The sequence below is a fragment of the Boleophthalmus pectinirostris genome, unplaced genomic scaffold, assembly GCF_026225935.1.
Source record: "Boleophthalmus pectinirostris isolate CB_2022bp ecotype Guang Dong unplaced genomic scaffold, ASM2622593v1 HiC_scaffold_17, whole genome shotgun sequence".
NCBI lineage: Eukaryota > Metazoa > Chordata > Actinopteri > Gobiiformes > Gobiidae > Boleophthalmus > Boleophthalmus pectinirostris.
The window spans coordinates 34,745,518-34,813,706 of NW_026571115.1; the positions used below are offsets into that span (position 1 = coordinate 34,745,518).

Sequence of the window (68,189 nt, forward strand, 5' to 3'; positions counted from 1 at the left end):
ATACAATATATCGATTTTTCTGTATTTTTGTACATCCCCTAATTATAACGCACTTTAAAAACAACACAGGTTGACCAAAAGTGCTACAGAACATTCCATATTTTTCGGACTATAAGGCGCAATATCAATCATGTTGAATAGTCTCTCGTCTATTTTCATACATGAGACGCACCGGATTATAAAGCTGAAACAAACGGACAACACTTGAGACTGATCTTTAGTCCAGGCGTCCACGATCCATCGGCAGATCGTGGTGTGATTTGTCCAGCGTCGCCTCCCTGTCTTGGTGAATGTCCCTCGTTTATCACGGGGGTTAAGTTCTAAACATAACTCGAAATAGGTGAAATCCGCAAAGTAGTCACCTTTATATTTTACAATTATTCTATCTGTTTTAAGTGTGTAAAACCCCTCACCACACACTTTATACACTTTTCTCACACAGGACAGTTACAAACCTTTTTACATCCTTCTTAAAACTTATTGCTGCTGTCGTCCTTTTGTTATTTTCCTCTTTATGTAACGAAACGAAGATTCATTTATTCTGTTATGGCCCTTACAGTCATGTAACTTCTACCTTCCTTCAGTGTGTCCAGAAGTTCAACTTTTTCTGCGATGGTTTTCGTCTTCCTCTGTCTTTTGAGTGCGAGCGCAGGAGACTTTGTCGGTGCAGAACGTTTCGTCGACATTGTGGGTTTTGTCGGGGAGAAAACTCGCAAATACACGGCACTTCAGAATCACACTGATGCAGGTCGTGCGGGTTCATCGGGGGCAGCGGGGTTCTCGAGTTCACCTTCTTCTTTGTCTGCTGTTGTTGAAGTGTTCTCTTGACAAGTCTGTCCTTTTTTTAGACCCGTACATGCTTGTGTGAGTGTCGGTGTGTCTGAGTATGTGCACCTGCCTGCCCCACATACACACAGACACACATACACACACACACACACATACACACAGACACACAGACACACAGACACACAGACACACACTGGGCTCTGTCCGTGTTACATATATACGTTGGACGCGGTGACACGGGGGTAAGGGAGCCACAGGTTGACCTCAAGTAACAGTAATGCCGCGTTAAAGCTGCACTGTGTAACTTTTCCGGCGGAGTGTTTGCCTCGTACTTGTCTCCGTGGAGATATCATTGCTCGTCTTCACAGGTAAACCACGGCGACTTTTAACTTTTGCTTTTAACCAGGGACGGGCATTCGATGAAATTTATTATATTAATCGATCGTCGGGAGAATCAACGATCGATTTTCGATTAATCATTAACGTTTTTGTATAATAAGTACGATTACTAATCTGCATAAATAAACTAAACTTTGCAACATATAAACCGTAAACACTCTAGAGCAGGGGTCTCCAACCTGTAGCTCTCCACTCCCTTTCAAGTAGCTCACCAAGGGATTTATGAATTGAATGAATTTATGAAAGTATTATGCTGAATAAGTCAAATTTGATTATTTAAATGGCTATTACTATTGTACATGTATCATTTTGATGCCTAAATTTGTACACTAATAAATGAATAATGATTTATGTTTTATAGGCATCTAACTGTACCTCATTTAAGGCTCGCTGTGGCCCTTATATTTACTCAATTTCTTGTGACCGCTAAAATGAGTAGCTCTCTTGTCATCTCTGTTTTATAAAAGTAGCTCACCGGAGGAAAAAGGTTGGAGACCCTGCTCCAGAGCCACATCAGCCCGTTTGATTTTATAATGTGTTTAATGCAGATCTGCGCAAGTCTCACAGAAACTAAACTTAAAACCACATGGCTCATTTGCATAAACTAAGGCTGCGTTCAGACTGCAGCCTGAAGTGACCCAAATATGATTTTTTGGCTTCTATGTGACCTGAATCTGATCTTTTAATGACAGTCTGAACGACACAGATCTGATTTTTTTCAAATGTGACCCAGGACACTTGGATATGTGCTCCTGAAACTGATACATATCTGATCTTTTGACATGTGACTTCAGTCTGAACGATCAGGTCACATTCATCCACCTACACGTTATCAACAAGACACAAACGTCACTATTCTGCACTGAAGTAGGCGAAAATTGTTAATGAACTCGAAGCACATCACCACTCACCACTCTTGGCTCCGTCTCCACATCCACACGTTCCTTTCAACGTTCTGTCCCACAAAACACCACGACCAAAAACCTCGTCCTTCTCCTTCTCAATCTCCTCCTTAAAACAAGTAAGTTGTTCATGTTCTGGCTCCGGTACGAGAGGAACTTTAAAATCTCCAGGTGCTCGATGCTGCGTCCATGTTTGGACAACTTCTGTAAACACAGAGACGCTCGCTGCGGTTGACGTCGTCGTGTCTCCAGTGTCACATGTGGGACACTTTCGGGCCGTTTAATGTTCACACTGGAGTCACATACAAGTCACATTTAATTGTAAATGTGAACGACCTCGCAAAAACATCGGATTTCACAAAAAAATCGGAATTGAGCGTTAAGCCCTGCAGTCTGAACGTAGCCTAAGCGGAGAAAAAAAAACGCTCTTGTGTCGCTGATGCGGTTCAGTTTCTGTCGGACTAAAGGGCACATTGACTCAGTGGAATATGAGTGTTCTTTCTGTGACAGAGGGGTGTTCTGCTGATGGTGAGTCTGTTCTGTTTGTGTGCGTCGCGATGTTTTCAAAGATCGTACGTGTGCAGGTTTAGCGCAGCTCTTTATGTCGCAGTGACCGGGGACACACCGCGTAAACATGCACCGCGACGAAACCGGGACACAGATGAGTGAGTACAGTGTCTCCGAGGAGGTGCCAGAGCCCAAACGTGGGACCGAGGGGCCACAGCTCCAGTGTTTGTGTCAGACGCAGCTTCGTATCTACGCCCAGAAACCTACATTCAGTTTGTCGATTAGAAATGAAAGTAATCGACGAAATTCTTAATGATCAATTATTACGCCCATCCCTACTTTTAACACATGCTTTTCTGGTGACACTTTAGATTAGAAACAGCTAGTTAATAGTAAAAAGTGCTTAATTACATCTTTGTTTCTTATTTATAAAGTACTTTAAATGCATTTTTGTCTAAACGTTTTTTGCGAATACTTAACCCAGTAACTATTTTCTTCCCATTAAAAGTAGTGGACATTACAATAGATGTTTTTGTCCATACACTGAAATCTTAATAAGCGTGAATTAATTAATTAAGTGCTTGATTAATACCAACTAATAGTTAAGTAACAGCTAATTATCATACCAATTACCATTTAGTTGGCGATTAATATGTGGTCCCTAAACTTAAGGGTTTTTGGGGTTTTTTTTGCAATATAAGAATCTAGAATTGGATGCATTCAGAATGGCTAAGTTTAATGCCATATTGTGGAACATTCCGGGCAAAGTAACGATGAAACAACCCCGTGGAGACAAGCCAGTGGCAGACGTAACACCAGAAAAGTTTCATAATGCGTCTTTAAAAATAACTTTTTACGCAAGCAGAAGTGCAAAGTAGTGATCAAAGAAAATACAAAGTAAATTGGTAAAGTTTGTAAGTATTTGGGGGAAAATATTGGTCAAGTAGACCTAAGAGTAAATGTGTGGACGATTTATAAAGTGACGTTAATGTAATTTGAAGTCACAAAATATTAAATATGTCAAAAAAATCTGGTGTTTTCAAAGGACAGACACAAAAATGAGACAAACTAAATCAGATCCGAAGTGCAGCAAGAAGCACAAATCGGGTCATTTCATTCATTTATTGTCACTTTAGACTTACTCACAGTGGGAAGAGGAAGCCGGACAACGAGTACTTCAAGTAGGAGTACTAGTAAAAGTACCGTGAGCCTGTCAGGTCGTGCTCAGGGCAGATATTCTGAGTGTGTCTGTCTCTGGGCGGGTGCAGACAGCAGCTGCAGCAGCACTGTGGCCGTCATGTTTATACAGCGATTAAACCTATAGGACGAGTGTGTGTGTGTGTGCGTGTGTGTGCAAGTGTGTGTGTGTGTCTGTGAGTGTGTGTACTGGGCTGTTCCAGTAGAGGCCCCTGACGTGACCTGCGGCTCCTGAGGGGACCCGGTGAACTCGTTGCTCTGCGGACTTTGTGTCACTTCTGTCTGGAGCATTTCGTTCGTACCCGAGTCTGCAAAACAAAAACAAGACCTCAGCCTCTTGTTGTTATTAGATTTTTAGTAGGGATGCAACGATATCCAAATCTCTCGGTGCGATATCATCACGATACGCATCTCACGGTTCGATATTTAGTGCGATATTTTGTAGATTTGACACTTTTTTTGCATTTAAACTACCTTGACAAGATTTTGGTGTGAATTATTTCAGTCATAATCCCAAGAATTCAAGTCAAAAACATGTTTCTTCATGTTGTCTGCGCTGAAATGAATCATGGGAGATGTAGTTTCCAATGTTTGTAAGTTGTTGCTACTGAAAAACCTGCATTTAATCAAAGGAACTTGTAAGACTTTTGACGATACGATATCACGATGTTTCGGTTATTGTTACATCCCTAATTTTTAGCAAATTAATTGTCACTAAATAATAGCATTTTCTTTATTATTACCTGGATGCATAGATACGTAGAGAGATAAATACTTATTAAATTATTATTATACACTTATGAATACTTATAAATTATTAAATTAATCCCAAAAAGGAGAAATTCAGGTGTCCGTTATCGTTATTTTTTAGGTGATAAGGAATCATGTGAGAACGTAGGGAGATACATCGGCTTTTAGAGCTTTTGCCACTCCCCCTTTCTGGTCGACTGCTGCCTAAATCCCAGACAGGACCAGGACTGAACCAGAACTAAAACAGGACCAAACCAGGTCTTAAGGCTGTGCAGTTAATGGAATTTTGATCGCGATTTCGATTTGTGTTTCAGACGATCTCCACACTCATATAATCGAGTTGAGACAATTTATAAAGCTTGACAATGTTTATTTTGGGATTTTTTTTAAATATAAATCAGTATATTCATTTATTTATTTATTTTTTTAAATATAGAGATTGTAGAACAGCTGGATATGGGCCTGGTCAAGCAGAAGTAAACAACAAGACCAAAAATTGATCTGATATAAAAATGTATTGAACAGATACATATGTACTCTAGTTTATGAAACAAGTTACATCCATTTTAAACAGACCATGTATGAAACATGGAACAAAAATTATTTCCCAAATTTCAAAGACCCAAAAATCATGTAAATAAATGGATGTATTTCATCATATCTTGTGTTATTCCATCTTTGAACTGTTGATGAAGGTTCATGATTTTTCAAATAAAATGTATTTAAAATGATGGAAGGACTGACATATTTTATAGAAATACTTTCCTTTCATTTTGAAGTAATATTAAAATATTTGGAAGAAAAAAGTGACAAATTATGTAAAATCCTGCACCTTCTACTTGTTTGTACAATTTTCCCTACGTTACTTTTCCCTCCGTTACCATGAACTTTCTTCATAAAAAATCTCATATGGTAGAAAACTATATGAAGCAAATATTCAAACCAGTTTGTTAAGGATATGTAAGTGAGAACCAAGAGTTATCACTGTTTGGATTTATTGACCAAAAAGTGCTGCATATTTCATTCCCTCCGTTACCGACATGAGTTTTTAAATTTTTTGTCAACAACTTGAAAGAATATCACAGGTTTAACTTGACCCTGTTGGAGTGTAACTCTTTCCTACATTCTGATACTTTACTTATTTCAATAGTTCCTCTAGTTTCTGAATAAGAGACATTTGAATGTCAAAAATCTGCCCCTGTTTCCCTCCGTTACCACTTGACCGGACACATATATAGTTTATTATGGATACATTTATGTTTTTCTTTGCCTTAACTTATATTTTTATTAATTTTATGTTTTATACATCGCAAAACTGATCTAAGGTTCAGATTTGTAGCCTTTATTTATTTTCAATTTGAAAGTTTTGCGTAAATTATCAATAACAAAGTGTTTTGTTTGTTTGTTTTGGATTGGATAAATGCGTCGTGTAACTGAACAGTAACCGTCTGAATAATCGTGATTTCAATATTGACCAAAATAATCCTGATTGTGATTTTTTTTTTTTTTTTCACGATCGAGAAGCCCTACCAGGTCTGCGTCAGGACTAAAGCGGACTCAAAGTAGGACCAAAAAGTACAAGTGTGGACGCACCTGAAAAGCTCTTTGTGGATCACCAAACCAGTGTCTGAGAGTTTAGAGCCTTGACAACAGCCATAAACTAAAAATGTTTTTGATGCGGACTCTAAAGTGTCTCTGTACGTGCTTGTTTGGCGTCATAACTCACCTCATTTAACGAGGCTTTAAACAAACTAAGAACTGATATAGGATTACGCCGCGTACAGCCGTGTCTAGTGTAAACCTGTAACATCACACGCCGAGGTCACGTTCACGCTCTAAAGTTTAATGTCATCGTTTCAGACGGCGGCAGGGGCCTGTCCAACTCTGACTCTCTGGTTTTAAAAGAAATCTCCAGCTTATGATGCACAAATGTTGAAACTTCTCATTATTTGTTTGGGACAAAGAAAATGTTGAAGAGACATGAACCATAAACCAGGTCAATAAATCCACAATGTGAAGGTTCCACAGCAAACTCCAACACGTTCATCAAATGTGTTTAGCTCCCAGGAAATATTAGCAGAAAATCACAGAAATTCTTTTATTATGCTGCATTTTTGTTTTTTTTGTTTTTTTTTGCCAGTTATGATAGTCATATATAGACGTGTAATGATACATAAAAATCACAGTTCTGTACGTACTTCGGTTTTGAGGTCACAGTTTGGTTCATTTTCAGTTCAGTTTGGGAACAAAATACAAAACCATTTTCTTGTTGTTTATTTGTGTTTTTATTAAACCGACAATTTATTTTAACATTATACAAATGGGAAAATAAAATAAGTGCTGCTTGGTAATAATAAGTTAAATAGAATATTCTCAAATAAGCAACAAATGTTTGAAATATTATAAAAACAATAAATTCCTTGTAAACAGAACTTTTCAAAAAGTAGTAGTAGAAGTGCAGCGCTAACAGGTCCAGCATGAAGTTTTACTCAATTTTCATATTTTTGGCCATAAAAACCAACTTGTCCACATCGTCTGCAGTGAGTACAGATCTGCTGCAGTTGTCCCCCCAACCGCTGGGGACGGTGTACGGTGGGGGGTTGTTGTCAAGGCGGCCGCCCTAACTATAAAGCGCTGCAGGAAACACTGGACCAACCCTAACCCCACAGACGAGTTCCTTGTGAATATTAAAGAGCTGTAGGCGTGCAGCTGCACATGTAGTGACTGAATGTAAACACACACAGATTGCGTGAACTCATCCCTGCACCAAACCAAACGTCCCCTATTGAAACTGTTGAGCGCAAATAGATGTACCACTGCACCCCGAGTCCTGTACCAGACTGGCATCTATAAACTGTGCAGCCAAGCATAGACATTTAGACTAATAAGTTCCTCAAACGTCCTAAGGCCTACACCAGGCATGTCCTAACTATGGCCCGGGGGCCAAATGCAGCCCTCAGACATATTTTTCTTGGCCCGTCAGGCTTCCAAGGTGAATTGGCACAAATGACCTTGCATCAATTAAAAAATACTTTTTTAGTGCAAGTTTTTTAAAAAATCTGCATTGATAAAGCGAATATTTAACATTTAGTGTTTGGTTTTAAGGATCTTAGCATGAGTAAAGACTGACGGCTCATTCTAACGTGTTAAACATGCACATATTTTAATTATTCACTGTATTGAGCTCCAGTCTACGGCCCTGGATCGACCCTCTGCTTTGTCTGTGTTTAGATATGTGGCCCTTGATGAAAAACGTTTAAACACCCATGGCCTACACCAAGACACATCATGACTTTAGAGCTTGGATCTAATTTAAACTGTTCCAGTGTGCTCGCAAACACAAGTCTTTATGAATAACTTTGACGAAAGTACGTGCATAATTCTAAAGTTTGTTGTCATTTTGGAGGTATAGACGTTTAGGACAAAGAACATGTTGAAGTTTGTGCCAGTTTTTGTTTCGTCTAATATTTTCATCTAATATGAACCGTAAACCAGGTCAGCGGCAAACTCCACCTGAGGACTCTGACCTGTCCTCGTCTCAGGGACTCTGCGAGGACTCTGCGAGGACTCTGCGAGGACTCTATGAGGACTCTGCGAGGACTCTATGAGGACTCTGCGAGGACTCTGCGAGGACTCTGTGAGGACTCTATGAGGACTCTGCGAGGACTCTGCGAGGACTCTGCGAGGACTCTATGAGGACTCTATGAGGACTCTGCAGGACTCTGCGAGGACTCTATGAGGACTCTGCGAGGACTCTATGAGGACTCTGCGAGGACTCTATGAGGACTCTGCGAGGACTCTGCGAGGACTCTGTGAGGACTCTATGAGGACTCTATGAGGACTCTGCGAGGACTCTATGAGGACTCTGCGAGGACTCTATGAGGACTCTGCGAGGACTCTATGAGGACTCTATGAGGACTCTGAGACTCTGAGGACTGAGGACTCTATGAGGACTCTGAGGACTCTGAGGACTCTGAGACTGAGACTCTGCGAGGACTCTGCGAGGACTCTATGAGGACTCTGCGAGGACTCTATGAGGACTCTGCGAGGACTCTATGAGGACTCTGCGAGGACTCTGCGAGGACTCTGCGAGGACTCTGCGAGGACTCTATGAGGACTCTGCGAGGACTCTGCGAGGACTCTATGAGGACTCTGAGGACTCTGCGAGGACTCTGAGGACTCTGAGGACTCTGCGAGGACTCTGCGAGGACTCTGCGAGGACTCTATGAGGACTCTATGAGGACTCTGCGAGGACTCTGCGAGGACTCTGAGGACTCTGCGAGGACTCTATGAGGACTCTGCGAGGACTCTATGAGGACTCTATGAGGACTCTGAGGACTCTGCGAGGACTCTGCGACTCTGCGAGGACTCTATGAGGACTCTGCGAGGACTCTGCGAGGACTCTATGAGGACTCTGCGAGGACTCTGCGAGGACTCTGTGAGGACTCTATGAGGACTCTGCGAGGACTCTGCGAGGACTCTGCGAGGACTCTATGAGGACTCTATGAGGACTCTGCGACTCTGGAGGACTCTGCGAGGACTCTGCGAGGACTCTATGAGGACTCTGCGAGGACTCTATGAGGACTCTGCGAGGACTCTGCGAGGACTCTATGAGGACTCTATGAGGACTCTGCGAGGACTCTGCGAGGACTCTGCGAGGACTCTGCGAGGACTCTGCGAGGACTCTGCGGTGTTGTGAATCCAATCTCTGAACTCGCATGTGTTTTTATTTGGCAGGCGTACAGGCGGCATGGGGACACGGCAGACGAGGACATGGAGACACGAGAGACACACGGGACACGGGACTGGGGCCAGGACGAGGCCGGAGACGGGGGACAGGCTGAGGACGACCAGGTAAGACTCGGATAAAAACAAACTGTACCTTTAGAGTTAAATCCAAATCCAAAATAACGTCCACAACCACAAAAACGAAGAAAAGTGAAGTTAATTTGACTTCTGTTCTACTCCTGCTCTACATGTTCACTTTTTACAAGATATAAATATTAGTTTGAGATAATTTCAAGTTACGAGCTTCTTTTATCCACGGCTCATAACTTGAAATAATGTGCTGTAAGTTAGGCTTGGATTGGTCCCAAAGAAGCTCTCCGTTCCAAACCACAGCCGCGCTATATCATATGATATGTGCTATATTTAAAACGGACGCATCTAGAGCAAGTCTGGACGTTAAAGACGTTTAAAGTCGCACAGTATGTCTTTTAAAATCAACTTTCTATACGAGAACAAATACCTGTTTTAATGAATAACAAAAAAACTCAAAATCCATGAATAAAAAGTCAAATAAATAAGTAAATGTTGAATTAATTTTATTTATTTATTTTATTTATTTTGCTAAAAAATCTATCTTCAACACTATTTTATTATTATTTATTTTGTTTTTTTAGGTGATAAAAACATTTGATATACAACTCTGGAAAAAAAATAAGAGACGACTGCAAAATGATCAGTTTCTGTGTTTCATTTTATAAACTACTGACAACATTTCTCCCAAATTCTGAATAAAAATATTGTCATTTAGAGCATTTAACTTGCAGAAAATGACAAATGGTCAAAATAACACACAGTTTTCATGCGTCTTCCACCCGCCTTGTGCAGATGAGAGGGTCAGAGGTCAGAGGGTCGGAGGTGAGCGCCAGGGAAACATTAGCTGGACTCTTCTGTGAATGAAACTGTAGAGTCGTGTGGACAGGACAGGAGCGGTGGTCGTCTTCTCCGAACACGCAAATCTCACCGTGGACAAAACTAGGTCACGTTTCTGTTCATGTACACACAGTTTTTGAACACTTCGTTAAAGGTTGTATAGAGGATTTTTTTAAGGGAAGAGAAAAACAGCGACAGTCCTTGTGCGCATTCAGAATTACTGTTGAAGTTTCCTGTTTAGAAGTAATTCAGCGACCGACGCGTCAGTTTTTAGACCCTTCGTCTGCTTCGGTCGCGCCATCGCTGGACGAGATCTCCAAGAATCACCTCAGTTTGGCTTTGCTCCTTTTCCTCTTCTCTTCTTCTTTCACCGACCTCAAAAAACTGACTTTCTTTTGGGGCGAACCGGTCGTGGATTCTCGTCCGCCGGCGCGACAAACTTTGTGCGAAATGCGAGGAAGCGACAGTTCGAAAAAGCCTCTAAGAACCGCTGCGTAAACCACGTAATCCCCGCGCTCCGACGAGTCAGTTACACTAGGGAGTTTGATTGACAACCTAACAGCCAATAGAAAATGAGGGAGTCTCGTTTTCTATTGGCTGATGTTTATCTGGCCTCAACACGTCCACAGTTGATAGATTTTCGTTCTTTTTTTTTTTGGTCGTCATAATTACAAAGCTGCTGCGTCTCTGTAATGGTATTTTAATCTTTCACTGACAGTTTGAAACAAAAAAAAATCCTCCATACAACCTTTAACTTGTAAATGAAGTGAGACGAGCGCCGGTAAATGTCCATGTCCATGTTCGAGATGAGCTACAACCCACTGCCGAAAATAAAAATACAATAAAAACACAGAGCACGCTGCAAGTTGTATTCTGCATTCTTAAATCTGTTAATACTGCGACACGAGATCCTGTTTTTAGTTAGAATAACTTGAAAATAGCAAACTGTTTCATGTACAATTTTATGTTTACTTCAAATAAAAGCATAATAAAAAATAAAAAAAAAGTTAACTAGTTTAGACTTTTAAGAAGCCATTTAAGTTCTCCTTTTATTCACGTTATCCAGAGTAATGTAGTATGTTGATAATGTCCTAAATGTGTAATTTAGCCAAGACCAGATTGATATGTGTAATACTGTGACTTGAGTTCTAGAGATTTATCAGTCTTAATGTTTAAAAGAGTATTTATTTAATTATTTAATTCATAAAGTGTAAAAAGACGTCAACAGTGTCACAACGTCAAACATACAAGAAATGAACGAAAATTAGGCACAATTATTCATCAATTGCAAATAGAAATCTTCACTTTTATGCACAACAACTTAGTTTTCTTTTTCATTCATTGCGCTCAAGTACAACGATGGCATTTAAAAAACACATCAAACTGATTCTTTGTCAAGACTCTTCCAGAAGTGAACTCCTTTCACATCGACGCTTCGCTCCATCATCTTGGTTCTGAATCTGTTTTTTTTTTTTTTTTAAACATGTAGGTTCCTTTTAAATTGTCGTGGCGTGTTCAGTCTGTGATTATTTACAGATAAGTCTCCTCAAATGTGTGTATAAAGCAAAGTGCAGAGTGTTAAGTCGACAATATCCTGCATTTTTAACACTTTAAGTTGAACAAATATTGGGTTGGATCATGTCTCTTTACAATGACTGTTGGTGACAATTCTCAAGGCCCTTTTCTGTAAAATAAATAATGGTTGTAAATGTAAATAAGTTTTACACGTTGAATGGTCTGGGTATCGTTAAAAAGTAGCAGATACGATACATACTGCGATACATATGTTTTTCGACTCAGTATGATTCAATACGGTTCAGTAAAAAATAGGCTAAATCATGTCTGTGATACTAAAAATCTTTGTAAAACCACTAAGTTTTTTACAAAGTTAATATGAAAAATGACCGTTTTACTCAAAACTGTGAATATGTCAACACAATTGTAGCTCTAACACACAGGTGTCAAACATACGGCCCGGGGGCCGGATCCGGCCCTCCAAGACCTTTAATCTGGCCCTCGACTGATTTTCTACTAAAATATTTTCATTATATTTTTATTAAAATCGTTGTTAATTTTCTGTGGTGTTTATCACAGCAGCGTCTCCAGCGTCTCTGTACGTGGCCCCTCCCACCAGAGCAGCACAAATGAAGACTTGTCTCTTTCCAAACGCTCTTAAAGGACGATCGTTTTGACTGTTGACCGTGACACCCTCATCAGAAAAATGTCCAACATGAGAAAAGTGGAGCCGAGTGCAGGATTTTACAACAAAAACTGACTTATTCCTGTTTACATACAAGTTCATGTTAAAACTTTGTGTTGAAATTGTATTTTTCTTAAAGTTTCAGGTTGTTCATAATATTATAATATTTTGTAAAAGAAAGAGTTCATCAATTAAAAAAGATTTCTGTAGTAGATTTGTGTTTCTCTGCACAAATATTTGAACTTATTGTTATTTTTGGGGTTTATATGACATGAGTTTTCTGATCCGGCCCCTTTAGGATCAAAGTCGGTTGGACACGGCCCCCGAACCAAAATGAGTTTGACACCACTGGTCTAACAAAATCAATTTAGTAAAATATACCTAAAAAAATACTCAGCAGCCCACGATAACGATGCTGTATGATCAAATTCAACAAGATGATATGTCGATATTTCAATATTTTTGGACATCCCTACTGAAGAATGAGTTTACATTGAAACCTCTTTTTTTTTTTTTTATTCCAGAGCTCTGCGTCTCTGCAGGAGTGTTTACGTCTGCTCGAGGCCTTCCCCCTCACGCAGGAGCAGCAGGTACGTCCAGAGAACGATAAACGAGTACAACAATCTACAATTTATTTATTTATTGGATCATCGTTAGTCTTTACTGTATGTGTTTAAACCTCTACTCTGAACTATGTGTAAGTAACTACGGCGCATGTTTGACAGGAGCTGGTGTGTAACTCAGGAGCCCAGAGCACAGATCTGCCTCCTCCTCCTCCTCCTCCTGCTGCTCACGGCTCGACGTACATGGAGCAGCAGTGGCAGGACCTCCTGGACCTGCTGGAGCCTCAGGTGACACACACCAGCGTACGGATATTTGTCTCAAAACGGATGAACAGTAGAAATGATCCCACGGCAAATAGAACATGTAGATAGAACGAGTCAAAGTGTACAACCTCAGTTATTACTATTATATTAAATTCAAAACGTTTATTGTCAAGTTTCCATCTGAACATACGAAAAATTTAAATTACATTCTCACTCTGTCTTCTAAAATAATAATGCAGTAAAATGAAAAGTCCAAAGTATCTGACATCTAAAATATAAAACTAGAACTTGTCAATCTCATTTTGACATCATCATTAAAATAATATCTGACATTATTTGAATAAGTTTAAGCTTTTACTTTGAGAGTTAGAGGTGAATATAAAGAGGAAAGACAACAGTGACGAGCTGCTTCTCTCTGTAGAATCCTGACGTCGACATGGAGAGTTTCCTGGAGCAGACTCAGCTGACCCCAGCGGCACAAGGAGGCCCTCTAATGGACGACTTCCTGCAGCACGGTGAGAACAACACATGAACTGTAGAGTAACACTACACTCAGACTGCAGCCTCAAGTGACTCACATCTGATTTTTTCGCTCCTATGCTCCTGTATCTGATCTTTTACTGACAGACCAGACAGAGTTTTTTCAAATGCGACTCAGGACACTTGGATATGTGCTCCTAAAACCGATACATATCTGATCTTTTGACATGTGACTTCAGTCTGAACGGCCATTCATCCACCTACACGTTATCAACAAGACCACAAACGTCACTATTCTGCGCTGAAGTAGCAGAAACTGCCACTGCTCCACAAAACACCACGGCCAAAAACCTTCTCCTTAAAACAAATAATCTGTTCTTTTTCTGGCTCCGGTACGACAGCAACTTTAAAATCTCCAGATGCTCAGTGTCCATGTCCTGAGACACTCCTTGTGAGTGATGTCATCATGTGGGCACTTTTGGGGTGTTTAATGTTCACACTGATCACATACAAGTCACATTTAATTAGAAATGTGACTTCGCAAAAAAATCTGATTTCACACAAAATGTTTTGACATTGGTAGTCTCTCTGACATTTGCATGTTGCTTATGATCTGTTTAGTTTATTTTTTCTTGTTTGACTTTATACAAGAGCATCAGCTCTTTAAACCAGAGGGGCTGGGGACTGGTACACAACCCCCCCCCATACGCCGGGCAGGCCGTGCCTCTAAACCAGGTCTAAACCAGGTCTAAACCAGGTCTAAACCAGGACTTAAAACAGGGCAATACATGGACTAAACCAGGTCAAAAATGGGTCTAAAAAAAAGGACTAAAACAGGGTCTAAAACAGGTTTAAAAACGGGGCTAAAACAGGTCTAAAAAAAAGGACTAAAACAGGTCAAAAACGGGTCTAAAAAAAGGACTAAAACAGGGTCTAAAACAGGTCAAAAACGGGTCTAAAACAGGTCAAAAACAAGACTAAAACAGGTCTAAAAAAAAAAAGACTAAAACAGGTAAAAAATGGGTCTAAAAAAGGACTAAAACAGGGTCTAAAACAGGTTTAAATACAGGTCAAAAACAGGTCAAAAACAGGTCTAAAAAAAGACTAAAACAGGTCAAAAATGGGTCTAAAAAAGGACTAAAACAGGTCAAAAACGGGTCTAAAACAGGTCTAAAAAAAGACTAAAACAGGTCAAAAATGGGTCTAAAAAAAGGACTAAAACAGGGTCTAAAACAGGTCAAAAACAGGTCTAAAACAGGTCAAAAATGGGTCTAAAACAGGTCAAAAACAAGACTAAAACAGGTCTAAAAAAAAAAAGACTAAAAAGGTCAAAAACGGTCTAAAACAGGTCTAAAAAAAACTAAAACAGGTCAAAAATGGGTCTAAAAAAAGGACTAAAACAGGGTCTAAAACAGGTCAAAAACGGGTCTAAAACAGGTCAAAAACAAGACTAAAACAGGTCTAAAAAAAAAAAGACTAAAACAGGTCAAAAACGGGTCTAAAACAGGTCTAAAAAAAGACTAAAACAGGTCAAAAATGGGTCTAAAAAAAGGACTAAAACAGGGTCTAAAACAGGTCAAAAACGGGTCTAAAACACGTCTAAAAAAGACTAAAACAGGTCAAAAATGGGTCTAAAAAAAGGACTAAAACAGGGTCTAAAAACAGGTTAAAACAGGTCTAAAACAGGTCAAAAACAAGACTAAAACAGGTCTAAAAAAAAGACAAACAGGTCAAAAATGGGTCTAAAAAAAGGACTAAAACAGGGTCTAAAACAGGTTTAAAACAGGTCAAAAACAGGTCAAAAACAAGACTTAAACAGGATTTATAAGGGTTAAGGTTAAAACTGGTCCGTGGCGCAAAAAAGTTTGGGGACCACTGTTCTTAACGACCTGATTCATTTGCATCTTGACAACGGCATAACAATTTTATACAAATATACAAATCGGACAGGGACATTTTTAAAAACACTTTCGAATCTAAACGTCAACTTTAAAACGCGACTGGCTCTACTGGACATTAGTTTCCCTCCTTAGAGCTTGAACCGACTCATCTTCCATCTCCAGGTGCAGCAGGTTCAGACCAAGAGCTGCTCCCCCTGCTGCCCAGTGACCAGCTGGACGACCCCGCGCCCTCCCCCCTCCTCCTCCCGCCGCACGGCCCCTCCCTGCTGCTGGGCGACGAGGACCTGGACGGGGAGCTGGACGGGGAGCTGGAGGAGCTGCTGGGGGACGCGCAGATGCTGGAGGAGATGAGTCTGCTGGACCTGGCTCTGGAGGGGGGCTTCGGGGACGAGCTGACCGAGAGGCTGGAGGAGCACGGGTACCTGGACCCGGAGCTCACGCAGCGCACCAGCCGGCTCAGCCTCATCAGCGGGGACGGGAGCAGGACGGGAGCAGGGACGGGAGCAGAGACGGGAGCAGAGACGGGAGCAGAGACGGGAGCAGAGACATGGAGGAGGAGGAGGACATCCACACCATCCAGCCAGGTAACGTGGGAGTATATTATGCTCTTTGGGGGATTTATTTATAGATGTATTAGGGTCCTGCACAGGTCCATTTTTTGGAGACCTGCACCCGCCCGTTAGAGGTGAGATCGGGCCTAAAAAATCCAGCCCGACCCGACCCGGCCCGCGGGTATTAAAACCCGACCCGGCCCGAGCCCGACGCAAACCCGAAATGTCATATTTTATTTGTGACTCGGGAGGAGGAGCAGTGCTCAGCGTCGAGGTGCCAGTCTTTTTGCTCTCGTATGAAAGCAAAGCGCCACATTGACGACATTCAGCGAAGCCAACGCAAGTTTCTGTAGCATTTTCAACAATCAATTTGAAGCTTTTCCACACCTCACTCTTACCGGTGCGTGTTTGTCTTTTCAGTTCTCCTGCCTTTAGTTTAACTTCTTGCTCCTCCATATTGGGGACACCAGGTCAAAATAGATGCAGACTTGCGGAGGGGAAGATGATTAAATGAAGAGGGGGCGTTCACGTGGATCCTGTTTAGTAGTTAAATAGCAATTACATTACATTACTTCTCTGTTTTATCCATATTATTTATTTTATAACAAGTATTCCTTAGTTTAGTATCCACACATCGTTTTAGCATACATTTTATAAACATATATTTATTTTTTTTAAAAAAGTCAGCTTGGGCTCGGTCTTAAGATCTTACCTCTACCGCCCGTTAACCCGAGATTATATCAAAGTTAAACCCACACCCGCCCAAACCCGTTAATATTCCACCTGTTTCCCGCCTGTGCCCCTGATAAATCACACACAAGTCAAAATGATTCTAACTGAAGCAGTCATCAGAATACGAATTGAAAAGTTACGACTTCCAGGAATTACAGTCACAAAATGAAATGAAACGGTTGCGTTTTCTTCAGTGCGAATATAAATTCACAAACGCGACTCGACTGTCAAAAAAACATCACTTCACAGGTTTTATTTACTGAGCAGGAGAAACACTGAGAGAGACGCTCGACTTCTGCACCGTAAACACCACAGACTGAACCAGGACTGAACCAGGTCTGAAACCAGGACTGAACCGGGACTGAACCAGGGACTGAACCGGGACTGAACCGGGACTGAACCGGGACTGAACCAGGACTGAACCGGGACTGAACCAGGTCTAAACCAGGTCTAAACCAGGTCTGAACCAGGACTGAACCAGGACTGAACCAGGGTCTAAACCGGGACTGAACCGGGACTGAACCAGGGACTGAACCGGGAACTGAACCAGGGACTGAACCAGGACTGAACCAGGACTGAAACCAGGAACTAAACCAGGACTGAAACCGGACTGAACCGGGACTGAACCGGGACTGAACCAGGACTGAACCAGGACTGAACCAGGACTGAACCGGGACTGAACCGGGGGAACTGAACCAGGACTGAACCAGGACTGAACCGGGACTGAACCGGACTGAAACCGGGACTGAACCGGGACTGAACCGGGACTGAACCGGACTGAACCAGGGAACTGAACCGGGACTGAACCAGGACTGAAACCAGGACTGAACCAGAACTAAACCAGGACTAAACCAGGGACTGAACCGGACTGAACCGGAACTGAACCGGAACTAAACCAGGACTGAACCGGGACTGAACCAGGACTGAACCAGGACTGACCAATCCATAGGACTGATTCCAGAACTAAACCAGGACTAATCTAGGACTGATTCCAGGACTAAACCAGGGTTTAGGTTGATTTAGGACTGAGACTGGGACTGGACGAGGACCAGGACTGAGACCGGTTTAGACCTGGTTTAGTTCTGGTTCAGTCCGGCATCGCAGTTTAAGTCACGGAAACGGGAAAAGGCCGTTATGTTTTTGTTTTTTTTCATTATTCATTTAAACACAAAATCAAAAAAATGAAAAAACAAATCGTTATCCATTTTTTCATTTTGGTTTCGGCGACAATGTCCAAAATTCCGAACTGTCCCTTTAACTTTTGTATCTCCACTGACAAAAGCAGATGATGTCAACAGATCTCGAGTCTTTGCACCAGTTAAGAGTTTTACGTGTTATATTTTTGGATAATTTTCATAGTTTTAATGTTTGTTTGTTTTGCGCAGACGCCGAAGAGGAGCTGGACTCGGACTCTGGTCTTTCTCTGGACTCCAGCCACAGTCCCGCGTCTCCGAGCCACTCTGAAGCCTCCTCGTACTCCTCGTCGTCCTCGTCTTCGTCCGCCAGCAGACCTCCCCCCGCGGAGCTGCAGGTCACCGTCAAGGAGGAACCGCTGGACGAGGAGGAGCTGGGGGCCGTGGGCGGACGCCACCGCCCCCAGCTCCAAGACTCCAAACACGCCTTCTCCTCTCCCTTCCGCCCCGACCAGAAGCTTTTCGAAGGCTTCCCCTGGCTGGAGCAGATCAGCCACGACCACACCTACAACCAACCTTCACGATTCTCCGCGAAGATCCCCTCCAAGCATCTCAAGTCCTCGCCCAGGCACGACAAAACCGTACCACCTCCCCAAGCACGTCTGGAGCCGCGACGAGCGACGAGCCAGGGCCCTGAAGATCCCCTTCTCCAACGAGCTCATCGTCAACCTCCCCGTGGAGGAGTTCAACGACCTCCTCGCCAACTACGACCTCAACGAAGACCAGCTCAACCTCGTGCGAGACATACGGAGACGCGGGAAGAACAAGATCGCGGCGCAGAATTGCCGAAAACGTAAAATGGACACCCTTCAAGGTCTGGAGAAAGACGTGACGATGCTGAGAAGGCGTAAAGCGCGTCTCCTGAAGGACAAGCAAGAGGCGCTGAGGACTCTCCAGGAGCTGAAGCAGCGCCTGACCGGCCTCTACCACGACGTCTTCTCCGGCCTGAGGGACGGAGAGGGTCGGCCTCTGGATGTCCACGAGTACATGCTGAGTTTCGAGAGCGACGGGAGCGTGGACGTGGTGTCCAGGAGGCGAGGGAGCAAAGAGAAGAGCAGGCGGAAGCAGAAGGACAAGAAGTGAGGAGGAAGTAGACGGAGCGAGAGTCTGGGAAATCTTAGGAGAACACAAAAAACGTTCTGAAAATAGGTCTAAAAAAAAAAAAAAAAAGGTTGGGTCGGTGAAATTAAAGCTCGCCCAAAGAGACGGGAGTGAAAAGACCGGGAAAAAAATCAGGAACGGGGTGAGACATTTGTGGAGGTGTTGTAAAACTAAGCTCCTCAAAGTCTGGAGCGATGATTCTCGAGGGTGGTTCTCTGTGGGGATGATAGAAAACCCGGGGTAGAGACCGAGGCGTCGGCCCCGTCTCGCAACGCCAAAGATAATGAGCCCAAGGATGTTTCAATTCGAGGGTGTGAACCGGGAGCGGAGTGACTGGAATCGTGGGACTTGGTCAAAAATGTCTCAGAAAAGCCACAGGAAAAAAACAAAAAAAAAACAAATGCTGACTTTAAATAATGTCATGTTTTTCGCTTAAATCTCGTTTATGATCGTCAGAGGTGGGAACAAGTCGTCGTTTTGTAAGTCTCAAGTCCTAAGTCAAAAACAGGCGAGTCCAAGTCGAGTCTTGAGTCACTGGCCCGTAAATCCAAGTCCAGTCCAAGTCGTCTGCTTTGAGCTTCAAGTCATTTCAGGTCTTTAAATCAGGGGTGTCCAAACTTTTGTCATCAAGGGCCACATCTCTAAACACAGACGAAGCCGAGGCCGATCGAGGCCGTAGACTGGAGCTCAGTACAGTGAAGAATTAAAATATGTGCAGGTTTAACACGTTAGAATGAACCATCAGTCTTTATTCACTCTAAGATCCTTAAAACCAAACACTAAATTAATAAAAAATTTAAAAATTTCTTTAAAAATTTAAATTAAAAACACTAAATATTTGCTTTATCAAGGTAGATTTTCAAAAAAAACTTGCAGGGTCAATTCACCTGGAAGCCTGAGGGCCAAGAAACATGTGTCTGTGGGCCTCATTTGGCCCCCGGGCCATAGTTTGGACATGCCTGATTTAAACCAAAGAATCTAATGTAGCTTAGATTTTTTCAATTTATATGACTTTAAAAAAAACTGTACTTATAAAATGATAGTATATTTATATATGAGTATTTATAAAGTATAAGTAGCAAAAATGAAACTGTTTCCTTTTTAAATGTCTGGACGAGGTCTTTGAATCATTACAGTCAGAATAGAAAGAATTCAGATTTAAAAGTGCTTCTCAAGTGTCACAGGCCTCAAGACCGAGTCAAGTCCCAAGTCTTAGTCCATTTGATCAAGTCTCAAGTCCTAAAAACAGTGACTCAACTTTGACCAGTGTGACCATTTACGTTTACGTTTGTCAAAACCAGGACAGCGTACGGGGGGAGGGGGGCGGGGCCTCGTCATCGACACTGCGCGACTCTCACCTGGAAAAACTTTTTAATGTTTGTCCTGGTGAGGTTTGAGGTTTGAGGTTTGAGGTCCCTGACACCGACACCGACACATATGTGCTGCTTTGTACCCTGTGCACACGGACTCACACTTGTCTCAACCGGGACGAAAAGCGGCAAATTTCTGGTACAAATTATCGTTAAATGTGCATTTGTGTCTCGGCGCGTTGCAGACCGACCGACTGTTTGCGTCTCGCTCCTTCTGAGTCGCAGACGCTACGAGAGACGCTCAGTTTAAATGTCCCGATGAAAGGAAATCAAACCTGAACATTTGCATCACTTCGTAACAAAACAAAAACGTACGGCCAGGACAGGACATGGAAATCTGACATGTCCAGGAAAAAACAAACGTTCGGTCACCCCCAAGTCTGACTCAATCCTCGGTTCCCACCTCTGATTATCGCAATTAAAAAAAATACATTTTAATTTAACGTAAAATAAAACCAGAAATTATGTTTTGGATAAATATTTTAGAAAAGGATGACATTATAATTATGTGAAATTCCTTTTTACTTTATTCTTCACTATAAAAATGAAGCTTTTTTTTTTTAGTTTTAATATTTTTTAGTCTAAATTAAGATTTTTCTTGTTTGTCTAAATTAAGATTTTGTTTTTTATTGAAGTTATTTTAGCTGATATGGATGTGTTTTGTTTTTTAGTTAAATTTTTGTATCTCAAAATGCCTTGTATCTGCTGGAGTTGGACACAAACACGTGAAGAAGCCCGGGTTGAATGATGATTTTACCGACAATATTTAGTGTCAAATGTCGTAAAACTCGTCCTGTTGTTGTGTTTATGGTTTTAGTTTCGGCGGTTCTTTTCATGCCAAGTACCACCAAGGACAAATATTTGGTTTCGGAGTCTAAACCTGGACTACGTCAGGGGCAAAACCAGGTCTAAAAGTGTCTAAATCGTCGCTTAACCATAATAAAAGTGGAGCTCATTAATAATTAACCTTAAAGTCGATAAAATGTCCCTCGATAAACAGGGTGCGTCTCCAGATTAAACAAATATTGACACTGCAGAGCGCCGTACGTCCATTTGAGGGGAAAAAAAAAAGCACCGTCGGCTTTTTCACGTGTTTCTGTTCACTACCAGGTTTGTGCAATTCGTTCTACCTCAGGAGACTTTGACTTTCGCACTTTTTTTTTTTTTTTTTTTTTTACGCTGGAGGTGGCTGGGCTGGACCAAGTCAAACTGTTTTCATTTTTTGAAGCCTCAACTTTTACGATCTCGTGCATGTGGAGATGTTTTTTTTCTTCTTTTGGTTTTCTTAATATGAAAATGAAAAAAGAAATGGGTTCTTCTCGATAAAAGTCAAATGAATGTATTGATTCAAATTGAATTTTTTGGTTTTGTTTTGACCGTCGGTGTAACTGGTAGCTGTAATTTTGACCCGAGTGCATCACAAAGATCTGTTTTTTTGTTTTTTTGAAAGTGCGCTGTATTTGATGTACGCCCCTGGACGGGTTTGTTTAAATAAAAGTTTTTATCTTAACAGTGTCTTTGTGAAAATATCTTCTAGACTTTTGGATTTAATGATACGACAGAATCCGTGTATCATTCGTTCATTCGTTTTTCAATATAAAACCAAAATAAGAAAACGAAAAAACAACAGTTTTCTTCTCTATTTGTCTCCAAAACCAAAATGAAAAAACGGATAACGATTCGTTTTTCAGTTTTCGATTTTGTGTTTAAATGAAGAATGGAAAAAATGGATCACGGCTGTTTCCCGTTTTCATGATTTAGGTGACTGCGACGCCGGACTTTTGCACCACATACGGACTGAGTCAGGACGGATCCAGGTCCGAGACCAGAGCGAGACCAGAGCGGACTGAGACCGGGACAGAGCTGCTCTGGTTCTCCGCGCTCAAGAACCGCGGCTGGTTCCGAGGTGGAGCAAAGCCTCCGACTGACGCATTCACACCAATGAAAATGAATCGAACTAAAAGCTTTTGGTTCAAATGGACCAGGTCCGGGACCAGACCGGGACCAGAGCGCTACTGAGACTGGGACCAGACCGGGACCAGAGCGGACAGAGACCAGAGACAAGACCAGGACCAGACCGGACCAGACCGGAGGCTCAGAGCCCACGGCAGGACCGGAGCTCGAAGCTGAGGCTCGGAATCAAAGCTCGGAGTCAAAGCTCGGAGTCCGCCCTGGTCCCGCCCTGGTCCCGGTCCCGGTCTCAGTCCCGGTCTGGTCCGGTCTGGTCCCGGTCTCAGTCCTTCTCTCAGTCCCGGTCTCAGGTCTGGTCTCCTCTGGTCTCGGACCTGGATCAGTCCTGATTCAGTCCGTATGCGGTGCAAAAGTTCGGCATCGCAGTCACGGAAGTCACGTAAACGGGAAACGGCCGTTATCCGTTTTTTCCATTCTTCATTTAAACACAAAATCGAAAACTGAAAAAACGAATCGTTATCCGTTTTTTTCATTTTGGTTTTGGAGACAAATAGGGAAGAAAACTGTTGTTTTTTCGTTTTCTTATTTTTGGTTTTATATTGAAAAACAAATAAACGAATGATACACGGATTCGACAGAGGGTCAGATAAAAAAAAAAAAAAAAAGATGCCAGCGCTACGAGAATAAAGTCGTAACATTTCGACATTAAAGTCATAATTTTACAGGGATAATGTCGAAGTCAAAATAAAGACGTAATCACGTAAAACCATTAAGCTTATTACAGGATTGCAACTAGAAGAAAGTTTTAGTGTGTTTTATTTGGGAAACTTACCAACCGGACTGAAAAAAAAAGACAGATTCCTTCTTCAGATACGAGAAGCAGCAGCGAGAAAAAGATCACATGAAAATGGCTCCAGGACAAACCTCCTGCTGTTTCAGAATGAACTGATATAATCAACGAAATTCAGATTATGGAACGAATAACATTTTCTTTAAGACAAAGGAAAACTATATTGGAAAAAGCGGAAATCTTACAATCAAAACAAAATTTAATGTAAAAATATTGTATATATCTTTGCAGATGTCACTAGCTTCATGGCCTCGTATTTTATTTCCATTTATTTTAAATTTTTTGGTCGGGCTTTTGATTTATTTAGTTTCACAATACTAATAATTTGTGTATGTAAATATGTGATGTGTGATATACAGAACTAAAGTGTTCTAATAAAAAAGTTTCAAAAATAAATAAAGACGTAATATTATAAGAATTAAGTCATAATTTTACAAGAATAAAGTCCAAGTCATTATAAAGTCGTAATATTATGAGAATGAAGTTGTAATAAAATCAAAGTCAAAGTGAAAAATGCGGCAGAAGAACTTTATCCGTGTTTATCGTTCGTTCATTTGTTTTTCAATATAAAACTAAAAATAAGAAAACGAAAAAACAACTAAAATTTTCTTCATTTGCTCCTCCGGACTTGAACCAGGACTGAACCAGGACTGAACCAGGACTAAACCAGGACTAAACCAGGACCGAACCAGGACCGAAAAAGGACCGAACCAGGATTGAACCAGGATTCAACCAGGACTGAACCAGGATTGAACCAGGACTAAACCAGGACTGAACCAGGACTAAACGAGGTCGAGGACCAGACTGGGACCAGACAAGGACTGACTCCAGGACCAAGACTGAGACCAGGATCAGACCAGAACTGAAACCAGGATTGAGACCGGACTGAGGACCGAGGCCGGGACCAGACCAGGACTGAAAATGGTTCAGTCCTGGTTCAGTCCTGGTTTAGTCCTGGTTCAGTCCTGGTTCAGTCCTGGTTTAGTCCTGGTTTCCTGGTTCAGTCCTGGTTCAGTCCTGGTTCAGGTCCTGGTTCAGTCCTGGTTTCAGTCCCCTGGTTCCTGGTTTAGTCCTGGTTTCCTGGTTCCGTATGCGGCGCAATATTCCCGCGTCGCATTTTAAGTCACGTTAACGCCTTTTCCCATTTCCCTGACTTAAACCAGGACTAAACCGTTTTCAGTCCTGGTCTGGTCCCGGTCTCAGTGCTGGTCTTAGTTCTGGTTTGGTTCCGGACCTGGTTTAGTCCTGATTCGAACAAAATGCTCCAAATTCTCCAGAGCTCCAGCCTCAGACTCAGACTTTCCGAGCCGCCGATATTCTCCTAATTTTACGACTTTATTCTCGTAAAATTATGACTTTATTCTCTTAGCGTCAGCATCTTTTTTTTATTTATTTTTTTTATCTGCCCCTTATACTCCGTCGTATGATACTGATGATTATAACAGCATTAATTTTTACCAATCATATTTAAAGGTACAATGTGTAACTTTTTGGAGGTTGTACGTCACCTGCATAATTCCACGGAAGTTTGAGTTTCTAATTACACAGATACAGAAATATTAAAGCCAAAGGAACATCCGTCCATTTTCTTTCACATATCCGGGGTCGGGTCGCGGGGGCATCAGTCTAAGCAGAGACTCGCAGACTTCCTTCACCCCAGACGCTTCCTCCCGCTCCTCCTCCGGGACCCCGAGGTGTTCCCAGGTCGGCCCAGAGACATAATCCCTCCAGCGTGTCCCGGGTCTTTCCCAGAACACTTTCCGAGGGAGAAGTCCGGGAATCATCCGGAACAGACGCACGGGCCCCCGCAGCTGCTCCTCTCGACGTGGAGGAGCAGCGTCTCTACTCCGAGCTCCTCCCCCGTCCTCCAAAGCTCACGACCACAGGTGAGGGGAGGAACGCAGCCAAAGGAATATTTCCGTGGAACTGGGAAAGAGGAGGTCCTCATCCAAACAAAGAGATTTGTGGAAATAAAATCACATTAAAGGTTTTATATTGTGTAAAACTGCAGCTGCGTCCTTAAAAACAAACCTGGAAATGTGTTTTATTTCATTCACACATTTGAGTAAATCTTCAGAGGTTAAGACATTTACTACAGAAAATGCTCTGATCCAACTTGTGATATAATTAAGTGGTAATTTTCAAGTTAAAGGTTGTATGGAGGATTTTTTTTTGTTTCAAACTGTCAGTGAAAGATTAAAATACCATTACAGAGACGCAGCAGCTTTGTAATTATGACGACCAACAAAAAAAAAGAACGAAAATCTATCAACTGTGGACGTGTTGAGGCCAGATAAACATCAGCCAATAGAAAACGAGACTCCCTCATTTTCTATTGGCTGTTAGGGTTGTCAATCAAACTCCCTAGTGTAACTGACTCGTCGGAGCGCGGGGATTACGTGGTTTACGCGGCGGTTCTTAGAGGCTTTTTCGAACTGTCGCTTCCTCGCATTTCGCACAAAGTTTGTCGCGACGGCGGACGAGAATCCACGACCGGTTCACCGCAAAAGAAAGTCAATTTTTTGAGGTCAGTGAAAGAAGAAGAGAAGAGGAAAAGGAGCAAAGCCAAACTGAGGTGATTCTTGGAGATCTCGTCCAGCGATGGCGCGACCGAAGCAGACGAAGGGTCTAAAAACTGACGTGTCGGTCGCTGAATTACTTCTAGACAGGAAACTTCAACAGTAATTCTGAACGCGCACAAGGACTGTCGCTGTATTTCTCTTCCCTTAAAAAAAAATCCTCTATACAACCTTTAACTACCTTTTTTTTTTAGTTAACTTCCTTTTTAAAGTCTGTCAAATCCAGCATTGAAATTATCAAAATGATTCTAGTGAAGGTGTAGAGTTTAAAATCACAGTGCAGCACTTGTATTACCATAAAACATCACAAGGTGGAACAGTGTTTTCTGTTTGAGAAAACTGAGCCTCAACTGTGCAGGGTTTGTGCGTTAAACACGTGAATGAAAAAACAACTCGACGAACCATAATCTAGATCAGAATATAGTACTTTTGAACAAACTTTGTACATTTGAGCTAAAAAGTTACACACTGTGGTTAATAATCCACATCATGTCAGTGTTTTTGTGAAGCCTTTTGCCATTTCTACAAGAAATATAATAACGCAGTGTAGTAAAAATGTTAGAATAGATCAGAGGTCACCAAACTTTCTTCTCTGGGGGCCACGTTATCGCTCCAGACTGTGATGGGGGTCGAGTCGGTCGTATAACAGAACAGTTTGACCCTGACGACGCAGATTATGTTCTTTAGAAAACCGCCAAACTTGGCGGTTTTTTAACATATCAGACAAACTACACGGCCCTTAGACTGAACACAAAAACAATCGGTCGTCCACTGTTTGTTGAAAACGTCGCACTGTCAAATTTTCGTACTTTAACACTCACCATTTTGCCGTCCTTCACTGCACCACAGAACTCTCTCTTGTGCGTCGACTGTCGATGTTTGATCTCGAGGTTGTCCAGTGATGAAAATTTGGCGGCAAATGTAAATACGCCATAATTACTGAAATATAAATACTTTATATAATTTTTTAAAAATGAAAAAAATAATAAAAAACTAAATACAAGATGCAGGCGTGTTATTATTCGGCAAAAAGTAATTAAACAATAAAATAAATATATAATAAATAAATAATAAAATAAACAATAAAATAATTTTAAAAAAGTAAAACACGGGCCTTAGTTTGATGACCCCAGGAATAGATGAAAATATAATTCAGATTCTAGAGTTTATGTTTAATGCTTCTTCATTAAAGGTTGTATGGAGCATTTTTTTTTTGTTTAAATTGTCAGTGATAGATTATAGATGCAGTCGCCTTGTAATTATGATGACCAAAAAAAAGCGAATAAAAATTCATCAACTCTGGACGTGGTGGGGCCAGATAAACATTTGCCAATAGATAACGACACTGCCTCGTTATCTGTGAGCTGACAGGCTGTCAATCAAACTCCCTACGTTTCTAGTGTAACTGACTTTGCCTGCGCCGCCGGTACGTGGTTTACGTACGACTGTCACACAGTCCACAGACGCAAGACGCACAGACGCTGTTTACTCCACCAACGCAACAGTTCTTAGCGGCTTTTTTTGACCTATATCTTCCTCGCAGTTCGCACAAAGTTTGTTGCAATGGCGACAAGAATCCAGGAGCAGTTCGCCGCAAAAGAAAGTCCGTTTTTGAGGTCGCTGAAAGAAGAAGACAAGGGGAAAAGCAGCGAAGCCAAACTAAGGTGATTCTTGGAGATTCATTCCAGCGATGGCGCGACTGAAGCAGACGAAGGGTCTAAAGACTGAAGCACTGGTCCACAAATTACTCCTGGACAGGAAACTTCTGCTTATTATGAAAACGTACTTTATTTCCAAGAGCGAGACAAACGTTTTTCAGGACACGAAAGCGATATCCTATGTCTGAAAACGTAATTTTCAAGGCAAAGAAAGAGTCCGCTTGCTGCTGCGTGTTGTAGTAGTAGCTTCATTCACACTGAATCTCCGCGCACCCTTCTCTGCACCCCTTTCCTGCTGCCCGTTTCGCTCTTCCCCCTGCTCCTCACGTCTCCGGCACGGAATCTCCGCACACACTCTCTCTGCCTCTCTCCCCTCCTCTCTCCCTCCTCTCCTCTCCTCTCCTCCCCTCTCCCTCTCCTCTCCCCTCCTCTCCCCTCTCTCCCTCTCCTCTCCTCCTCTCTCCCTCTCTCCCTCTCTCCTCCTCTCCTCTCTCCTCTCTCCTCTCTCCTCCCTCTCTCCCTCTCTCCCTCTCTCCTCCTCCTCTCCCCTCTCTCTCCTCCTCTCCTCTCCCCTCTCTCCCTCTCTCCTCCTCTCCCCTGTCCCCTCTCCCTCTCTCTCCTCTCCTCTCCTCTCCCTCCCCTCTCTCCTCCCTCCTCTCCCCCTCTCCTCCCTCTCCCTCCTCTCCTCCTCTCCCTCCTCTCTCTCCTCTCTCTCCTCTCTCCTCCCCTCTCCTCCTCTCCTCTCCCTCTCCTCTCCTCTCCTCTCCTCTCCCTCCCTCTCCCTCCTCTCCCTCCCCTCCCCTCTCCTCTCCCTCCTCTCCCTCTCCCCTCCCCTCTCCTCCTCCTCCCCTCCCCTCTCCCTCTCCCTCTCCTCCTCTCCTCCCCTCTCTCCTCTCCCTCTCCTCTCCTCTCCTCCCTCTCTCCTCTCCCTCCTCTCCCTCCTCTCCTCCCCTCTCCTCTCCCTCTCCTCTCCTCCTCTCTCCCTCTCCTCCTCTCCCTCCTCTCCTCTCCCTCCTCTCCCCTCCTCCTCTCCCCTCCCCTCTCCCCTCCTCTCCCCTCCCCTCTCCTCTCCTCTCCTCCCCTCTCCTCTCCTCTCCTCCCCTCTCCCTCCCCTCTCCTCTCCTCTCTCTCCTCCTCTCCCTCTCTCCCTCCCCTCCTCTCCTCTCCTCTCCCCTCTCCTCTCCTCTCCCTCCCTCCCCTCTCCCTCCCTCCCCTCTCCCTCCTCTCCTCTCCCTCTCCTCTCCCCTCCTCTCTCCCCTCCCTCTCTCTCCCCTCTCCTCTCCTCTCTCCTCCTCTCTCTCCCTCTCCTCTCTCTCCTCCTCCCTCTCTCCTCTCCTCCTCCTCACTCCTCACTTCTCCGTCTTGTCTAACCAACACTGTAGTTAGTTGTTTACAAGTCATGTGCAGCGGCTGTAAACAAACCTGTTTCTGGCGTAAGGAGGAGGAGGGAGGAGGTGTTTCTACGTAGGAGCTGTGGGGGAGGGGAGGTGGTTTCACACATGCGCAACATTTGAAAAAGGACAAACAGTCGCTGGATTTCTCGTTCCTTGGAAAATCCTCTATACAACCTTTAAGTCAGGGTTCCCACTCTTTTTCACTGATAAAACTTTTCCAAGACTTTTTCATGACCTAAAGTGAATTTTTCCATGACTTTACAGCACCTACATGAGTAGAACTGATCAGACTTTTAGTTCTAAATATGAAACGTTAACTCTTTTACACTCACCTTATGGTTTGGGATTATAGTTTTTAACATTCATAATCCTGTCAGTGCTTTTGTTGTTGTCGCAGACGTTCACAAATAATCATAATAAATTTGTGTGTCATTCGTTTTTCAATATAAAACCAAAAGTAAGAAAATGAAAGAACAACTATTTTCTTCATTATTTGTCTCCAAAACCAAAATGAAAAAACACATAACGATTCGTTTTTTCAGTTTTCGATTTTGTGTTTAAATGAAAAATGGAAAAAACGGATAACGACCGTTTCCCGTTTACGTGACGTCTGTGACTGCGATGCCGGACTGAACCAGGACTGATCCAGGTCTGGGACCAGAGCAGGACCAGACCAGGACTGAGATCAGAACTGAGACCGGGACCAGACCGGGACTGAGATCAGAACTGAGACCGGGACCAGAGCGAACTCCGAGCTTTGACTCCGAGCCTCAGCTTCGAGCTCCGGCCGTGGGCTCTGAGCCTCCGGTCTGGTCCCAGTCCCGCTCTGATCCCAGTCTGGTCCCGGTCTGGTCCCGGTCTGGTCCCGGTCCCGCTCTGGTCCCAGTCTGGTCCCAGGTCTGGTCCCGGTCCGCTCTGATCCCAGTCTGGTCCCGGTCTGGTCTCGATCTCAGTCCCGGTCTGGTCTCGGTCTGGTCTCGATCTCAGTCCCGGTCTGGTCCCGATCTCAGTCCCGGTCTGGTCTCGATCTCAGTCCCGGTCTGGTCTCGATCTCAGTCCCGGTCTGGTCTCGATCTCAGTCCCGGTCTGGTCCCGTCTCAGTCCCGTCTGGTCCCGGTCTGGTCTGAGTCTCGGTCCGGTCAGTCCCGTCTGGTCCGGTCCTCTCAGTCCCGGTCTGGTCCGGGCTCAGTCCCGGTCTGGTCCCGGGCTCAGTCCGGTCTGGTCTGGTCTGTCCCGGTCTGGTCCCGGGCTCAGTCCCGGTCTGGTCCCGGGCTCAGTCCCGGTCTGGTCGTCCCTCTCAGTCCGGTCTGGTCCGGTCTGAATCTCAGTCCCGGTCTGGTCTGAATCTCAGTCCGGTCTGGTCTGGTCTGAATCTCAGTCCGTCTGGTCTGGTCTGAATCTCAGTCCCGGTCTGGTCTGGTCTGAGTCTGGTCCCGGTCTGGCTCTGGTCCCGGGCTCAGTCCCAGTCTGGTCTGGTCTGAATCTTAGTCTCGGTCTGGTCTCGGTCTCAGTCCCGGTCCCAATCTGGTCCCGGACCTGGATCAGTCCTGGTTCAGTCCGGCATCACAGTCACAGACGTCACGTAAACGGGAAACGTCCGTTATCCGTTTTTTCCATTTTTCATTTAAACACAAAATCGAAAACTGAAAAAAACGAATCATTATCCGTTTTTTCATTTTGTTTTGGAGACAAATAAAGAAGAAAATTATTGTTTTTTCATTTTCTTATTTTAGATTTTATATTGAAAAACGAATGAACGAATGACGCACTGATTCTATTGGTCTAATGAGATCTTAAAAGAACCCTGGAGCTGAGTCCAAGACTTTTCCAGGATTTCCATGACCGTGGGAACTCTGAAGTCGACAAAGGCAAAAGACACAAGTTTACGAAAACAAAAAATACTTTATTGTAGAATCAACTTTATGAGACAGTAGCTAAATGAACCAAAGAACATGCAACGGGACGGCACGGACTAAACTACGTACAATATCGGAGAGCAGATAGAAAAGTGAATTAAGCTACGATACAGCACTGAAAAAAGAGAAGCGCCAAATATAACCGACGTAAAACACTGTAGAAAGATCTAAAATACTAAAGAAAACGCCACTCGATGACTTCCGGGGAAACGCCTGTCCGCCATTTTGTCCTATGGGGGAAAAAATACAAATAAAAAAAGTCGTCTGGTAGAGCCACGGTGCGCGAAGGTGCGTCGGGTTCGTCATCATGCAACACAGAAAAGAAAAATGGCAGAACAACACTGACTGGTCGAACGGGCAACATTCAAAAACGACGTTCGCCAATAGCAAAAAATACCCTCCTGGATGAACGTTTTAACTAACATGGAACATTCTACGAGCACACGACGAGCGGGGGGGGGTGACGCGGCGGAGGTGTTTGAACGTTGCCCGCGTGCAGCAGCCGAAAACACAGCGGAAAATTCGAAAAAAAAAAAAACAACAACGGGCGGGCGTTAAAGGAGACCCGTTGAATACTCGCGGAAGTGTTTTTAAAGTTTAAAATGTCGCGGGTTTCTCTTCTGGAAGTAAGATTTACGATGAGGAAATGTTAAAAAGGGGGTATTGCGCATAAATTTTTGATCACGACGTCATCTTTTATCGTTTTGAAACTGTAAAACGACGTGCCAATGTGTTTTAGAAGTTTCAGTTTCGTTTTGACTCTTGACTAAGGCGACGTTCAGACTGCAGGGATTTTATTGTGAAATCAGATTTTTTTTTTTAAGCGAGGTCCTTCACGTTTTCAGTGAAACGCGACTTGTACGTGTGAACTTTACGGAAGTCGCCAAAACGTTGGGCGAAATCCGGTCCAGTTCTTCGGAAAATGGACAGGTTACAAGTCCATGGCCGCTTCGTCCAACCTTCTCGAATTTGGCTCGCAGGCTTTTTATTTTTCGTTGACGTTCTCTCGTTCGGACATTTCGTCGACAATCATTTAAAAAAAAAAAAAAAAAAAAGCCCAATTCCGAATAAGACCTCTCCAATTTTGGACCAAATATTCATGAACTTGTTAACGTCGCTTTTCGTTCACGTTTCCGATTAATCTCCAGTGCGAACTTTAAACGCAAAAAGTGTCCGTTCAGTGTTCATGGAAGTCAACTAAACGCCGAGTTCATCTCACAAAATACGGTTAAAAACTAACAGGTTACACGTCCACGACCGCTTAGTTTGTTTGAGACTTTAGAGTCCCTGAATTTGGCTCGCAGGCTTTTTATTTTTCGTTGACGTTCTCTCGCTTGGACATTTCATCGACAATCATTTTAAAAATTGCCCAATTCCGATAAGACCTCTCCAATTTCTGACCAAATCTTCATGAACTTAACGTCGCTTTTTCCTTCGATCGACTCGACTCCGAGCCTGAGCCGTTCAGACTGAAGTCGCGCATCAAAAAAAATCGGATATGTGCTTCTAAAATCGATAAATATCCAAGTGTTCTGGGTCAAGTTTGGAAAAAATAAATAAATCAGATCCGTGTCGTTCAGACGCCATTAAAAGATCAGATACAGGAGAATTGGGGAGAAAAAAAATCTGATTTGGGTCACACTTCAGGCTGCAAAATACGGTCCAGTTCTTCGTAAAATGGACAGGTTACACGTCCACGGCCGCTTCGTTTGTTTGAGACTTGAGCCTTCTCGAATTTGGCTCGCAGGCTTTTTATTTTTCGTTGACGTTCTCTCGCTTGGACATTTCATCGACAATCATTTTTAAAAAATTGCCCAATTCCGATAAGACCTCTCCAATTTCTGACCAAATCTTCATGAACTTAACGTCGCTTTTTCCTTCGATTGACTCGACTCCGAGCCTGAGCCGTTCAGACTGAAGTCGCGCATCAAAAAAAATCGGATATGTGCTTCTAAAATCGATAAATATCCAAGTGTTCTGGGTCAAGTTTGGAAAAAATAAATAAATCAGATCCGTGTCGTTCAGACGCCATTAAAAGATCAGATACAGGAGAATTGGGGAGAAAAAAAATCTGATTTGGGTCACTTCAGGCTGCAAAATACGGTCCAGTTCTTCGTAAAATGGACAGGTTACACGTCCACAGCCGCTTCGTTTGTTTGAGACTTGAGCCTTCTCGAATTTGGCTCGCAGGCTTTTTATTTTTCGTTGACGTTCTCTCGCTTGGACATTTCGTCGACAATCATTTTTAACAAAAACGCCCAATTCCGATAAGACGCCTTCAATTTTGGACCAAATATTCACGAACTTATTAATATCGCTTTTCCTCGATTGACTCGACTTCGAGCCTGAGCCGTTCAGACTGAAGTCGCGGGTCAAAAAAATCTGATATGTGCTTCTAAAATCTATAAATATTAAAGTGTCCTGGGTCACATTCGCAAAAAAATTGGATCTGTGTTGTTCAGATGTCATTAAAAGATCAGATACAGGAGCATTTTTCGTTGACGTTCTCTCGCTTGGACATTTCTTCGACAATCATCTTTTAAAAAACGCTTCCGATAAGACGCCTCCAATTTTGGACCAAATATTCATGAACTTGGCTTTTCCTCGATTGACTCGACTCCGAGCCTGAGCCGTTCAGACTGAATTCACGCGTCAAAAAAAATCAGATATTTATCAATTTTAGAAGCGGATATCCAAGTGTTCTGGGTCACGTTTGAAAAAAAAATCAGATCTGTGTCGTTCAGACGTCATTAAAAGATCAGATACAGGTCACATACAGATGAAAAAAAAATCAGATTTGAGTCATTCAGGCTGCAGTCTCGACGCAGATTAAGTCGCTTCCCTTTCTGAACGTTATCGCGACACAATCGGCGCGCATCCTGTTTGCGAAACCAGAGCCAATCGCGTCCGGTTTGTGAAGCTGTAGCGTCGAAGCTCGTGCACACTTCAGAAAATCCCCCCAAAAATTTCCAAAAAACGTTGCGCATAAATAACACCCCCTTTTTTTAAAAATCTGATAAAACGTGAGCGCGGTGGGTCTCCTTTAACGCCAAATCGATTTCTTTAATGACGAGTCTTCACATTTTAACCGTTTCAGACCCACTCACAGCTCTGGCGTTTGTTCGGGGCGCAGTGTCCGCACGGGATCGTTTCTAAGCGGCCGAGTGAAGGCGGGACGTGGGCAGGTGCGCGTTAAAAAGTTAAAATGAGCTCCCCCGCTTCACTCGCCGCCGCCGCCGCTCCTCCGGGACACTCGAATCCGTTCACAAACCTTTTCCGTGGTGGTTACAATCAAGATTCGATGCAAATTGGAAGTGGATTTGTTGCACTCAAAACAGCTCGGGTTAAAATACTAGATGCTTTAAAAAGAAAAAAAAAAAAAAAAAGTGTCAATTTCGTCTTGTGTCGTTGGGCGGTTGGACAGATCCTTGCGTAGTTTTTTTTTTTTTTTTCAGAAGAAGGTTTTGGTGGCACATGAGGGGTGGAGTAAATGTCACTTGAGTCCATTCATGTGCTGATTGACATCCCAAACACGAAAAAAGACGGGCGCCCACACTGTCCGGGGGTTAGTCGGGACACTGTGGGCGCCGTCTTTTTGCCGACCGGTACCGAGAGAGAGAGAGAGAGAGGGGGGGCGCTCAGTCCTTCTTCTCCTCCTCCTTCTTCTCCTCCTCCTCGCTGGGGTACGAGTGCCAGGTGAGGCGCTCCTCGTAGAAGGAGATCACCACCTGTGGACACTTGACGTTGGCCTCCTTCGCCGGCACCAGGTCGGCCTCGTCAGAGTTTTTCCTGCGCAGGAGAGAAAAACGACAGGAGTGAGCGGCCGGGAGCTTTTAGTCACGTCATTATTAGAATGTTGTTCCTCTTCGTTTTGTCTGCAGGGTTTGTGTGTTAAATGTGTGAATAAAACAAAACAACTCCAGGTCTGTTTGTGATGAGGAAACATAACATAGATCAGAGTCCTGCAAGGGTCCATTTTTGGAGACCTGCACCTGCGCAGTACAGCACTGCACCTGCCCATTAACCCCTGATTAGGGCTGGTTCGATATGGATAAAAAAATATATCTCGATATCTGTACAGGAAAAAATAACCCCCTAAAACTGAAAACTGCAAAAACAAATCTGCCAAATTCTACAAGGTCTTTTTTTTTAATTGAAGTATAAGAGGTCGGCAGTTCATATAGGAACATTCAGGATTTAAAAAAAACCCTAATTACATAAGAAACTACAAAAGCAGTCAGAGAGCGCAGACCTCCGCCAAGGACTGCCCCCATTTTTTATATAAATTGCGATAAAATCAGTCTTCTGGATCAGATCCGGATCAGCCTTTGGAATATGAAAGAGGATTCCATTGTCCATCCCTGAGTCAAATTTCATGGGGTTTGGTCAATAATTAACCGAGATATTGAGAAACAAAATTTTTGGCCCCATTTACCACAATGTTAACTAAAATTTCAAAGTGATCCAGAATCCAGGATTTCTTCCGGATCACCCCCAAAATGAAATCAGTTCTTCCTTTTCACATTTCCAACAAATCCTGAAAATTTCATCAAAATCGGTCCATAACTTTTTGAGTTATGTTGCTAAAAGACAAACAAACAAACAAACAAACAGACAAACAAACGCCGGCAAAAACATAACCTCCTTGGCGGAGGTAATAATTTAACTGTAAAATAAAAGTAATAATAAATATTTCCTTCTTTTCAAAAATAAATAAAACAACTCAACTCAAGCTCATCTTTGCATTAACTCTGTAATCCAAACCAGAACCAGAACCATGAGCTCCTTCAGCAGAAGAAACTCAGGATGTTTCTTATTTTAACAGATCCATGTTCCAGCAGTGAGGAGCTCTGAGGTTTAATCCCACAATCCACTGCAGATCAAACCCAACAATTCCAAACTCAATTGTACAAGTGACACTGCAGTAGATTACTGATTAAAATCTTCTGTATAAATAAACTTTACATGACTAAACTTTACAACATATAAACCATAAAGACACTAGAGCCACATCAGCCCGTTTGACATTATAATGTGTTTTTTTTTGTTTTTTTTTTGGCAGCTTGGCGCAGACTTGTTTACGTTTTACAGAAACGAAACTTAAAAGTGCATGGCTCATTAGCATAAACAGCACTCCTCATGCCGCTCATGCAGTTCAGCTTCTTTCAGGCTAAAGGACGCGACTCGGTGGAATATGAGGATGTGCTGCTGATGGTTTTGTCTGTAAATGGTGGAAAAGGTTCGTGGTGCTAGAAGCTTTTCACTGGCACAAACTTTCAGCACTGACGGAGGCAGTGAGGAGTGAAGGAGACACGAGCGAACAAACTCAGGGAGGCGGGGTCGCGCGCACAGAGAAGGAAACAAGTGAAGCGGCGAAATCATAATTGAATATAAGGATTATATCGATATAAACGATATGTCAGAATTCATATCGAGTTTAAAAAATACATCGATATATTTAAAATATCGAGATATCGCCCACCCCTGATTATATCAAAGTTAAAGTTTCTGTAGTTTCTGTAACTGTGGGTACATCGCGTTGGAGATGGTTCATGTTTTCAGAGACGTTACTTCTATAAGTTTAGTAACCAGTTCATTGTGTTTACCTGCACCGTGATGAAACTGACACTGATGTGCACGTAAACACACTCACTGAGGTACAGTGTCTCCAAGGAGGTGCCAGAGCCCAAACGCCCCAGACGCAGCCTCGTCTCCTGACTCTACGCACAGAAACCTACATTTAGTTTGTTGACTAAAAATTAATGCTCGACAAAATTCTTAATGATCAATTATCGATTAGTTGTCTAATCGTGCCCATCTGTAGTAGGGACTAGGGATGGGCATGATTAGTCGATTAATCGATAATTGAATTTCATCGATTACGTTCATTTTAATCGACAAACCGAATGTAGGCGTCTGTGTGTATCGTGACCAAACAGGTGTGTACATGTGTCTCTGCATCAGAAGGAGCGAGACACAAACAGTGGGTCAGTCTGCAACGAACCGAAGCACAAATGTGTATTTAACGATGATTTGTACAAGAAATTCCACACTTTCCGTTGCGTTCGGGACAAGTGTGAGTCCATGTGCACAGTGTATAAAGCAGCACATATGTTTCGGTGTCCAGTGGGAAAAAGTTTTACCAGGTGAGAGTCGCTCAATGTGGATGACGAGGCCCCGCCTCCCTCCCCCCGTACGCTGTCCTGGTTTTGACAAACACAAATATGGTCACACTAACCTGTATTCACCTGAGTCATGACTTTTAATTCGACAGAAGTTGACCGCATCAGCGACACAAGAGCTGGAGTTTTATCTTCGCTGAGTTTATGCAAATTATCGATGTGGTTTTAAGTTTTGTTTCTGTGAGAGTTGCGCAAAACTGAATTAAACACAATATAATCTAAACCGGGCTGATGTGGCTCTAGAGTCGTTACAGTTTATATTTCGTAAAGTTGAATTTATTTATGCAGATTAGTCGTGCAGATAGTAATAATAATGATGATCATTTTAATATAAAAACGTTCATGATTAATCGATAATCGATCGTTAATTCTTCCGACGATCGATTAAGAAAATTTCATCGAATGCCCATCCATAGTAGGGACTTTTCTCTGACCAATGGGCTTGCACGGTTTTATTTCATTTTTTATTGTACGTAATAATTTTTAAGTCTATTTTTAAATAATTTTTAAGCCTTTATCTATTATCTGTTTTATTGCATGTTACCTTTTTCCTGCTGTTCTTAAATTGCACGTTGCAACACTGGAATTTCCCCACTGTTGGACTAGTAAAGGCATATCTTATTTTATCTGGTTTCTACTTTGTCGTCTCCTGCACTGTTTGTGACGCGGCGCCCCCCTCAGACCAGGAGTACATTCTATTTTCTCTCGGTTCGTTTCGTTCGAGCTGGAGTTCGGAGAAAACGTGAAACATCGCTGCAACTTTCATTTGGTGCAGATCAAGTTTTACTCCACAAAACTATTTCCTTTAAACTAAAAAAAGACGGGCCTGATCCGAATGTGTTACGTGGCTGTTATTTATCTCTCAAGTAACGACAGAACAGCTTTGTATGAATAAAATATCAAACATTCTGAGACTTTCTGGGCTGACCACGACCGTTAGTTTTAATACTTCAATTTATGTGTCTAAATCCAGGACATTTTTAACATCAGATCTCAATATCTGATCAGCGGAGCTTTAAGTTTCACACCTGTGGCTGTCGGGTCGGGTACGTCTGGGTGATTTGTTTTTATGTGATGTGACAAACTGAAGTGTTCGGTGTCAGATTTGTCCAGACGAGCCTTTGGTTTTCGTGTGAACTTGTGCGCTCACCACTTCATGAGGAACATGAGCTCTCCGCTGGAGTCTGTGGCCCCGATGATCCTCTCGGGCTGGAGACCTCGACCGAACCCTCGCGCTTTCTCTCCCTGCACAACACACACACACACACACACGTCAGAACACAAAAACACAACAGGCCGTCAATAGAAAATCAGGAAACAATGAAGAATGAGGGGATTTGGGGACAGAGACGCGAGCGCAGAGCAGGGGAGAAGTGTGTGAGTGTGTGAGTGTGTGTGTGTGTGTGTGTGTGTGTTGGGGGATTAGACAAAACCATTCGAGATTTTCTTGGAGCCAGACCAAGATTTGGATTTCGTCACGGTTCACGTAGACTTAGTATCTCATTCGCCACGTTCACATGAGGTTTTTTAATCCTGAATTAACTCTTTCCCCCATGAAGACGACATTTGACGACCCCCGTTTCCTTAATGACGACTTTTGACTCCTCCGCTGTTTCACTAAAGACGTGATTTGACGACCTTTAGAAATGGCTCGGTTTTTCACATTTAAACAGAGACTGTGATCGGTGGGGGCCACTACAACCCACACTAGACTGACCAATAGGATTCAAGGAGATGTTTTTCGCCGATTTTTTCCGAAGTTAATCGAAGTAGTGACGATGGTAGCTTCCGGAAAAAACACAACACGAAACACGTGCAATGGAAAGATCGCGGCGCTGCGGCGCACAGTTTTAGAAATAATGAGGAGCGGACGTATTTTATGGATAAGTTTAGAGAAAGTGACTTTTATAGATTTCAAAGTGATGATGTTGAAGTTGATTATAAAGTGGAAAACAGCGACAGCGACGGACTTTCGGGGAGAAGGTGAGATGCCGCTGATGCGTCTGTGTGGAGTCCTGCGATGTCCAAACAAACTATCTGAGCTTTATACTCGATTATGAACCAAAATTGCCCTGAAATCTGGATGTTGCCCAGGCCAGTCCTTTAAAATATTTCAGTCTTTTTTTCCCAAGATGCGACGTATAACAGAATCGCTACAGAAAAAAACGCTTATGTGGAGCCAACCAAGATGACAAATACTGGACACACACTGACAGGGAAGAGTTTTATTATTATATTATTATATAATAAGCTAAATGAGTTGAATAAGCTAAATGAGTTGAATAAATAAAATAAGTTGAATAAGTTAAATGAGTTGAATAAGTTAAATAGAAAAAAATGTATTGGGTGCACACAGGTGAACAACAGGTAAAAACAGGTGCACACTTGGCTTTACTGTATCTGGTGATATGAAATCTATTTAAATACTTTGACAAAGCATATTTTTTTAATTTTTTTTATTAATATAGTTTTCAGAACATGCAGATATCAGATGCTGAATGTAGTTTTTTGTTTTCGAGTTTGCACCTGACCAGGTAAACTCTCATTTTCAGTGAGCTGTTATACACCTATAAATGAGTTGAATCACATTTAAACATCCATAACTGAAGAGTTCAGAGTCTAAGGTTTCCAGAGATACAAATATGTCTGTTACAATTAAGTTCATGAGTGTAAAAATCATTTATAATCACTCGTGGAAGTCTGTTTTCTTTTATGCAGTTATGCTCTATGGGCAGAACTAGTAACATATGTATGGGTTGTTCCTAGTCGGCGTCCAGGGGGGAAAGAGTTAATTGTTCTGAATTAAATAGCTCGGAAATAGTTTGAGTTTACATGGAAATAATAATTCCGAATTGAGGTTTACACGGAAAACTCGTTAAATCGTTTTTAATTTCGTTCAGCGTCTGGGGTTCTGATTGGACAGAGACACGAACGTATTCACGTCGACCGGAAGAAAACACACACTTCAGCTGCTACCGGCTTTTCTGTCATCTCGGTTTGTCGTTACTCCACGGACACAAACACGATCCACACTTTTTTCCCCAGTCGTTCAAGAATTCTGTCAATTTACAGACAGATAAATGTCCTAATATGTGGCTCCGCGTCAGTATTTATCCATCATTTGTCTGTGTGTGTGTCCGTACTGTCCCAGAACACACGTCACTCCACGTCACATCACTCACGTGCGTTTGTTTACACTCGCAGACACAGATCCAAACACTGAGATTATATTCTTTTTACGGCCAATCGGTTTGAGTCTGGATTAAAAGGACATTTATTAGTGCAGACTTGTGATGCGAGGAGGAGCCTGTGTGAGCGGTGAGTGTTGGAAATATGTCGACTTTGAAGCTAGTTTTGGTTATTGTTTAGCGATTAGCTGCTGTAGCTCCCACACATAAACAGTCTGTTTTCTATTGGTCTATTGTAAAGTGACTACATTGTCCGTATATTTGTTACTGGACCTGCACTTGATATGTAAATGAGCTGTGAATAGACGTGTGAATTATGACATTTGTGCATATCATTAATTACCGCGGTGCGCACGTTTTTACGGCTAAAGACTAATAGCGGTAGTTTCTTTACTAGCTAGTAGTGATGGGTCGGTCGGCTCTTAGATCCGGCTCTTTGAAGCGAACAACGGGAGACTGATCCTTATTGGGAGTCGTGTTTTCTCTTTCTCTCACTTTTTTTTCTCTTCACGTCGCGTGCAGACTCGTGGTAGTTTGTCAGCGGCTGAAAATGAAACTTTCAGAAATGTGTGTGTGAAGAGGAAAGAAAAACGTGCATGTTTGTCTGCAGTTCAGCATAAAATAAATAAACCAGGACTAATCTTGGGCTTCAGAGAGGGAGAGAGATAGAGACCGAGTCCTGACACTCAGTCCTGGTTCAGTTCTGGTTTAGTCCCGTTTTACACATGGTTTACATCTGTTTTAGTCCTGGTTTAGACCTGGTTCAGTTCTGGTTTAGTCCTGCTTGCAACTATACAATCTGAAGAGCCTTGGGAGCCGAAAGAGCCAGCTGCATTTAGTGAGCCGAGCCAAAAGAGCCGGTTCTCTAAAAAGAACTGGAATACCCATCAGTAGTAGAATGTGACGCAAAAATGCCATTAGGTCGACCTACTGTCTGTAAATATGACACAAATAGGCAGAATAACAACAAATGTTGCCTAAATAAACCCAATTTAAAATCCACTAGAGCCAAACTTAAGTTTTTTAAACAATTCAAGATTTACAGTGAATTTTTACATCACTAAATATATCGGCAGCTCCAACTCCCATTATATCGGTTTCATATCGGCCACAACAAAATCCATATTGGTCGGGCTCTACTTTGGAATTAAGCTTAATTCCGAATAAATATTTTCAAGTGTTCGCATGGTCTTTTTAATGCGGAATTAATTTTTATCCAGAATAAATTATTATTATTATTTTTTTGGAATTAAAGCTCACGTGTAAACGTGGCAAATCCCTTTGAGACAACTAAAGTCACCTGAATCATCTGAGAGTTTACACCTCACTGTGATTGGTTAAATTCACCTGTCAATCACTCTGAACGTTGCTGAGGTTGACCAAAAGGAAATGTGGGCGGTGGAAAAGTGTCTGAGTTTGAATCTGAAGAAGAATGCGCTCAGGAGTGTGTAAATGAGCTGTAAACGGGGAGAACAGCTCACCTCCTCTTTCTTCTTCTTGCCGCCCTTCTCGTCAGCGTCCCCGGAGCTGGCCGCAGACTTCCTCTTGCCGTCCTTCTTCTTCTCCTCCTTCTCCTTGTGGTGCTTCTCCATGTACTCCGCGATCAGGTCGGGACAGTCCAGGTTGTCCTGAGGCTCCCACGTGTTGTCCTCACTGTGGAGACAAACAAATCCAAGAGTCAAACAAATGTGGATCATACAGCTGTTCAATACACAACCCGTATACAACTTTACATTTTACTCTGAGCCTGTTCCCTCAAGTACATTTTTAAATATTACACAGAAAAACAAAACCTGTGTATGTGTTGTCTGGCTTTCTTGACATACACTTTTATTGTTGTTAAACCTTCAGTGAAATCTGACCTGTTAAAAGCTCTGCTGGGGATAAAAATAGCCTGGACTATAAAAGACTGATACTTGTATTACAAATGATTCTAGAGAAGGACTATGGAGTTTAAAAACAAAGAGGAGCACTTCCTGTTTTACTACATGGCATTTCCATTTGAAAAAGAACTCTTAAATCTGCAGGGTTTGTGTGTGTTAAACACATCTGTTTGTGATGAGGGAACAACATTTTAACTAGGGATGGGCATTCAATTAAATTTACTTAATCCATTGTCGGGAGAATTAACAATCAATTTTCGATTAATCGGTGTTTCCCCCAGCACTTTATAGTTAAGGGGGCCGCCTTGACAAAAAGTGGCTCCTGCCTTGACTACGTCCATGTGAACCACGTGAATCATCATCGCACGTCTTTATGCAAGTTTAATTTCTGTAAAACATAAATATGTCAAAGCTGCATTAACTAATCAGCGCTGAAAAAAGTGCTTTGTGTTGTATCTTTTGTATTAAAGTCTCCATACAGTTTGATTGCTTGCTTCTGTGGGACTAAAGGACACAACTCAGTGGATTATGAGTGTTCTCTCTGTGACAGAGGGGTGTTCTGCTGATGGTGAGTCTGTTCTGTGTGTCGAGTTGGAGATGGTTCATGTTTTCAGAGATCAGACGTGTGCAGGTTTAGTGCAGCTCTTTATTTAACATCATTTCACTTTATGTTGGTCACTTTATTTTGGCTTCTGTTGTGATGAAAAGACTGAAAAGTGTTAGTTTTTTGGACTCACACGCACAAAACTTTATGTTGCAGTAACCGGGATACTGCATTTACATGCATCATGACGAAACTGAGACACTCAAAAAATCTGATCATACCCGGGACACTGATGTGCTGTAAACACTCACTGAGTGGAACAGTGACCTCCAAGGAGCCAGAGCCCAAACGTGGGACTGTGAGACCGAGACTCCAGTGTTGTTGTCAGATACAGCCTCGTCTCCTTACACTATGTACAGGAATCTACATTTGGCTTGTCGATTAAAAATTAACGTGATCGACCACTTATATATGAATGTGGTGTTTAGATGCAGTTTGGGTTGCTGGTTCAAAACTCACCATCGTGCTTAGATTCATGTTTGGAAACTCACAATATGCATTTTAAACCAGTATGTAATTAGCAGTGTGATCTGAATTTTCCTTTTTTTCCCTAAATTTTTTTATTTTATCTTTTTTTTTTTCTCTCTCATTTTATTAACTAATGTATTTAATTGTATTGTATTTATTTCAGATTTTATTTTCTTTTTTTCATTTTTTTTTCTTTTTTATATGTTTTTTTTAATTAAGTAATTAATTTATTTCAGATTTTTTTTCTTTTTTTACATTTTTTCTTTCCTTTTTTTTAATTAATGTATTTATTTTTCTTTTCTGTTTTTTTTTTCTTTAAAAATGTTTATTTTATTTTAATTTTGTTCCTTTATTACATATTGTTGCTTCATTATTTATTTATTAATGTATACATTTCCATTAATCAAACAAAAAAAAAAAAAAATTTGTCGAATAATCCTGCCCATCCCTAATTATAACAGCAGAAAATTGTGTTAATGTAGGACCTTATCTTAAAAAGAGGTGGAGGCCCTTGAGGAACACTGTCTTGTTACTCACTCGGAGAAGCCTTTCCACTTGAGCAGGAACTCGACTCGGCCCTTGTGCACGCGACGGTCCAGCACCTTCTCCACCACGTACTCCTCCTCTTCCTCCTCGGCGACCTCTGCTGGAGGAGCCTCTGCCGCCGGCTCAGGGGCCGCGGGGGCTGCGGCGGCGGCGGCGGCCTCCTCTTCCTCCGGCTTCTTGGTCTTCTTCCCGGCCACGGCTGCCATGCTCGCGTCGACACGGACTGCTGCGTAGCAAACAGAGCGCGCGTCACGTTTACTGACACTTCGCAGAAACACAAGTATTGATCAAACACGATGCATTAGCTCCATTTAAAAATAATCCAGTCTGCTCGTCTAGAGTCTCACGTCTGCTCCAAACCACAGCTTTTTACCGACAGGACTCTAGACCTCTGCATTAATGTGCAAAGTCGACTTTTCAAAGCTTTTAACATTGTTAGCGTCGTTTCCTTCTTATTTACCGTCTCGAACTTATATTTTCGATGATTCGTGCATGTTTGAGCAATCTTTAAATCGCTTATTTTCACAACGCTACACTGTAAATTAACTCCGCTTTAAACCGAATTATAGTTTTGCATCGACTCAGCGCACACTGCCATCGTCGCCTTTGTTTTTTTGATTTGTGGCTCTGCGTCGAGATCGATGCCCCGCTAAGTAATTCCTCACCACAACACTAGGAGGCGAGGATTTAAAAACGGCGTTCGTGTTTACAAAATGAAGCAGGAAAGCGGTAGCCAGTCTGGCGCCACCTAGTGCCTCCACTCAATTTCATTTCTCTCCAGCGACTAGGTCAGGATTCAAAATGCATTGGAGGATTTGCAAAAACCCCGTAAGAGCAAGTTCGGGCACCAGCCAATCAGCGAAGAGCCGTACATTTTGTGTTGGCGATGATTCCCGAGATCGAGGATTTAAAGCCGGAAAAGAGAATGTTTGGTTAAAATTCACTGAACATTCTCTTTGTTCCAAGTTATTGTCCTTCCTACGGGATTTGGGAAAAGCTTAATATACCATTTATCCATTACACATTACATACGTCACGACCAAATAGCAGCGGTCAAAGCAGACGCTCTGTGGAGGGGTTCAAGGAAGGGATGGGCATTCGATGAAATTTTCTTAATCGATCGTCGGAAGAATTAACGATCGATTATCGATTAATCATTAACGTTTTTATATTAAAATTATCATCATTATTACTATCTGCACGACTAATCTGCATAAATAAATTCAACTTTACGACATATAAACCGTACCCACTCTAGATCCACATCAGCTGTTTGACATTATAATGTGTTTAATTCAGTTTTGTTCAACTCTCACAGAAACGAAACTTAAAACCACATCACTAATTTACAAAAACTTAGCGAAGATAAAAAAAAAAAAATCTGTTCTTGTGGCTGATGTGGTTCAACTCCTGTCGGATTAAAGGACATGACTCAGGTGAATACAGGTTAGTGTGAACGTATCTGCGTTTGTCAAAACCAGGACACCGTACGGGGGGAGGGAGGTGGGGACTCGTCATCGACATTGAGCGACTCTCACCTGGTAAAACTTTTTCCCACTTGGACACCGAAACATATGTGCTGCTTTGTACACTGTGCACATGGACTCACACTTGTCCCGAACGCAACGGAAAGTGTGGAATTTCTTGTACAAATCATCGTTAAATCCACATTTGTGCTTTGGTACGTTGCAGACTGACCGAATGTTTCTGTTTGCTCGTTCCTTCTGATGCAGAGACACATGTACAGACCTGTTTGGTCACTCTACGCTACGCACAACAACCTACATTCAGTTTGTCGATTAAAATTAACATAATCGATGAAATTCTTAATGATCAATTATCGATTAATCATGCCCATCCCTAGTTTGTGTACATTTGTTGATGTCGTGTAGGTGGGATGAATGCGACCCGGCCGTTCAGACTGAAGTCGCACGTCAAAAGATCAGATATGTATCGGTTTTAGGAGCACATATCCAAGTGCCCTGGGTCAAATTAGAAAAAAAATCTGATCTATGTCATTCAGACTTTCGTTAAAAGATCAGATGCAGGAGCACAGGGGTGAAAAAAATCAGATTTGGTTCATTTGAGGCTGCAGTCTGAACTTAGTCTTAGATTATAACTCTACAGCAGGCACAAGCACAATATGTTCTTTACAAAGACTCGCTGATTATTGACCGTTTGAAACGACTGGACCCTGATTGGACGGTACTCTGCGTTCTGTGTGGAAGCCGTGTTAAAAAAAAACCTTCTGTGTTTAAAAAAAAAAAAAGTGAAAGCCTCCTGAAGCAGCAGTCTGGTCCTGTTGCACATGGCAGACATATGACTGCACACGCCCACACGGTTACATAAGCAGCTTCTGTCCAAAACCAAACACATGGCTCACTGCATCCTGAGGGGGGCACAACCAATCACTGACGCTATATTGATATTTGGCACTGACGTTTTGGATGCCAGGCTCCGTTTGTGCGTCAGATGAGTCGTTTTTAACAGACTAAGTGAGTGAAAATATGAGTTTAAAGTCCAGATAAATACATTTTGTCGAGTTCATCTGTAAACCTCACTACTATAAAACATAAATTTCGTCCCTCGGCCACCAATCTTGGCACCACTGTAGATTTTAAACTTAACGAGCGGGTCAATTCTGTGGTTAAATCCAGTTTTTATCAGCTTCGTCTTCTATCCAAAGTGAACTTTTTTTTAATCTTTTAATAATTTTTAAACAGGTCATGCATATGGGGTCAGACTTATCATCAGAAGACCCATGTTCAGGTGGTATTTCAAGTTTTAAAAGCGTTATCAAAAAGGAAAAAAAAGGAGGACGACAACAAAAAAAAGTGACGATTTTGTCCCCAGGGATTTCTGTCGCTGTTTGAATTTGCCATCAGAAACGTGGTACGAGGTTCATCAATAATATACCGTATTTTTCGGACTATAAGTCGCCTTTTTTTTCATGGTTTGGGTGTTTCCTGTGACATATACTCCGGTGCGACTTATATATTAAAGTTTTCAGACTGAAGCCGCGAGAGGCTCTAGGTTTGTGCGTCAGTATCTGGTACGATTATTACTCCTGTACCACTAGGGCTGGGTATCATTAAGAAGTTGCCGATACGATACATACCTCGATACACAGGCCACGATACGATACATATCTCGATACAGTGAGCTTTCGATTCAATACGATATATTTCAAAACGATTCGATACAGTTCAGTAAAAATAAAGGCTAAATCATGTCTGTGATATTAAAAGTCTTTGTTAAATCACTTCTTCTTGTGCAAAGTTCATATGAAACACAAACATTTTAATCATTAAAACTGTGAAAATGTCAAATGTGTCGCATAAAAAAGTTTCCTTCCTCTGAACAAACAACAAAACAGTAGCTCTGTAACGAAATAATTTAGTAAAATACCCCAAAAAATACTCTTGGCGATATATTGATACAGCAGCCCACGATATCGATACTGTATTATCACATTAAGCGATACAATATATCGATATTTCAATATTTTTGCACACCCCTATGTACCACTGTCACTTCACATTCTACTGCGCATGTCTCCTGTAGAAAAAGCCGCTGTCTCGCTGCAAATAGTGAAATATTCAGCCGAAAACTGTAATCGAGCAGCAGAAAGAAAGTTTGGAGTGAGCGAGAAACTTGTGAGGGACTGACGGAAAACGGGGATGGAGAACACAACTTCACCGGGAGGATGCACCATGAAACTTTCCTGGAAGTCACTGGATGAATCGACAAAGTCTGGACTTCAGTGACACCGAAACCATCCTGTCGGGATTCAGAAAGACCCGAATAATTCTAACTGGAACTGATGCCGAGTCTAACGACAGCGACGCAGAAGAGGAAGTGGCGCTCTGTTTACATCATGGATCTATGGTTTATCTCCGGATGTCACGTAGAAGTGACACAGAGGACGAAGAATTCAATGGATTGAGTGATTTACAGTGAGATAAAGAGTTTTGGTAAACTTATGTTCTGTTGTTTATGCTATAGTTATCTGAATAACTTAATGTTACGTTAACATATTAAATCCTACATACAACCTTTAACTGTTTTTTTTTTTTGTTTCAAATTGTCAGTAAAAGTTTAAAACACCATTACAGAGACGGAGCAGCCTTGTAATTATGATGACCAAAAAAAAAAAAAAATGAAAATCCATCAACTGTGGACGTAGTGAGGCCAGATAAACATCAGCCAATAGAAAACAAGGCTCCCTCTTTATCTATTGGCTGTTAGGTTGTCAATCAAACTCCCTACGTTTCTAGTGTAACTGACTCGGGGATTATGTGGTTTATGCAGCGGTTCTTAGAGGCTTTTTTAAACTGTAGCTTCCTCGCAGTTCACACAAAGTTTGTTGCGACGGCGGCGAGAATCCACGACCAGTTCGCCGTGAAAGAAAGTCAGTTTTTGAGGTCGCTGAAAGAAGAAAAGAAAAGGAGCGAAGCCAAACGGAGGCGATTCTTGGAGACTCCTTCCAGCGATGCCGCGACTGAAGCAGACGAAGGGTCTAAAAACTGACGCATCGGTCGCTAAATTACTTCCAGACAGGTCACTTCAACAGTAATTCTGAACGCGCACTGGATGTAAACAAGCGTGATTTCTAGAGTTAAGAGGCGGGAGGAGACGTTTCTACTGAGGAGCTGTGGAGGAGGAAGGTGATGTCATGCATGCGCAACATTTGGAAAATTATTTCTCTTACCTTAAAAAATCCTCTATACAACCTTTAACATATTCTGTTGTTTTTACTAGAACTTGCCTTTCGAGATGAAATGTCGGTTCCTGGTCTCTGATTTTACAAAATACATTTCCCCAAAAAGTGCGACTTATAGGTTTTTTTCTTCTTCATTACGCATTTTTAGGCTGGTGCGACTTATACTTCTAAGCAACTTAAAGTCCGGAAAATACGGTAAGCCTTTCTATATTTTCCTAACACCGTCTAGAACGTGTGGAGGTTCCCGTGTCCCTCTGCTCTGAAAAAGTCCTGCTCCTGTGCACTTCTCACACACCGGGAGGCTTCAGTCTGAGCTTCAGAGCAGCACACACACACACACGACACACACACAGACACACACACACACAGAGACACACACACACACACGCTACAGGCTTCAGGAAACATCGGGACATTTTGTTTTCTCTCATATTTTCTCTCACATTTCCCTCATGTCTGAAGGTCTGACCCGAACCGTCGCGTTGTGGTGTCGTTAAAATAAAAATTTGGAAGCTTCAAAGAACCGCAGTGTGGATCTTCTTCCTCTTTTGCACAATGGGGCTTTGAACTCAGCGCGCAGTGGCAGTTTTTGTTGGATGTGCATGTCTCTACCAGTATTCTGTCATATTTCTCTCACATAAGTGGACATTAGGGGTGTGCAAAATATTGAAATATTGTAACGTTTAATGTGATGATACAGTATCAATACTGGAGGCTGCTGTATCGATATTGCCAAGTGTGTAATTTTACTCAATTATTTTCCTACAGCGCTACAGTTTTGTGGCCAGGCTGGCGCCACCTAGTGCCTCCACTCAATTTAATTTCTCTCCAGTAACTAGGTCAGGAATCAGAATACACTAGTCAGTTCGCAAAAGCCCCGGAAGTGCGAGTTCGGGCACCAGCCGATCAGCGAAGAGCCAAACATTCAGTGTTGGCAACGATTCCAGCAGTTCGAGGATTTAAAGCCATAATAAAGAGAATGTTTGGTGAATTTCATCCAGGGGAAAGACCTTCCTACAGGATTTGGGAAAATCTTAATATCCCAGTTAGCCCCGGTAGCAGTGCATTGCATACGTCACGACCAAATAGCAGCGATTGGTTAAATGATAAAAAGTACCCGCCTACCGTCGAACAAACAACATGTAAGGCTGCAAGGTCAGACGGTCTCCACGAAGTGAAACGAAGTAAAATCAGCTGATGAATCAGACCAACAGTTTTGTTGTTTGTTTAGAAGAAGGAAACTCATTCATGCAACGTATTTGACATTTTCACTGTTCTGATGATTAAAATGTTTGTGATTCATATGAACTTCACACAAGATGAGGTTTAACAAAGACTTTCACATCTAGCGCTGGGCATCGTTAAGACGTTGCCGATACGATACATAGACCATGATACGATACATATCTCAATACGAGGGATGTAACGATATCCAAATCTCTCGGTACGATATTATCACGATATGCATCTCATGGTACGATATTTATTGCGATATTTTGAAGAGGCTGATATAATTGTAGACTGGACACTTTACTTTTAAAATACTTTGACAAGATTTTGGTGTAAATTATTTCCATCATAATTCAAGTAAAAAACAGGTTTCTTTATGTTGTCTGTACTGAAATCAATCATGGGAAATGTAGTTCCCGATGTTTATAAGCTGTTGCTACTATAAAACCTGCATTTAAACAAAGAAACTTGTAATTTTATATTATGACAGTCCAAGATGTTATTGATACGATATCACAATATTTTGGACTTTTGGTTCGATTTGTTACAGTTCTAAACAATTTGATACTGTTCAGTAAAATATAAAGTCTGAATCATGGCCGTGACACTAAAAGTCTTTGTTAAACCACTTCTTCTTGTGCAAAGTTCAAATGAAACACATTATAATCATCAAAACTGTGAAAATGTCAAATGTGTCGCATAAACGAGTTTCCTTTCTCTGAACAAGCAACAAAACTATAGCTGTAACAAAACACTTTGGTAAAAATACTCTTGGTGATATAATCGATACAGCAGCTCACGATATCGATACTGTATCATCACATTAAACTATTATATATCGATATTTTTGCACAATTTTAATCACATTTTTGATTGAACAGTGGTGAATCACTTTGAAATATATCGTATTGAATCGAAAGTGCACTGTATCGAAATACGCATCATATCGTGGCCTACGTATCGAGGTAAGTATCGTATCGGTAGCTTCTTTATGATCGCAGCCGTCGTGGACACTGCTCAGATGGACAGATTAATAATCACAAGCGCCACGGTTCCATGTGTCCGAGTTCGCTTCACTAAATCTTCAACAGCTGGGATTTATGAACGGATCTCCGCAGATCTGAAGTCTGTTTTCTTCAAATGAAAAGTGGAGCAGAGTTTGAGACATGAAGCACTGAGCTGTGACCAGGGGTGCGCAAAAATATTAAAATATCGACACATCGTACTGTTTAATTGGATGATACAGCATCGATATCATGGGCTGTTGTATCGATATATCACCAAGAGTATTTTTAGATATATTTTACTAAAACTATTTTGTGTAAGAGCTACAATTGTGTTGACATTTTCACTGTCGACTAAAATGGGTGTTTTTCATATTAGGGTCATTCCACGTCATTTCATCAAACGACCCACGCACTTCGATCTAAAAAAATTCTGAAAAAAATGACCAAATAGTCCCTTACTATCACGTACCAACCCTGTGAAGTTTTAGTGATTTTTGATCAATACTGTTTAAGTTACAGCTCGTTTTATGGGTCAATTTACGGGCTAAAAATGAGCGTTGATTTTTTCTCGGCCGTTTTCACAGGTCGATGTCTCCGTAAGTATCACACATAGAGGCCTGAAATTTTGTAGACTTATACTCCTCTACTCTGTGTTCAAATAACATTTATCGAAGATTTAGTATGAAAAATGGAAAAAAAAAAAAAAAACGTGTTCATTTCCGTGGCGTACCAAGATAGTCAGACAGTCCTATTAGGGGTGGGCGATATCTCGATATTTTAAACATATTGAGATATTTTTTAAACTCGATATGAATTCTGACATATCGTATATATTGATATAATGCTTATATTCAATTCTGATTTCGCCGCTTCGCTTGTTTGTCTTCTGTCGTCGCCCGCGCGCCCCCGCCTCCCTGATTTTGTTCGCTCGTGTCTCCTTCACTCCTCACTGCCGCTGTGAATGCCAGAAGTTGCTGCCAGTGAAAAGCTTCTGGCGCCCGAAACTTTTCCATCATTACAGACAAGACCATCAGCAGCACATCCTCATATTCCACCGAGTTGTGTCCTTTAGTCCAAAAGAAGTTGAACTGCATGAGCGGCTCATGGAGTGCGCTGTTTATGCAAATTAGCCATGCACTTTTTAAGTTTCGTTTCTGTAAAACATAAACAAGTCTGCACAAAGCTGCAAAAAAAACCAAAACACATTATAATGTCAAACGGGCTGATGTGGCTCTAGAGTCGTTATGCTACATATCTTGTAAAGTTTAGTCATGTAAATTCTATTTATGCAGAAGATTTTAATTAATAATCTGTTGCAGTGTCACTTGTACAATAGTGTTTGGAAACGTTGGGTTTGATCTGCAGTGGATTGTGGGAAACCTCAGAGCTCCTTACTGCTGGTGAGGAACCTGGATCTATTAAAATAATGAACATCCTGAACTTCTTCTGTTAAAGGAGCTCAGGGTTATGATTAGGGATGGGCATGATTAATCGATTAATTGATAATTGATCATTAAGAATTTCATCGATTACGTTAATTTTAATCGACAAACCGAATGTATGTTGCTGTGCGTAGCGTAGAGTGACCAAACAGGTGTGTACATGTGTCTCTGCATCAGAAGGAGCGAGACACAAACAGTGGGTCAGTCTGCAACGAACCGAAGCACAAATGTGTATGTTAACGAATGATTTGTACAAGAAATTCCACACTTTCTGTTGCGTTCGGGACAAGTGTGAGTCCATGTGCACAGTGTATAAAGCAGCACATATGTTTCGGTGTCCAGTGGGAAAAAGTTTTACCAGGTGAGAGTCGCGCAATGTGGATGACGAGTCCCCACCTCCCTCCCCCCGTACGCTGTCCTGGTTTTGACAAACGCAAATATGTTCACACTAACCTGTATTCACCTGAGTCATGTCTTTTAATCCGACAGAAATTGAACCGCACATCAGCGACACAAGAGCTGTAGTTTTATCTTCACTTAGTTTATGCAAATTAGTGATGTGGTTTTAAGTTTTGTTTCTGTGAGATTTGAACAAAACTGAATTAAACACATTATAATGTCAAACAGGCTGATGTGGCTCTATAGAGTCGTTACGGTTTATATGTCGTAAAGTTGAATTTATTTATGCAGATTAGTAGTGCAGATAGTAATAATAATGATGATCATTTTAATATAAAAATGTTAATGATTAATCGATAATCGATCGTTAATTCTTCCGACGATCGATTAAGAAAATTTCATCGAATGCCCATCACTAGTTATGATTATGGTACGGTTACAGAGTTAATGCAAAGATGAGCTTGTGTTGAGTTGTTTTATTTATGAATGAAAAGAAGGAAATATGTATTATTTCTTTTATTTTACAGTTAAATTATTATTTATGTAATTAGTTTTTTTTGTAATCTTAAATGTTCCTATATGAACTGCCGACCTTTTACACTTCAATAAAAAAATAAACAAAAAGGACTGTGGAATTTGGCAGATTTGTTTTTGCAGTTTTCAGTTTTAGGGGGTTATTTTTTCTTGAACATATATCGAGATATATATCGTATATCGAGATATATTTTTTGATCCATATCGCCCAGCCCTACTTTAGCGTTTCAAATTTGGGCTTTACATCTCCAGCAGAGGCAGATATTCTGTTTAGGCACCAACCATCTGTGTCTAGAATACACATCAGGCTTTGTTTGTTTGTTTGTTTGTGCACTATAGTACGAAGAGGACACTGCACAAAATGTGAATACACAGCTCGTTTATCAGGTTTGTAGTCATTTAAAGCTTACAATTTAGCAAAAATAAGCAAAATCACCTTCAAAATTGGGTTGATTTTGGACATTACTATCAGTATTGACAGACTATGAAAAAAAAAAATCATCGGTCAATCTGTAAAAGTGACAACAGTAACAGATGCAACAATACCGTCTCGTCACAGAACACTGATCGCAATTTGATTAAAATGTGCTTTGGGGCTCAGGAAAAAAAAAAAAAAACGAAAAACATCTAGACGTGTGTCATAAACGACAAACTTAAGATCTGACTAAGTGACAGTGGGATTGCCGTTAGGTTTGTGATGAGTCAAGTGTTTGAGTTCAGCTGGTTCGTTTACAGCTCTGAATTTTTCATCAGTGCAAAAAAGAATTATGCTTCCTGAGGGTGACAGTTTTTTTTTTTTTCATAATGTCCTTTTAACATAAGCAGCTGTAGGGGAATCTGTAATCAAACCTTTACATTTTGTGCATTTGAAGATTTTATTCTTTATTTAATCTGGTATAAAAAGTTAAAGATTAAACCAGAAAAGAGGAGAGTGTTCACCAGGATCTGAGAGACAAACAAGCAGCTGTGGATTGGATTTCTCCAAAAACGGGGCAGTAGATCGAGCTTTAAGATCCGGTCCCTCCAGGATTCTTACAAACATTTCTGATCAAATCATAGGCTGCGTTCAGACTGCAGCCTGAAGTGACCCAAATCTGATTTTTTGGCCCCTACGTGACCTGTATCTGATCTTTTAATGACAGTCTGAACGACACAGATCCGATTTTTTCAAATACGACCCAGGACACTTCAAAATGTGCTCCTGAAACCAATACATATCTGATCTTTTGACATGTGACTTCAGTGTGAACGGTCAAAGCGCATGAATCCGACCAACAAGACACAAACGTCACTATTCTGCGCTGAAGTAGGAGAGAATTGTTAATGAACTCCGTGTCACTGAAGTGAAGCACATCTCCACTCACCACTCTTGGCTCCGTCTCCACATCCACACGTTCCTTTCAACAGACTGAACCACAAAACACCACGACCAAAAACCTCGTCCTTCTCCTTCTCAATCTCCTCCTTAAAACAAGTAAGTTGTTCATGTTCTGGCTCCGGTACGAGAGGAACTTTAAAATCTCCAGGTGCTCAATGCTCGTGTCCATGTTTGGACAACTTCTGTAAACACAGAGACGCTCGCTGCGGTTGACGTCATCGTGTCTCCAGTGCACACGCGGGACACTTTCGGGCTGTTTAATGTTCACACTGGAGTCACATACAAGTCACATTTAATTGGAAATGTGAACGACCTCACAAAAACATCGGATTTCACAAAAAAAAATCGGAATTGAGCGTTAAGCCCTGCAGTCTGAACGTAGCCTTAGAGATAGTTCAAATATTGGATTATGTATTGGATATTAATTTAGGGTCATTCCACACCATTTCATCACATTTCCAGAAAATCTTACGCATCATGTTTTTTAAAACATTGTTTTAAATGACCAGCTGGTCCCTTACTCTCGTGTATCAACCCTGTGAAATTTTACTCATTTTTGATCAACACTTTTTAAGTTACAGCACATTTTATGAGGAGGGCATGTGTCAATTTACAGGCCCAATATACACGTCATTTTTTCTCAGCCATTTGTTCAAGATGCGAAATGCGAATGTTCAAGATACAGTTAAAAATTGAAGGAGCTTCATAAAATACATATGTTTGGTACCATAAGAAAGGGCTTTTTCTGGTCTTTCAAATAAAAAATATTAAAATTTTTTATCACTACCCACATGCAATAAATTACATGTGAAACTCGGATCATGTTGCATTTTCTTGTTTTTAACAGGACCCTCACACATAACCTATTTAAAATTTTCAACTTTTGGTGATTTCTCAAAAAAATTTAAGGGTCTCTGACACCTACAAGTAGGTTTAAAAAGGGGCTAAAAATGGTACGCCACAGAAATGAATGTGTTTTTTCATTTTTAAGTTCATATAAAATGACAATGAGTTGAGATACCAAACTTTCAATAGATGTTATCTGAACACAGAGTAGAGGAGCACAAGTCTACAAAAATTTCAGCCTGTGTGAGACATCGACCTGTGAAAACGGCCGAGAAAAAATTACGCTCATTTTGGGCCAGTAAACTGACAAATACTCCCCTCACTAAACGCGCCGTAGCTTAAAAAGTATTGATCGAAAATCACTAAAACTTCACACTCATGAACTTAATTGTAACGCAGACATATTTGTATCTCTGGAAACTTTAGACTCTGAACTCTTCATTTATGGATGTTTAAATGTGATTCAAGTCATTTACAGGTTTATAAAAGTTCACTGAAAAGGAGAGTTTACCTGCTCAGGTGCAAAGTCGAAAAACAAAAAACTACATTCAGCATTTGATATTTGCACATTCTGAGTACTATATTCATAAAAAAAAAAATGTAAAAAATATATTTTTCTAAGTATTTAAACAGATTTCATATCACCAGATACAGTAGAGCCAAGTGTGCACCTGTTTTTACCTGTTGTTCACCTGTGTGGACCTAATTTGTTTTTTCCATTTAACTTATTTAACTCATTTATCTTATTATAATATAATATAATAATAAAACTCTTCCCCGTCAGTGCGTGCCCAGTTTTTGTTATCTTGGTTACTTTCTCGTGCACAGAGCTGCACATACCGTATTTTCTGGGCTATTAGTCGCTCTGGATTATAAGACGCACTGTCATTAAATGGTCTATTTTCAAACTTTTTTCACAAATAAACCGAGTGGGACTTTAAAGGAAACACAACAGTGTGATGGGTGAGTGGTTTTGTTTGTTTGTTCGTTCACGGTGACTCTGGGCTTTGTTCAGTTGTGGCGTGTAGGGAGGGTGTGTCTGGGACCAACGGATTGTCGGCGTGTTCGCAGTGACTCAGTTGTTCAGTCGTGTCTAGAAGCGGCACATCGCGCTCGCTTTTTCAGTTCATTCCTCCGTTCCGTTCCTCGCCGGCGTGGAGTGATGAGCGTGTCTGCGGGTGTTTTTCGCTGTCTGCTCCGTGTGTGTTTGTGTGCGCTGCAGCTTTGTAGTTTACTGAAGTCGTGCTAGGACACCAGATTGGATTCGTGTATGGGGCACTCTGGATTGTGGCGCGCTGTCGTTTTTTGATGGGGTTAGAGGCTTAAGAGCGCGTCTAATAGCCCGGAAAATTCAGTAAGAGTTTGTTTCTGTAGCAATTCTGTCATACATAACATCTTGGAAAAAAAGACAAATATTTTAAAGGACTGGCCTGAGAAACATCCAGATTTCGGGGCAATTTTGGTCCATAATCGAGTATAAAATCCTCGATAGTTTGTTTGGATATCGCAGGACTCCACAGAGACACATCAGCGGCATTCTCACCTTCGTAAGTTTCACTCTCCAAAAGTCCGTCACTATCGCCGTTTTCCACTTTATAATCAACTTCATCATCACTTTGAAATCTATAAAAGTCACTTTCTCTAAACTTTTCCATAAAATATGCCCGCTCCTCATTATTTCTAAAACTGTGCGCCGCGATCTTTCCATTGCATGTGTTTTTTCCGGAAGCTACAATCGTTACTACTTCGATTAACTTCGGAAAAAAATCTGCGAAAACGTATCCTGGAATCCTATTGGTCAGTCTAGTGTGGGTTGTAGTGGCCCCGACCTATCGCCGCCTCTGTTTACATGTGAAAAACAGGAACAGTTTCTAACACGTCATTAAGGATACAAGGGGGGGGTTAGAGTTAAAAATCTACCTATTGCGATTTTGTCGGTTCAATAGTTCTAAAAATCAACTTAAAAATAGGTTTGTTGACTTCTGCGTTAGAAAACCGCGCTGCCAAATGGGAGCACGTCATCACAAAGACGTCTTGCAGCTGTCGGCTCCTCCGATGGATAGCTGCAGACCATTTTGCGCCAGAATGCGACGCTGCCAAATCCTACACACATCCACGATTAAGAAAATAAAAGTTAGTAGAGAGCAGTGGCGACGAAAACAGGAGTTGATCGACCATGTGCCGAATATATGTTGAAAAGAAGTGATTAAACCTTGCACGGATCACTCCAAATACAACTTCAGGTGAGTAAACAACTCTAACGCGGTTACAAGTTTCGAAATGCCAAATTTGCATAATAGCCCTGCTTTAAAAAACACATTATAATTGCACTGTTGGTGAATATAAACACCGTGTTTGTTCTGTTTCACCTCACGTAGGTTACGAGCTTTGGAAAAGTTCTTTGCTCACTCAGACGTTCGAACAAAACATTAATTAATCACGAACCATTGCCCACTGCAAACACACAATAAGAAAGACACACGTAAAGCCCAGTGGGGAGGTAAGGGCCCCTGTGTAACCTGAGTGGCCCCAGAGGGAGGGTTTGGTCCACGGGAAGCACCGCGGGACGAGAGGAAAGTACAGAGATGCCCGGGACAGTGAGTGGGGGGTGGGTCAGAGCTCTGCCCCCTTCCCCCGGGTTAAACATTACCCGTGGAACAAACTTTACTGCAACTTTTCTTAAGTGTGAGCGCGGTGTTTTCGAGTAGAGCTTCTGCAAAAAACCCCGTGGCACAATAAAAACGTAACGTGCGTGACATTTCCCAGCTCGAGACAGCGTGTCCTCAACATAATCGCGATTCATCACAATAGCTTTAGCCGCGCGCAGATGTGAGCGCGTGCAGAAGGTCGACACGCGGATCTCCTCGTGCACGAGTCACACAATAAACCCGGGGACATTTTCTGCTCGTACATCGTCTTTATGGAGAAATACGTGAGCGGTCGGGAGCGCAGCCCGCTGTGAATGAGCCGCCCCGCGCCTGCACCATGAGGGCAACATGGCTGGCGCGCTTCCCCTCCGCAGCTACGGCTAACTAGCTCCAGCGGTGCTTACCTTCGCGCTAGGCCCAAACAAAAGCGTTCCACCACCGCGTCCACACGAGGCTCGAGCTACGGTCTAGGGATCCGCCTGCAGCGCAAGGACAGCCGGGAGCAGAGGGGACACTCGGCGCCGACTTTGTCCGGGAAGCGTGTCTCGGAGCCGGATTGCACAACGGCGGAGCGGGGCGTCGCTAACAAATAGAAACAGCAGCGGAGCCGATGGCGCCAGTTCTGCCCGCCAACACACACAGCGGACGTGACGTCAGGAGGAGAGGCCTGTGGGGCATTGTGGGAAACTGAGTCTTGAGATGAATTGGTTTTAAACTAGATTTAGATAAACTTTACAGATTACATACCCCAAAATGTAGTTTGTAACATAATCAGTGTTGGGGAGTAACAGATTACATGTATCAGAGTTACGTAATCAGAGTACAAATTATGAGTAACTGTATTCAGTTACAGTTACTGTTTCAGTGAGTGGTAATTGGATTACAGTTACTTTGTTGAAATAAATGGATTACACGGCGGGATTTTCCTGTTTTTACATTTTGGGCTAAATCCCTTTTTTTTTTTTTTTTTTTTTTCGTAATTCCACTCATTTCCGGACACTAAACCAGGACTAAAACCAGGTCTAAAACCAGGTCTAAAACCAGGTCTAAAACCAGGTCTAAACCAGGTCTAAACCAGGTCTAAAAACTAGGTCTAAACCAGGTCTAAAACCAGGTCTAAACCAGGTCTAAACCAGGTCTAAAACCAGGTCTAAAACCAGGTCTAAAACCAGGTCTAAACCAGGTCTAAAACCAGGTCTAAAACCAGGTCTAAACCAGGTCCAGGACTAAACCAGGACTAAAACCAGGTCTAAAACCAGGTCTAAAACCAGGACTAAACCAGGATTTAACAGAACTAAATCCTGCTGTGTGGAAGTGTCTCCTCTTCTTCTATCAATAATATTTTTAATTTGGTTCAGTAAAGTCTGGACTTTTTATTTTCTTTTAACAGACAAAACTTCTTATGTGAAAATTTCCTCAAATCAAGTAATCCAAAGTATTCAGATTACATTACTCACTTTAAGTAATTTAATGGATTACGTTACAAACTACATTTTGGGGGATGTAATCTGTAATCTGTAGGGGATTACATTTTAAAAGTCACCTTCCCAACACTGAACACAAGGGCAATTATTTGGACACAGTAGGTCATCACAATATAATGTAATAACAAAAAGCGAAAATAATAATCGTAATAATGTAGTCGTGAGTAATGTATGAAGCTAAAAATAAGCACTTCCAAAAAAATATCCAACTACTTTTTTGTGAAAGGGAAGGAAACTATAACTTAAGAGGCTTTTTTTTATTTTAAAGTGCCTCGTGCTCGAACGACAAGGAAGAGTTTTTGTGTCTCTGTTTGTGGTGTAAAATTATGGAACAACATGAAAATAGAACAAAAAATTTTGTCCAAATATACATGTGTTCAAAAGTGCAGTTAAAAAAGGGATTATTTCAAAATACTGTGCTGAAGAAATTAGTGCTTAATGTATATGTGTGTGTGTGTGTATACAGACACACATATATATTATATTTATATTTATGGATTTTGTTTTAGGAAACCCTTAAACCAGTAGAATCCAGTCATTGTTGGCGAGATCTTTCTCAGCTTCAGGAGGCAGAAAGACCTTCCTCCCAACAACAGCAGCAAGTCTGGATCCACAGAACAACTCCTTTCACTCGCCTTTGCAGAGTCCATCTGGGGACAGGTTTTGGACAGAGGGCATCATTTTGGGATGACTTCCAGACTCTAGCTCTTGTTGGTACTGGTTTATAGCAGCCTTCATTCTGTCTTCACTCCATTTGTTGAACTGTTTCCTCTTCCTTGCTTTTGGATGCTCTTCCTGACATTGATTAGCCAGGGTGGTGCCCTCTAGTGCCTCCACTTAATTTCATTTCTCTCCAGCAACTAGGTCAGGAATCAGAATACACTAGACCAGGGGTGCTCAATATGTTGATCACGATCTACCAGTCGATCGCCAAGGTCGTGTGAGTAGATCGCCATGTCTCGTCTCGGACTCGCGTTTGGACTCGGTCTTGTCTCTCACTGGAGGTCTGACACTCAACAAGTGTGATCATATTTCATTCCGGCCGCTGCTGTTGGTAATAAACTTGTAGCGGGTGCAGGAGCGTGTGGGGCGTCTCAGTGCAGCCTGTGCGCTCATTTGAAACCCGCGGAGACTCTACGGCGCATCACAAACACACACGCTCCCTATGCACGGCTCGTCTGCGACAGCGTGTGCCCTCGTGTACCAGCGTGCATCACAGGGCAGGTTCAACTTCCTAAACATCCTACCTGTCCATCTGCCTCACGTCAGCACGCCGCCCCTCGCCTTTTCACGCTCTCGCTCCTTCCTGCGTACAGCGAACACAAGCCCCTCCCACAGTGCGGCTGATTAGAAGAGCAAGACCAAACGTGAAGCAAAAACTAGTCAAAATTTGTGTTCCAGTGTTGGCACAAAGCAGGTCTACAGCATAGAGCGGATCTACAGAACAGACCTACTGCCACATTTGGCTGAAGTTTGTCTAACAAAAGTGCACAAATGCATCTGTGTTTGTCACGATGTGAGTTTGGTTTGGTAAACGTGCAGAGGCTGGTAAATATCACTGCAAAACCAGAAAAGAATGTAACTCCAGTTTGGAACTTTAAAAAACAGGTTTAAAAATCTTCATTTTTTTCACAGTTTTGTGTAAAGTGCCAGAGGAAGTTCTCTTAAAGAAGAGGTTCTCAAACTGTGGGTGAGGGTCCAAAAAAGAGACGAGTGTTTCAGTGCAGTTTGCTTGGCTTTGTATTAGGTAGATCATTATGACTTGGTCATTTTGTAAGTAGCTCACATGTTGAAAAAGTGTGAACACCCCTGACCTAGACAGTTTGCAAGAACCTCGGAAGTTGTAGACCGCGCATCGACCAATCAGCTGTGAGCCGTGAAGCCATAACGTCAAACTCGTCGCATCTGTCTGTGTCCCTTTTGTGTTTCAGCACAACAGTAAACAAAGCGTCGAGATGGATGTAGACGAAGACAGACATTCTGTGTTGGCAACGATTCCCGAGATCAAAGATTTAAAGAGAATGTTTGGTGAATTTTATCAAGGGGAAAGACGTTATTGTTCTTCTTCCTACAGGATTTGGTGCATTACAAACGTCACGACCAAACAGCAGCGATTGGTTAAATAAAAAAAGTACCCGCCTACTGTCGAGCGAACGAATCCTAATGCTGCGAGGTCAGACGGTTTCCACAAAGTGAAACTGTCTGGCACTGATCAGTTTCACATTCAGTCTCTTGAGTCGCCTCTATTACATCAGCCATTTGTATCACATGAGCCACGTCCCTTTTCTCCTGCGACTCTATTTCTCCCTCTACTCCTTCAGCCGCTCTACCGTCTCTCCTTCCTTCTTCTTCTTCTTCTTCTTCTTCTTCTTCTTCTTCTGTTTCTTGGGCTTTTCTCTGACATTTGCAGCTGTTTGGAGGAGCTCAGAATGAAAGTCTGTCCCACTATTGAGATGAAAATAGGTGACCCATATTTTGCAAAAACGGTGGGCAAAGTGGGACACTGAAAAAGAAAAAAAAAAAAAAAAACAGAGAGAGATAATGAACATCTAAACTACATGTACAAAAGAGAAAATAAACAGCAAATTGTCCAGACACTCTGTTCTTGTTAACAGAGAACAGAGGGGAGAACGCGTATGATCCGTGTACTATTCGTTCTTTTTAATAAAATAGGAAAACAGTTTGTTGTTTCATTTCTCTGTTTTAGTGTCAAACAGAAAAAACAGATTTCAACCTCAATTTCCAATATTTAATTTATAGTTTATTTCAAATAACGTGTCTCGGTGCCTGTTTTAATTTTGATATTTTATTCTCTCTCATTTCTAGGCGAGCTTCAGCTGACGTCATTGTTATTAAAAGCCCGCGTTGCTGCTGGGAAATATTTTGGTCGGAGGCAAGAAACACGGTAGCGTCAAACACAGTGCGTAACCTTGCGTATTTCTCCCCGATAATGGTCAATTCCTGCTGCATTATCAGATGCACAAATAGAAGCACGGAAGAAGTTTTAGTCTTTGTTTAGTTTAATTGATCACATTCACACAGTTACTTTAAATTCGTTTTATTTGGTTATATCTAGTGATGTTACGAGATGTGCCGAGGCTTCGAAGCCTGTGTCGAGTCATGAAGGGGGTGTTTCTGCGACGCGTTTATCGAGGCTTGTTTCATTTGGAGGAGGAGCCAAAAATAATGACATCCGAAGCCTCGCTGCCCGGTTGTACCACGTGACTGCTTCAGGAAGTGGTTCGCGGATTTGGCGCGATTCGAAACAGCGGCAAGTGAAACGCAACGGATTCCACCAAAACATTTTGTGGTTTTGGGTTATTGCGAATTTGGTACATTCTATTTGAGATTCTTTTTTTTTTTTTTAAAGCAGGGGAAATTCTACATAAAAAAAGAAACCGTCTGAGTCCAAATACTGTGGAGAAATTGATATTTTAAAATAAAAATGAATTTAAAAAATCAAAAGAAACAGAAAACGCACACCAAGATTCCTGCAGAGGTGCAAATGCAAGGCGTAGCCAGATCAGGGTGAAAAAATGCATATCACACTTGGTCAGTGTTGGGAGTAACACGTTATAAAAGTAACGAATTACAGTAATGCATTACTTTTTGCTGTAACGCAGTAATGTAAGGCATTACAGGGGAAAAAATAGTAATATTTTACTCGGTATAAATGTGAGTAACGCGCGTTACAATGTTTTTTTAACCTGGATTGAAGTGGTGGGTTTTTCTTCATACAAATTCGCTAAAATCACCTCGATATCAGCAGCGGTGAAACGCCGGAGATGCGCCTCGTAGACCTTCAGGTAACCGCGGGCGAAAGGACTGACAAAGAACTCCACGCTGTTTAGACCTGGTTTAGACCTGGGTCAGTTTTGGTTTAGACCTGGTTTAGACCTGGGTCAGTTTTGGTTTAGACCTGGTTTAGACCTGGTTTACACTCGTCTCTCCCTCTATCGCAGTTCACTTTTCGCGGTCTCGCTGTTATTTTTTTTTTTTTTTGTGCAATTTTGCATGCCCTTTTTTTTTTTTACATTGTATGAATGCGTATTGCGTTCCTCCCACTGCGTCCTGACTGGCCAAGGGACTCCTGTCTCCTGTACAGTACAGGATGTGTTCAACTGCCAAATTGAAATACATGTTCAGTCTCTAGCAGTGTGATTCTGAAGTGCTGTACGTCTGCAAGTTTTCTCCCCGACGAAACCCACAACGTCGATGAAACATTCTGCACCGACAAAGGCTCCTGCACTCGCACCCAAAAGACAGAGGAAGATGCAACCATCACACAAAAAGTTGGACTTCTGGACACGCTGAAGGAAGGTAGAAGTTACGCGCTGTAACAGACTCGTGCACCGGCTCGGGTCCCTGCAAATAGTTGCTGAAATCAGGACCGTGAGCCTGAGCAGCAGGGTCCCTGTAAAGAGCGACTGGGCGACAGACGCTCTTACCTCCGTGAGGTGCGGAGCAGAGCCGCTCCTTTCTCCTGCGGTCACATTCAAGCCCTTCCCCACAGTGAGTCCTGTTTTAGTCCTGGTTCAGTTCTGGTTTAGTCCTGGTTTAGACCTGGTTTAGTCCTGGTTCAGTCCATATACAGCGCAAAAGTTATTTTGGTGAGAGTAACTTAAAGTAATGCAATAGTAATGTAATGCCTTACATTTTAAATGCAGTAGTATTGTAATGTAACAAATTACTTTGAAATGACAGTAATAGGTAATAAATAACACATTACAGTTTCAAAGTAACTTGCCCAACAGTGAGTTGGGTCTGAGTTCAGAAGTGCTCTCTTTGGATTCACCATCTTAAAACTCTTACTCCTCATGGACTGAATGTGGAGTTTGATTTAAGATGTCTTTTGTGACAGACTGAAACTATTTCTGTATTTTATAAAATGTTTTTTATGTAAACTGTTGTTTCTTGTTGTAGAATGGGCTGAACTCACTGGGTGACCTCACTTTGGGACCTCCCGTTCATTGAGTGAGTATCTGGGCACCTGGGCTGTGGTCCAAGACAAGAAAAATATCTGATGAAGGCTTTTTTTGCCGAAACGTTATTTTGTTAATAAAAAAGTATTTGGACATCGGCCAACCGAGTGTGCTATGCATTTTTTCACCCCGATCTAAATAAAAATGAATAACATGACCCTATCTTGCCGTCCTTATTGTGGCATAAGCGTAGACGTAAAGTAGTAACACAAACATTTGGATAAAACAATTTGGATAAACTCATACTTGGCAAATCGAACCCATTGTGTGTCCGTCCGCGGTATCAAATCCCCATATGTCGATTGCAAGGTTGGAGTACCACAAGGCTCCATACTTGGACCTATTTTATTTTCATTATACATTAATGATCTGCCGAATGTTTGTACGGACCTTAACACTGTGTTGTCTGCTGATGATGCCGTCATTTTTACAAAAGCAAAATGTGATAGAAGCCTCAGAGAAGTTCACATCAGCGAGAATCACCTGTTTAGACAAGTGGCCGACCAAGTCAAGTCTCTTACTGAATACTAAAAAAACTGTTTGCATGCTTTTTTCAAAACGTCCATCAAAGTCTTGTTTAAATGTGTTGTTGAGGGGTGAGGGACTCCAGTTCGTAGATGAATTTAAGTATCTTGGTGTTACCTTGGACTCCACTTTAACTTTTAAAAAACATGTAAAAAACATATCAAAAATTGTTAATTTTAATATTCACAATTTTAGGCAAATTAGAGCATCATTGCCAGAAAATGCAGCTAAAATGTTTCTCCACAGCATGATTCTCTCTCATATTGAATGCAGCATTACTAACTGGTCCCTGACAAACACGACAACCTTAAAAATAATAGAATCACTTTTTAAAAAAGCGTTAAAGATATTTGATAGGAAATCTTTATCGTTTCATCATTGTCTCATACTACAGAAGTATAATATCTTAAGTTTTGGAAATTTTCAAAAATTTAAACTCGCCTGCTCAGTCTACAAAATTTTAAATGGAGTCGCTCCACCAGCTCTGGGTGAGTTCATTAAGCCCAGGTCCAGCACTAGTGGTCGGGGAACAAGAGTCTCTATCAGAGGCGACTGTGCAAAACCCTATAGACGCACAACTTTCAGTCAACAGGTGTGATCAGTCAAGGAACAGAAATCTGGAACAACATCCAGCTGCTATAAGAGATTCCACCACATTCAGTTCATTTAAAACTAATCTGAAACAATGGCTTAAAAGAAACCAGATCTGTGATCACTAATGTTCTGCTCCTGTGTAAATGTCAGTGTTGTATGTCATGCTTGTGTGTTTGTCTATTGTGACGCGTTTTATGTTTTTATATTTTATGTCTCTATCTCTCTGACCTGCCAGGGACTACAGATGATTTACAAGTATATGTTCATGAATATGCATTGTCCCTTTTAAATAAATAAAAAAAAAAACAAAAAAAAACACAGTCACATTGCATCCTGATCTTCAATTTGTTCCTACTTTTTCTTTTAACCCAACCTTTATATCATGAACACAGACTCCAGGTTAATGCATTGACACTTTATTTTGAAATCAGAAACATTCATATATTTAATTGTTCATTTATTCATTATAAATCTTTCCATCAGAACCTCGATGATCATGTTGATTGTTCTATTTTCACTCTGCCTGTTATACATTTTTTTGTCCACTTGATGGCGCAGTGGAGCAAATGAAGCACCTTGAAGCATCGGCTCAAGGGTCGAGTAAATGGATGGAACGCTTCAGTGCTTCACGGGGCTTCATCTCACCAACACGAGTTATATCTATTCATTTAGTTTAAACTTACCACCTTTACCTGTGACTCCACATGGTCTGGGAACAAAAGAGGGGGCGTGTCTTTCTGCGGCCATATTTACAGGCTCAGGGGGGAGGTGTTGGCCCAGACCATGTGGAGGGAAGCCTCAGGTTCAGTTCTTTTTGTTTTATCAAATTGGTTTGTGGCATTTTGGTTTCATTGGTTCTAGTTGAGTTGGAGCACTGTTTAGTTTAAAGGGGGATTTATTCCTCTGATAAGAAACAAATGCAGCACACCAGGAAAACAGGGAAACTGCAAGAATTTAACCTGTGAGTTGGTGCAAACCCGGGGGGAGGGACTTCCTCTCTGGGCGTTATAAAAGTGGAAGGGGTGTGGGGTAGTGATGGGCAAATGAAACTTCAAGACGCGTTGAAGCCTTTCATCCAAATGGTTCACTCCAGCGCGAAGCTTCTTAAAGCTTCATTTGCTCTAACAGGACGTCTACTGAACAAAAATATTTCGTTGACAAATTTGAATGTGTGACATTGCAGAAAGACTGTGAATAAAACTCAGCAAATAAAGAAGTATGCAAAACATGTAGATTGTTAGTAGGGGTGTCACATATCGCGTAATTGCGATTAATTAATTACACATATTTAGCGCGTTATGTTTTTTAATCGCGTTAATCTCATTTTTAATCTCTAACTTTACTGTTTCTGTATGCGAGTTGCTTTATTATGAAATCTGTTCTTATGTAATCCGTGTATCATTCGTTCATTCGTTTTTCAATATAAAACCAAAAATAAGAAAACGAAAAAACAAAAGTTTTCTTTGCTATTTGTCTCCAAAACCAAAATGAAAAAACGGATAACGATTCGTTACTGTGTGACTGTGTGACAGTCGTACATAAACCACGTACCGGGCGCAGGCAAGTCAGTTACACTAGAAACGTAGGGAGTTTGATTGACAGCCTGTCAGCTCACAGATAACGAGGCAGTGTCGTTATCTATTGGCAAATGTTTAGCCCAACGTCCAGAGTTGATGAATTTTATTCTCTTTTTTTGGTCATCATAATTACAAGGCGACTGCATCTATAATCTATCATTGACAATTTGAAACAAAAAAAATGCCATACAACCTTTAACTTGAATTTTTGGCCTTGCTGTTTACTTCTGCTTGACTGGGCCCATGTGTTCCAGTTAAATCCTCGCTCTTTAAACAACACTGAGTGCGTTTACATGCACATCAATAACCCGGTTATGATCGGGTTTTTTGAGTATCCCGGTTTCTTCATGGTGCATGTAAACGCAGTAACCCGGTTTCAGTAACCCGGTTATTAGCTGGTTTACTGTAGCTGGGTTATTCCGATAGTTACTTGTGGCATGTAAACGCAGTACCCCGGTTACTGCAACATAAAGTTGAGTCGCATGTGTCCAAAAAGACACTTTCCAGCCTTCAACAAACAGTAGTGACATAAATAATTGACCAACATAAATAGTGACCAAACAAGTAAAAAAAGAGCTGCGCTAAACCTGACATGTACAATCTGCACCGTACGTGCACCGAAAGCTAAAACATGACTATCTCCTATACTCTTACACCAGAACAGACTTACATCATTAACGTCACAGAATAACACACATAATCCCACAGAGTCGTGTCATTTAGTCCAAAAGAAAAATCACATCAGCGGCGCAAGGAGCGAGTTGTTTTATCGCCGCTAAGTTTATGCTAATTAGCCAAACGGTCTTAAGTTTCGTTTCTGTAAAACGTAAACAAATGTGATCACAGCTGAATGATCTGATCAAACGGGCTGATGTGTCTATAGTGTTTATGGTTTATATGTTGTAAAGTTTGAGTTATTTATGCAGAAGATTTTATGAAGATCTGCACAGTGGATTGTGGGAGAGTAGCTCCTTAGCTTCTTATGTAAAGGAGCTCAGTTTGTATTTCCTGGTTTATGAAATTGATTTAAGTTAATTTTTGGCCTGCGCATTTGTAAGATTATGTCAAGAAACGGAACTCCATT

The 68,189-nt window shown here is 41.8% G+C and overlaps 2 protein-coding genes across 3 annotated transcripts in view; one reads left to right on the forward strand and one right to left on the reverse strand.

Annotated features, from left to right (window-relative positions):
- Positions 1-22,067, forward strand: part of LOC110169127 (endoplasmic reticulum membrane sensor NFE2L1-like) — a 47,748-nt gene extending 25,681 nt beyond the window's left edge. Inside the window, exons 5-10 of the mRNA XM_055152427.1 lie at positions 9,282-9,398; positions 12,927-12,992; positions 13,128-13,253; positions 13,651-13,744; positions 15,773-16,194; positions 18,279-22,067. Of these exons, the coding sequence (XP_055008402.1) occupies positions 9,282-9,398; positions 12,927-12,992; positions 13,128-13,253; positions 13,651-13,744; positions 15,773-16,194; positions 18,279-19,169 (1,716 nt within the window). The 3' untranslated portion in view covers positions 19,170-22,067. The remainder of the gene's footprint in view (positions 1-9,281; positions 9,399-12,926; positions 12,993-13,127; positions 13,254-13,650; positions 13,745-15,772; positions 16,195-18,278) is intronic.
- An 8,764-nt stretch (positions 22,068-30,831) lies between these two features.
- LOC110169124 (chromobox protein homolog 1-like) lies at positions 30,832-58,571 on the reverse strand. Of its 2 annotated transcripts, none has more exons than XM_055152577.1 (5): positions 58,348-58,571; positions 43,728-43,959; positions 41,717-41,888; positions 38,198-38,292; positions 30,832-34,654 (listed from the first exon to the last, which is right to left on the reverse strand). In XM_055152577.1, exons 2-5 carry the CDS (start codon positions 43,940-43,942, stop codon positions 34,504-34,506), a joined length of 633 nt encoding a protein of 210 aa, XP_055008552.1. In that variant the 5' UTR covers positions 43,943-43,959; positions 58,348-58,571; the 3' UTR covers positions 30,832-34,503. The 2 variants fall into 2 exon arrangements, with proteins under 2 accessions (XP_055008552.1, XP_055008551.1); XM_055152576.1 differs by having other exon boundaries at positions 43,728-43,962.
- Between the last annotated feature and the right edge of the window lie 9,618 nt (positions 58,572-68,189).

Excerpts from the sequence above, each read along its gene's own strand:
- LOC110169124 (XM_055152577.1), bottom strand. The coding sequence starts at position 43,942 with ATGGCAGCCGTGGCCGGGAAGAAGACCAAGAAGCCGGAGGAAGAGGAG. Across the intron at positions 41,889-43,727 it reads AAGTGGAAAGGCTTCTCCGA|TGAGGACAACACGTGGGAGC; the intron begins GTGAGTAACAAG and ends TTGTCTCCACAG. Across the intron at positions 38,293-41,716 it reads GCAAGAAGAAGAAAGAGGAG|GGAGAGAAAGCGCGAGGGTT; the intron begins GTGAGCTGTTCT and ends TGTGTTGTGCAG.